This window comes from Salvelinus namaycush, chromosome 24 (genome assembly GCF_016432855.1).
Source record: "Salvelinus namaycush isolate Seneca chromosome 24, SaNama_1.0, whole genome shotgun sequence".
NCBI classification, from domain to species: domain Eukaryota; kingdom Metazoa; phylum Chordata; class Actinopteri; order Salmoniformes; family Salmonidae; genus Salvelinus; species Salvelinus namaycush.
In genome coordinates this window covers 36,432,003-36,502,572 of record NC_052330.1, presented here as the reverse complement: position 1 = coordinate 36,502,572, position 70,570 = coordinate 36,432,003, and the positions used below count along the sequence as shown (strand labels likewise).

The window sequence follows — 70,570 nt, the reverse complement described above, 5'->3', positions numbered from 1 at the left end:
TAAGTATTCAGACCCTTTACTCAGTACTGTGTTGAAGAACCTTTGACAGCGATTACAGTCTTGAGTCTTCTTGGGTATGACACAACAAGCTTGGCACGCCTGTATTTGGAGAGTTTCTCCCATTCTTCTCTGAAGATCCTCTCAAGCTCTGTCAGGTTGGATGAGGAGCGTCGCTTCACAGCTATTTTCACGTCTCTACAAAGATGTTCGATCGGGTTCAAGTCTGAGCTCTGGCTGGGACACTCAAGGACATTCAGAGACCTGAAGTCACTCCTGCGTTATCTTGGCTGTGTCCTTAGGGTCATTGTCCTTCGCCCCAGTCTGAGGTCCTGAGCGCTTTAGAGCAGGTTTTCATCACGGATCTCTCTGTACTTTGCTCCGTTCATCTTTGCCTCGATCCTGACTAGTCTTCCAGTCCCTGCCACTGAAAAACATCCCCACAGCATGATGCTGCCACCACCATGCTTCACCGTAGGGATGGTGCCAGGTTTCCTCCAGACGTGACACTTTGCATTCAGGCCAAAGAGTTCAATCTTTGTTTCATCAGACCAGAGAATCTTGTTTATCATGTTCTGAGAGTCTTTAGGTGCCTTTTGGCAAACTCCAAGCGGGCTGTCATGTGCCTTTTACTGAGGAGTGGTTTCCATCTGACTACTCTAGCATGAAGGCCTGATAGGTGGAGTGCTGCAGAGATGGTTGTCCTTCTGGAAGGTTCTTTCGTCTCCACAGAGGAACTCTAGAACTCTGTCAGAGTGACCATCGGGTTCTTGGTTACCTCCCTGACCAATGCCCTTCTCTCCAGATTTCTCAGTTTGGCCGGCTGGCCAGCTCTAGGAAGAGTCTTGGTGGTTCCAGACTTCATCCATTTAAAAATGATGGAGGCCACTGTGTTCTTGGGGACCGTCAATGCTGCAGACATTTTTTGGTACCCTTCCCCAGATCTGTGCCTCGACACAATCATGTCTCGGAACTCTGCAGACAATTCCTTCGACCTCATGGCTTGGATTTTACTCTGACATGCACTGTCAACTGTGGGATCTTATATAGACAGGTGTGTGCCTTTCCAACTCCTGTCCAATCAATTTAATTTACCATAGGTGGACTCCAATCAAGTTGCAGAAACATCTTAAGGATGATCAATGGAAACAGGATACACCTGAGCTTAATATCCTGTTTGGCGCAGGTATGCCGCTAGCGACCCACCTCGAAAACATCCTGTGAAATTGCAGAGCGCCAAATTCAAAATACAGAAATAGTCATAATAAACATTCATAAAAATACAAGTGTTATACATCGACTTAAATATTAACTTCTTGTTAATCCAGCCGCTTTGTCAGATTTCAAAAAGGCTTTACGGCGAAAGCATACCATGCGATTATCTGAGGACAGCGCCCCGCTTAAAAAAGCATACAAACATTTTCCAGTCACGAAAGTCAGAAATAGCGATAAAATGTATCACTTACCTTTGAAGATCTTCATCTGGTTGCAGTCACAAGAGTCCCAGCTACACAATAAATATTTGTTTTGTTCGATAAAGTCCATCTTTATATCCCATAAACTCAGTTTTGTTGGTGCGTTTTGTTCAGTAATCCACTGGCTCAAAGGCGGTCAAAACATGCAGACGAATACATCCTAATAGTACCGGTAAAGTTGTCGAAACATGTCAAATGATGTTTATAATTAATCCTCAGGTTGCCAATTGCCTAAATAATCGATAATATTTAAACCGGACAATAGCGTATTCAATAGAAAGGAAAAACAACGAAGGGCTCGCACTTGGTCACGTGCGCAAACCAGCACTGCATGCTTATACCGTCCACTGACAGAAAGGTGTCATTCTTCTTAATTTTTCAGAAAACAAGCCTTAAATAATGTCTGAAGACTGTTGGCATCTAGTGGAAGCCATAGGAACTGCAATCTGGGTCCTAACCCATTAGATACTCTATAGGCATTCAATTGAAAATCACCCACATCAAAAAATCCCACTTCCTGGATGGATTTTCCTCAGGTTTTCGCCTGCCATATCAGTTCTGTTATACTCACAGACAGTTTCTTAACAGTTTTGGAAACTTTAGAGTGTTGTCTATCCAAATCTACCAATTATATGCATATCCTAGCTTCTGGGCCTGAGTAACAGGCAGTTTACTTTGGGCACCTCATACATCCGAATTTCCGAATACTGCCCCCTGTCACTAAAAAGATATCAAGTCTCATAACAAAGGGTCTGAATACTTATGTAAATAAGGTGTTTTTGTTGTTTTTAGAAATTTGCAAAAATGTCTAAAAAACTGTTTTCACTTTGTCATTATGGGGTATCGTGTGTAGATTGTGAGTAAAACTGCATTGTTGGTTAAAGGCTTGTAAGTAAGCATTTCACTGTAAGGTCTACACCTGTAGTATTCGGTGCTTGTGACAAATACAATTTTATTTTATTTCATCCATTTTTAGAATAAGGCTGTAACGTAACATTATTTGGGAAAAAGTCAAGGGATCTGAATACTTTCCGAAGGCCCTTTATCCCCTCTGGCCTTATTTATTCACTATAAAACAGATGCTCTACTACTATACAGCCATGTTGATGCATACATTCACACTCTGATTATGGCTGTCATTGGCTAAACATTGTTGTTCAAATATCAATCAATTAAAAAATACAGTCAATGGAAAATAGGCATGTTTATTTTTTTCGAACTAGATGGTCTGGGATGGTGATTGATGGGAATAGGAGATCGTAGGTAGTGAAGTAGTCCACCTGTTTACCACATCAGCGTGTTGTCATGGCCAACAGCCTAGCCGTGATGTCATGTTTTACCCATGAGTTTTTGTGTTGATGTCTCAGTTATTTGGCAGTCAATGCAGAGCTTTATCTCTTGGAAAGTGATGGACAAAAACAAAGTATTTTATCAACCTCTGTCTGTCTGTCTGTCTGTCTGTCTGTCTGTCTGTCTGTCTGTCTGTCTGTCTGTCTGTCTGTCTGTCTGTCTGTCTGTCTGTCTGTCTGTCTGTCTGTCTGTCTGTCTGTCTGTCTGTCTCTCTGTCTCTCTGTCTGTCTCTGTCTCTCTCTTTCTCTCTCTTTCTCTCTCTTTCTCTCTCTTTCTCTCTCTCTCTATCTCTTTCTCTCTCTCTCTCTCTCTCTCTCTCTCTCTCTCTCTCTCTCTCTCTCTCTCTCTCTCTCTCTCTCTCTCTCTCTCTCAAATAAACAAAAAATAAGAAATTAACAGTAAACATTACACTCACAACCGTTTCAAAGAAACAGAGACATTTCAAACGTTATATTATGACCAGTGTTGTATTACTCGAGACCAGTCTTGAGACCACATATCGAGTGTCTCGGTCTTGTCTTGGTCAGATACATGTGTACTAGGTTTCGGACAGTGAGGACTCGTAATTTCTTCCCCAGACCAGCGGAGTTAAAAAACTATAATCATCAGCTTCCATTCTGTCATAAAACCTGTGTGTGTGTTTCGCGGTACTTCTGGCCCGTGACAGTCACAAAGCACCCCTGGCATGTGGTGACATGATGACATCACTGTAAAGCCCCTGCCAGAAGGCCTGTCTGCTCTACCTACTGTCATGCTTCAAAATAACTACTACTCTACTGCACTGCACTCTACTGCACTGCACTGCACTCTACTGCACATTTACATTTACATTTAAGTAATTTAGCAGACGCTCTTATCCAGAGCGACTTACAAATTGGAAAGTTCATACATATTCATCCTGGTCCCCCCGTGGGGAATGAACCCACAACCCTGGCGTTGCAAGCGCCATGCTCTACCAACTGAGCCACACGGGAGCCACTGTACTCTACTGCACTGTACTGTACTCTACTGCACTGTACTGCACTATACTCTACTGCACTGTACTCTACTGCACTGTACTCTACTGCACTCTACTGCACTCTACTCTACTGCACTGTACTCTACTGTACTGTACTCTACTGCACTCTACTGCACTGTACTGTACTCTACTGCACTGTACTCTACTGCACTCTACTGCACTGTACTGCACTGTACTCTACTGTACTCTACTGCACTGCACTGTACTCTACTGCACTGTACTGTACTCTACTGCACTGTACTCTACTGCACTGTACTCTACTGCACTGTACTCTACTGCACTGTACTCTACTGTACTCTACTGCACTGTACTGTACTCTACTGCACTGTACTGTACTCTACTGCACTGTACTCTACTGCACTCTACTGCACTGTACTGCACTGTACTCTACTGTACTCTACTGCACTGTACTGCACTGTACTCTACTGTACTCTACTGCACTGTACTCTACTGTACTCTACTGTACTCTACTGCACTGTACTGTACTCTACTGCACTGTACTCTACTCTATTGCACTGTACTCTACTGTACTCTACTGTACTCTACTGCACTGTACTCTACTGCACTCTACTGCACTGTACTCTACTGTACTCTACTGCACTGTACTCTACTGTACTCTACTGCACTGTACTCTACTCTATTGCACTGTACTATACTGTACTCTACTGCACTGTACTGTACTCTACTGTACTCTACTGTACTCTATTGTACTCTACTGTACTCTACTCTACTGTACTCTACTGTACTCTACTCTGAGACTCTACTGTATTGTACTGTACTCTACTGTACTCTACTCTACTGTACTCTATTGTACTCTACTGTACTCTACTCTACTGTACTCTATTGTACTCTACTGTACTCTACTGTACTCTACTGTACTCTACTCTACTGTACTCTACTGTACTGTACTCTACTGTACTCTACTCTACTGTACTCTATTGTACTCTACTGTACTCTACTCTACTGTACTCTATTGTACTCTACTCTACTCTACTGTACTCTACTGTACTCTACTCTGAGACTCTACAGTATTGTACTGTACTCTACTGTACTCTACTCTACTCTACTCTATTGTACTCTACTGTACTCTACTCTACTGTACGCTACTCTACTCTACTGTACTCTACTCTGAGACTCTACTGTACTGAGCTCTGCTCTACTGTACACACAAAGACACCATAGCCTTCATAGCATTATAGTATTATATAGTATTTCAACAATGACTGCCCAATATATTAAGGAAATTACAACTGCATTACATTATCTACTTACAACCGTCTTCAGTAATCCTTTCAGAGAGAACAGACTCGATATCTGCTAGACCATTCAGAGGCTTTTATGTACAATGATGATGATGATGATGAGCCTAACACATGGACCTTTTGTCTGCTATCGTCTGTCTACCCTGGCTGCTGTCTGCGTCCTGATGCTCCTCTCATCCAGACAGCAGTAGACGACCACAGAGCCAGACTCCAAACAAACGCTTCACAATTAGAGCTTTATGTCAAGTCAGCCAGTCTTTTTTTGTTTGTTAGTGAAAACATCTAATTCCATGGAACTGTTGCCAGAGAGTATATTCCGTACTCTATACTCTTAACATTTTACAACGTTATGTTGGGATGAGATTTTGGGCAAAGTTGAAGTGTCTCTCACATCTGTCTGTTGGGCTACAGCATCCTCTAGTGGCTCGAAGGAGAAAGTTCTAAATTGATTACTACCTGGGATTACATACAGATGCTGGGAGATGACTACAGAGGTTTGGACCCAAGAGTAGCACAGAGTTAAGATCAGTCAACTTTTTAAAGTTTCTTCTCAGAGATTTCCTCACGTAAAAAAATACCTACCACCTGAGAGAGAGAGAGGTGGCATTGAGCAGAAAGGTCCTCCTCGCCATTTCCCAGAGGCCTTTGCTTCTCCAGCCCAATAGAGGATACATAGTTAACATCTTTATCATTTCAAAGAGTATGATTGAGAAACTTCTGATTTTGAAAATGTTGGGCTTGTTGGTTAGTACTGAATCGCTTGTTGGTTAGTACTGAATCGCTTGTTGGTTAGTACTGAATCGTGTGATCTCAAGTCCAAAATGGTCTCTTTCTCTTGATAGGACATGCCTCTGATAGGACATGCCTCTGATAGGACATGCCTCTGATAGGACATGCCTCTGATAGGACATACCTCTTGATAGGACATACCTCTAATAAGACATACCTCTGATAGGACATGCCTCTGATAGGACATGCCTCTGATAGGACATACCTCTTGATAGGACATGCCTCTGATAGGACATACCTCTGATAGGACATGCCTCTGATAGGACATACCTCTGATAGGACATACCTCTTGATAGGACATACCTCTTGATAGGACATGCCTCTGATAGGACATACCTCTGATAGGACATACCTCTGATAGGACATGCCTCTGATAGGACATACCTCTTGATAGGACATACCTCTAATAAGACATACCTCTGATAGGACATGCCTGTGATAGGACATGCCTCTGATAGGACATACCTCTTGATAGGACATGCCTCTGATAGGACATGCCTCTGATAGGACATACCTCTGATAGGACATGCCTCTGATAGGACATACCTCTTGATAGGACATACCTCTTGATAGGACATACCTATTGATAGGACATACCTCTTGATAGGACATGCCTCTGATAGGACATGCCTCTGATCGGACATGCCTCTGATAGGACATGCCTCTGATAGGACATACCTCTTGATAGGACATACCTCTGATAGGACATGCCTCTGATAGGACATACCTCTTGATAGGACATGCCTCTGATAGGACATGCCTCTGATAGGACATACCTCTGATAGGACATGCCTCTGATAGGACATACCTCTTGATAGGACATACCTCTTGATAGGACATACCTCTTGATAGGACATACCTCTTGATAGGACATGCCTCTGATAGGACATGCCTCTGATAGGACATGCCTCTGATAGGACATGCCTCTGATAGGACATGCCTCTGATAGGACATACCTCTTGATAGGACATACCTCTGATAGGACATGCCTCTGATAGGACATACCTCTTGATAGGACATACCTCTGATAGGACATACCTCTGATAGGACATGCGTCTGATAGGACATACCTCTTGATAGGACATGCCTCTGATTGGACATGCCTCTTGATAGGACAAACCTCTAATAAGACATACCTCTTGATAGGACATACCTCTTGATAGGACATACCTCTGATAGGACATACCTCTTGATAGGACATACCTCTGATAGGACATGCCTCTGATAGGACATGCCTCTGATAGGATATGCCTCTGATAGGATATGCCTCTGATAGGACATACCTCTTGATAGGACATGCCTCTGATAGGACATACCTCTTGATAGGACATGCCTCTGATAGGACATACCTCTAATAAGACATACCTCTGATAGGACATGCCTCTGATAGGACATGCCTCTGATAGGACATACCTCTTGATAGGACATACCTCTTGATAGGACATACCTCTTGATAGGACATACCTCTGATAGGACATACCTCTGATAGGACATACCTCTTGATAGGACATACCTCTTGATAGGACATACCTCTTGATAGGACATACCTCTTGATAGGACATACCTCTTGATAGGACATACCTCTGATAGGACATGCCTCTGATAGGACATACCTCTTGATAGGACATGACTCTGATAGGACATGCCTCTGATAGGACATGCCTCTGATAGGACATGCCTCTGATAGGACATGCCTCTGATAGGACATACCTCTGATAGGACATACCTCTGATAGGACATGCCTCTGATAGGACATGCCTCTGATAGGACATGCCTCTGATAGGACATGCCTCTGATAGGACATACCTCTGATAGGACATGCCTCTGATAGGACATACCTCTGATAGGACATACCTCTGATAGGACATGCCTCTGATAGGACATACCTCTGATAGGACATGCCTCTGATAGGACATACCTCTGATAGGACATACCTCTGATAGGACATGCCTCTGATAGGACATGCCTCTGATAGGACATACCTCTGATAGGACATGCCTCTGATAGGACATACCTCTGATAGGACATGCCTCTGATAGGACATACCTCTGATAGGACATGCCTCTGATAGGACATGCATCTGATAGGACATGCCTCTTGATAGGACATGCCTCTGATAGGACATGCCTCTGATAGGACATACCTCTGATAGGACATACCTCTGATAGGACATGCCTCTGATAGGACATGCCTCTGATAGGACATGCCTCTGATAGGACATACCTCTTGATAGGACATACCTCTGATAAGACATACCTCTGATAGGACATGCCTCTGATAGGACATGCCTCTGATAGGACATGCCTCTTGATAGGACATGCCTCTTGATAGGACATGCCTCTGATAGGACATGCCTCTGATAGGACATACCTCTGATAGGACATGCCTCTGATAGGACATGCCTCTGATAGGACATACCTCTTGATAGGACATACCTCTGATAAGACATACCTCTGATAGGACATGCCTCTGATAGGACATGCCTCTGATAGGACATGCCTCTGATAGGACATACCTCTGATAGGACATACCTCTGATAGGACATGCCTCTGATAGGACATGCCTCTGATAGGACATACCTCTTGATAGGACATGCCTCTGATAGGACATGCCTCTGATAGGACATGTCTCTGTAATGCTGTCACTGTCTTCACAAGCTCTTCTGTGTGCGTGCATGCATGCAATTACCCATTGAGGAAGGGAGGGAACATCATTGAGGGATGCCAGGGGCTGAGTTAACAACCTAAAATATCTCAGCATGAGGGAAAAGACAAAGAGATCTCATTCCCTCTTCTCATTTTTTTTTAGGTTCTCAAAATAGTTCCCAGGCCCATTTTGGGGCCATTTTCAGTTGTGATCATTCCAACCGGCACAAAGCAAAGAGCCAAACTTATGAAAGAAGACATTCCTGGGATCAAGCGGTTGGAGCAACTAAAAAGGAAATGAATGTGGAAAATGAAATATATACGGAATCAGGGGAGTGTTCCCATAACGTACATGGTGGGACCTAGATACCTAGATGGACGACGACCACACAAGGAGGAAAGTATTATTTTATGTAGACGACTGATCACTAGCATAGTACCACAAACAACAACAAAAAACATTGCAAGATCCTGCAGAGACTGGCTAAGGAGCTACAGTATGTCAACACAGAGAGACTCCTTGAGAAATCAGCGTGGTTTAACTTTCCTTTCCCAGATAACTGTGGTTTAACTTTCCTTTCCCAGATAACTGTGGTTTAACTTTCCTTTCCCAGATAACTGTGGTTTAACTTTCCTTCCCAGATAACTGTGGTTTAACTTTCCTTTCCCAGATAACTGTGGTTTAACTTTCCTTCCCAGATAACTGTGGTTTAACTTTCCTTTCCCAGATAACTGTGGTTTAACTTTCCTTCCCAGATAACTGTGGTTTAACTGTCCTTCCCAGATAACTGTGGTTTAACTTTCCTTTCCCAGATAACTGTGGTTTAACTTTCCTTTCCCAGATAACTGTGGTTTAACTTTCCTTCCCAGATAACTGTGGTTTAACTTTCCTTTCCCAGATAACTGTGGTTTAACTTTCCTTCCCAGATAACTGTGGTTTAACTGTCCTTCCCAGATAACTGTGGTTTAACTTTCCTTTCCCAGATAACTGCAGAGATAAAGGAGACGACACTCTGTGCACGAGAAAGATGAGAGAAAGAGAAGGATAGCAGCAGACAATAGCGACAAAGTGGAAAGACTTAAACATTTTGTTTTTGCTAATTTATTGGAGAAAAAAAATACTGAAATATTTATTTTTCTTTAAGCATATCTGAGAAACTGTACTCATGCCTAAACAAACATACAGTACTTATTTGGACATTGATGAATGTTTCATATCACTATGCATACCGGTGGTAAACATTATAGCTAGTGAAACGCCATTCCTGCCCCATGATTGGGTCTAAACTAAAGTTCAATCTGACCTTTGACCCGTAGAAGGGATCTGAGAAATGTAACCAGCCAGTGGATACAGTATATTCTAGGAATAAAAATGAAACGATGCTGAGAAGAAAAAAAAAAGCTGTTCTGTAAATACAACAACTTAAGAGGACCTACAAAATAAACATGGCGGAAGAATGGATTTCATCAGGGATCATGGTTTGAGGTTCCTGAGTGTGCGGGAATCCTGACGGAACGGGGGGTTTGAAAGACGGACTACTTTGGAAACTCTCTATTGGAGTAATGTCCCTGGAATTTCTAGTAAAGTGGATTTTGTTCTGCATCCCAAATGGCACCCTATTCCCTATATAGTGCACTACTGGCACCCTATTCCCTATATAGTGCACTACTGGCACCCTATTCCCTATATAGTGCACTACTGGCACCCTATTCTCTATATAGTGCGTTACGTCTGATCAGAGCCCATGGGTGTCACTTGGGACTCAGACTTTGGTTCAGCTGTTATGGAACAAGTCCATCTATCCTCGATGGTGCAAATGATGGTGTATCATTTACTATATTTATCTAGAAATGAAATAAATGCTTCTCAGTGAAATACTATTATGAGCAGCGATAACAAGGATAAGACAGGGATGGGATAGCAGGCACTGCTTGGGTCTGGTTTGTGTCAGACATGTTTCAATTTACAATACCGTTGATGTTCCACTAGAGGGAGTACTGTCTATTTCAAAAGGACAGGAGCAGCAGTTGATCGGTCCACCTTCGTTACCAAGTTAATTACTGATGCCGATATTCTAACATGTTCCTCTAACAACAGTGATTAACGCAATCAGATCAATAAAATCACCTCAAGAGTAATTGCATGCTATCAAAATAGCCTACAAGCGACATTGATCCTTGGACAAGTAATGATATACAACTAAACTTTATCACTTTAAACTTTTAAAAAATATATAAAATATGATAAACGTTTAGAATTACATATGATATGACACATTATATTGAACTGATAATAAGTTATATTTGAGATTTGAGAACTTCTACACAGAATAGAGTTATGGTTATGGGATAGATAACCTGTGGTCCTTCCTCCATCAAAACGTCACAGCCGTCCGTATAAAACAAACGTGAGCCCGTGCTGGAGGGCGCACAGCTCTGCAACGTGAAGTTAGTCGGGCACTGTCAGGAGAAGGTGCGTGCGGGTCAGTGGCACGAAGTTGTTCATGACAATTAGAAAATACAAAAAGGAAGGATGCACAGTTGTACGGCGAGTCGGGCGACCTAAGTGAACGAAAAGGGTTAAATAGAAGAACGAGAAAGAAAAGTCCATAGGCGGTATGCGTTCAGCTACTAGAATGATGATTGAGACCGTTATTGCGCTGAGTAGATTTTAGTTTGGCCTGCGCTTGGAAATTGATTCATTTGGAACCGCTGGGCGATAGATGTCTGATGGCTGAATACACACCTGGATTTCTATGGATCACAAACCAGCGAAAATTGATTTCCTCGGGAGAGGACATACGTGTATGAAGAAGCCAAAGGAAAGTGCGAGAAAATAGTTTTTGTAAACTGCTATGAAGTTGATTTTGAAAGTTTAAACATACTTTTACGCGTAGGAAACTTGGGAAATAGTCACCGGTGTGAATCCGTTATTAGACTAAATTTGTTTACCTAAGTGCTTCACAAACCAAGTGCATAATTGAGCAACAGAAACATGTATCTCGGTAAAGCTCTTCTGTTGGTCCTTCTCCTAAACTACACGACCACCAGTCTGTCTCTGTCAACCTGCGCCACGGTGGATATCGATCATGTGAAGCGGAAGAGGTTCGAGGCGATACGGGGACAGATACTGAGTAAGCTCCGGCTGACCAGCCCGCCACACTCCCTGGGACCCAGTCAGGTCTCCTACCAGATCCAGTCGTTGTATAACAGTACCCGGGAGCTGCTTGAGGAGTTGGGGAGAGACCGGCAGCAAAGTTGCGGCCAAGACAACACGGAGACCGAATATTATGCCAAAGAGATATACAAATTCAACATGGTCCAGGGACCGCCAGAAAATAGTAGGCTAAGTCGTGTTATGTTATATTCATCTTAATGCTCTTTTGGTTGATAAGCTATTTTCTATTGTTATTTTTGGTGAAACTCTTTTTGATGGTAGTTGGGTGCTCTATTACGCACCAGATCAATGAATAGAGAGCGTGCCAAATGCGTAATTTTGAAAACTTCAAAATTAGTGGTTTATCTATTTATCATGATAATGATGGGTTCTATCTGGGCTTTACATAGTTGATAGTTGACAACGGATAGGAACCAATCAACTCTGTATGTTGCATATATGGAGTGTGTGGATAGGATACAGTAGACCAGCGTTTCCCAAACTCGGTCCTCGGGACCCCAATGGGTACTCGTTTTGTTTAATTTCCATAACACTACACAGCTGATTGTCAAATGATCAAAGCTTGATGAAAAGTTAAATTATTTGAATCAGTTGTGTAGTGCTGGGGGCAAAAACCAAAACGTGCACCCCTTTGAGGTCATGAGGACTGAGTTTGGGAAACCCTGCGAGTACACAGATGGAATGTGTCAGAAACGATCTGTTTAAGATCGCCTTAGATGTGCTAACTTCTGTTCAGTTCACTTTATTGGCCTTATTCGGGAGGGTGTCTAGGACTTCCGTGAAATGTGGGACTTGTAGAATCTATGTTGTGGATTTAACCTGGAAGTTGCCTCGGTTCTTTCCCCCAACCTATTTCAATCCAGAAGACTGGTGTTTTGTGTAAAGTCCTTCCTACTCCTCCTTCCCACTCCTCCTCTTCCCTCCCTCTTTTTCCACCATGGACCCAGTCCCTCTCACCAGATGTGTCTGTTTTAGTTTCAGCCAGGCCCAAATGAGAGGGACATCTGCACAAGCTGATTGGAACAGGGCTGAGGAAGGGAAGGGGAAGCCTTGCTGAGGGGAGATAGGAAAAGTTAACATGGAGACAGGAAAACTTAGCTGAGGGAAGGACAGGGAAAGTTAACATGGAGACAGGAAAACTTAGCTGAGGGAAGGACAGGGAAAGTTAACATGGAGACAGAAACACTTAGCTGAGGGGAGGACAGGGAAAGTTAACATGGAGACAGAAACACTTAGCTGAGGGGAGGACAGGGAAAGTTAACATGGAGACAGGAAAACTTAGCTGAGGGGAGGACAGGGAAAGTTAACATGGAGACAGGAAAACTTAGCTGAGGGGAGGACAGGGAAAGTTAACATGGAGACAGGAAAACTTAGCTGAGGGGAGGACAGGGAAAGTTAACATGGAGACAGGAAAACTTAGCTGAGGGGAGGACAGGGAAAGTTAACATGGAGACAGGAAAACTTAGCTGAGGGAAGGACCTCCTCCACTCCTTAGCCAGAGATCCACTCCCCACTCCCCACTATCTCCCGTTTCCCTATCTCACCTACATATCACCTTTATAGAGAGCCACTCCCCACCACACACTGTCTGTGATGTCTGAGTCACAATTTCTGAGAAGAGACGTGAGAGGGAGGGGGGGGGGGGTAGAAAGAGAGGGAGGGGTAGAGAGGGAGAGGGAGGTATAGTGTTCTTAAGTGTGGAAGAATTGGAAGAAGGCCTTGTGGGTCGACGCAAAGCCCATTGCATCATGGTCCCTTTGAAATCAACAAGTGTTGTAGTAAAATGCCTCTCCCTCCCCCATAGCTCTGTGTTGGATCATATAAAGAGGTCCTGACAAAAAGCAACACAGCGTGGACAGATTGCTGCCTTTTAGCTCCCCTACTACGTCCTGAAGCCCAGTTAAAAGCACAATGTAAACAAACATAATGAGTGATGAATATTGAGGAGGCTCTAGGGGTGAAGTTTCCTCTAGGGACAAATCTAGGATCAGCTTCCCCCTCCCTCAAGCCTAACTTTAACAATTAGTGGGGGGTGGGGGGATGCAAAACTGACCCAAGATCAGTTTCTAGGGGCAACTTCACAAAACTGGCTCCGGGATGAAGTTACCCCTAGACACAGATCTAGGATCAGCTTCCCCTCCCCCCCAATACTAACCTTATCCATGAGTGGGGAAAAAGTCAAACTGACCCAAGATCAGTGTCTAGGGGAAACTTCACCCTACTCCCATTTAGGATACACCATTTCTCTGGTTTACAAAACTCTATAGCGTTACAGTTTTCCCCTGGGGGTCAAAGGTCAAACTATCTTAATGATCTCGATCAATATTGATATCGATTGATGAGCTTCCTCTTTAGCCACTTGGCTCATCCTAATAAACTATTATCCCCTATAGTGTATAGAAAAATAGTAATCTGTAACAGTATAGGTTACTGTTAGGTGACAATAGGTGACAATAGTAATCTGTAACAGTATAGGTTACTGTTAGGTGACAATAGGTGACAATAGGTGACAATAGTCATCTGTAACAGTATAGGTTACTGTTAGGTGACAATAGGTGACAATAGTCATCTGTAACAGTATAGGTTACTGTTAGGTGACAATAGGTGACAATAGTCATCTGTAACAGTATAGGTTACTGTTAGGTGACAATAGGTGACAATAGTCGTCTTTAACAGTATAGGTGAAGTTTTTTCCAGGTGAGCTCTGACCAAGAGAGCTGCATACACATGAGATACAATACAACATGAATGAAATAAATGAAAGTTAAAAAACAATGCAAAGTGCATAAGAGAGCTTAAAAGAGCTGGGTACACTTGTCAGTTGTCAATAGCGTCATCATGCATAGACAGAATTCCCCCCAATGGGAATAATGACTTCAGCATATGCTGCTTTCTGGAAGGAGCCAGCAGCAAACATGGAGGATGGTTTTTATATATTCTCTGTTGTGCACATCGCCCTTTCCCTCAGCTGGCTACAGACTTTTAGAATTCCACTTACCTCAGAGAGGAAGAGAGCTACGTTTTTGAAAGGTCTTCCAATGCCAGGATGACCGTCTTCACACTGTTGTGGGAGTGAGTCTTTATACCTGAGAATTTCTAGTGGCTTGAATTACTCAAGAAAATAGTGCACACCGGTTGAACATTGTTATACAGCGGGAAGATAAAGTATGTGAACCCTTTAGAATGACCTGGATAAATTGGTCATAAACCTTTATCTGATCTTCATCTAGGTCATAACAATAGACAAACACAGTCTACTTAAACTAATAACACACAAACAATTATAATGTTTCATGTCTTTATTGAACACACCATGTAAACATTCACAGTGCAGGTTGGAAAAAGTATGTGAACCCTTGGATTTAATAACTGGTTGACCCTCCTTTGGCAGCAATAACCTCAACCAAATGTTTTCTGTAGTTGCGGATCAGACCTGCACACCGGTCAGGAGGAATTTTGGATCATTCCTCTTTACAAAGCTGTTTCAGTTCCACAATATTCTTGTGATGTCTGGTGTGAACTGCTCTGTTGAGGTCATGCCACAGCATCTCAATCGGGTTGAGGTCAGGACTCTGACTGGGCCGCTCCAGAAGCCATTCTGTTGTTACATCTGTCTTGTGGGTTGTTGTCCTGTTGCATCACCTACCTCCTGTTGAGCTTCAATTGGCGGACAGATAGCCTTACATTCTCCAACAAAATTTCTTGATAAACTTGGGAATTCATTTTTCCGTCGATGATAGCAAGCTGTCCAGGCCCTGAGGCAGCAAAGCAGCCCCAAACCATGATGCTCCCGCCACCATACTTTACAGTTGGGATGAGGTTTTGATGTTGGTGTGCTTTGCCTTTTTTTTCTCCACACATAGTGTTGTGTGTTCCTTCCAAACAACTCAACTTTAGTTTCATCTGTCCACAGAATATTTTGCCAGAAGTGCTGTGGAACATCTAGGTGCTCTTTTGCGAACTTCAGATGTGCAGCAATGTTTTTTTGGACAGCAGTGGCTTCTCCGTGGTGTTCTCCCAAGAACACCATTCTTGTTTAGTGTTTTACATATCGTAGACTCAGCAGAGATGTTAGCATGTTCCAGAGATTTCTGTAAGTCTTTAGCTGACACGCTAGGATTCTTCTTAACCTCATTGAGCATTCTGCGCTGTGCTCTTGCAGTCATCTTTGCAGGACGGACACTCCTAGGGAGAGTAGCAACAGTGCTGAACTTTCTCCATTTATAGACAATTTGTCTTACCGTGGACTGACTTTTAAAGATACTTTTGTAACCCTTTCCAGCCTCATGCAAGGCAACAATTCTTACTCTTAGGTCTTCTGAGATCTCTTTTGTTTGAGGCATGGTTCACATCAGGCAATGCTTCTTGTGAATAGCAAACTCAAATTTTGTGAGTGTTTTTAATAGGGCAGGGCAGCTCTAACCAACATCTCCAATCTCGTCTCATTGATTTGATTCCAGGTTAGCTGACTTCTGACTCCAATTAGCTTTTGGAGAAGTCATTAGCCTAGTGGTTCACATCCTTTTTCCAACCTACAGTGTGAATGTTTAAATGATGTATTCAATATAGACAAGAAAAATAAAATAATTTGTGTGTTATTAGTTTAAACACACTGTTGGTCTATTGTTGTGACTTAGATCAGATCAAATGTTATGTAAAATATATGCAGAAATCCAGGTAATTCCAAAGGGTTCACATACTTTTTCTTGCCACTGTAGAGCCACTGGCCAATATGGTACCCCTGATTGTGTAAATAAAGAGTGCACATATCATGATGCCATTATATTAGTGTTATGACGAACCTCCCTTTGTGCACCTGGTGAAGTCCATCTGGCAAACTTCCTCATATAAAGAACATCTTTAAAGATATATCCCTTGATCAAGGTGCTTTCCACCTTACTAGATCTGTTCAAAGCCTTTTCTACTTCAGACCAGACCCCTCCTACTTCAGACCAGACCCCTCCTACTTTAGACCCCTCCTACTTCAGACCAGACCCCTCCTACTGCAGACCAGGCCCCTCCTACTTCAGACCAGACCCCTCCTACTTCAGACCAGACCCCTCCCACTTTAGACCCCTCCTACTTCAGACCAGACCCCTCCTACTGCAGACCAGGCCCCTCCTACTTTAGACCCCTCCTACTTCAGACCAGACCCCTCCTACTGCAGACCAGGCCCCTCCTACTTCAGACCAGACCCCTCCTACTTCAGACCAGACCTCTACTACTTCAGACCAGACCCCTCCTACTTCAGACCAGACCCCTCCTACTTCAGACCAGACCCCTCCTACTTCAGACCAGACCTCTACTACTTCAGACCAGACCCCTCCTACTTCAGACCAGATCCCTCCTACTTCAGACCAGACCCCTCCTACTTCAGACCAGACCCCTCCTACTTCGGGCCAGACCCCTCCTACTTCGGGCCAGACCCCTCCTGCTTCGGACCAGACCCCTCCTGCTTCGGACCAGACCCCTCCTGCTTCGGACCAGACCCCTCCTGCTTCGGACCAGACCCCTCCTGCTTCGGACCAGACCCCTCCTACTTTGGACCAGACCCCTCCTACTTCGGACCAGACCCCTCCTACTTCAGACCAGACCAGACCCCTCCTACTTCAGACCAGACCCCTCCTACTTCAGACCAGACCTCTCTACTTCTTCAGACCAGAGTAACTGTGAGTCACACCAGAATAAGTGTTTTAGAGGGAGGTGAGAGACTGAGAGGACTGGCTTCCTTTGTTTGCAGAGAGGCGTATTTCCCAGAAAGTACTGCGGTCAAGACCTAACTGGTGGACAGATACAGCAAAAAGAACCCAAAACAGTGCACGACTAGACTCTCATCAAAGGTAGGGAATAGGGTGCCATTTGGGACAGAGCATAGGTCTCTGTCACTCTCTCTGTCTCTCCTCTCTCTCTCTCTCTCTCTCTCTCTCTCTCTGTCTCTGTGTCTCTGTCTCTGTCTCTGTCTCTGTCTCTGTCTCTGTCTCTCTCTCTCTCTCTCTCTCTCTCTCTCTCTCTCTGTCTCTGTCTCTGTCTCTGTCTCTGTCTTTTCTCTCTTTCTGAAGAAGTTTCGCTTTCGGTGGATCTGCTGTTGACATCCCGAGCCAGTGACATCACTCCTTTCCTTTCCCACCTCTTTAGTGTGGTGTGGACAAACACGTTAGCTCCTGACAGCTCTGCTGAAAGGCTTTAGGTACACTGTTGACATTTGGCGGATCTAAGGCTAGCGTCTGCACCGCCTCAAATCCCTGACAGGTGCAAATGAAAGAAAGTTAAAGGGAAAGACAGGAGACAGACAGGGTAATTTGAGGGCAGGGATGGAGGAGCGGAGGGTAGGTGTTGTAGAGAAGTCATCATGTGGTCGGAGCCGAAGGGCTGTGAGTGCTGGATCAAATCAGATTTATTTATATAGCCCTTCTTACATCAGCTGATATCTCAAAGTGCTGTACAGAAACCCAGCCTAAAACCCCAAACAGCAAGCAATGCAGGTGTAGAAGCACGGTGGCTAGGAAAAACTCCCTAGAAAAGGCCAAAACCTAGGAAGAAACCTAGAGAGGAACCAGGCTATGAGGGGTGGCCAGTCCTCTTCTGGCTGTGCTGGGTGGAGATTATAACAGAACATGGCCAAGATGTTCAAATGTTCATAAATTACCAGCATGGTCAAATAATAATAATCACAGTAGTTGTCGAGGGTGCAGCAAGTCAGCACCTCAGGAGTAAATGTCAGTTGGCTTTTCATAGCCGATCATTAAGAGTATCTCTACCGCTCCTGCTGTCTCTAGAAAGTTGAAAACAGCAGGTCTGGGACAGGTAGCACGTCCGGTGAACAGGTCAGGGTTCCATAGTCGCAGGCAGAACAGTTGAAACTGGAGCAGCAGCAGGTGGACTTGGGACAGCAAGGAGTCATCATGCCAGGTAGTCCTGAGGCATGGTCCTAGGGCTCAGGTCCTCCGAGAGAGAGAAAGAAAGAAAGAGAGAAAGAAAGAATTAGAGAGAGCATACTTAAATTCACACAGGACACCGGATAAGACAGGAGAAGTACTGCAGATATAACAGACTGACCCTAGCCCCCCGACACATTAACTACTGCAGCATAAATACTGGAGGCTGAGACAGGAGGGGTCAGGAGACACTGTGGCCCCATCCGATGATACCCCCAGTACAGGGCCAAACAGGAAGGATATAACTCCACCCACTTTGCCAAAGCACAGCCCCCTAGAGGGATAACTTCAACCACCAACTCTGGTCTGGGCTGGTCCGGTCTGTACTGGGCTGGTCTGTACTGGTTTGGGCTGGGCTATCCCTGTATTCACAAACCCAGAGTAGTAGGAGAGCTGATATAGGATTCGTTTTACCTTTTAGATCATGTTGAATAATATTAATATGGACAGAGAGGACCTGATCTTATATCAGCACTCTGAATATGGTCGTAGAGCTGGTGTAGGGGTCAATCCCAGCCCACTGAGGACAGCAGGGTGTTTTTGATACACCAAATACCAGAGAGGTGAAGTCACTCCAAGCCAAACAGGGACGCTAGTTCACTTAGAAAATAAATGTACCCCCCCCCCCCCCCACCTCCAGACGCTTCTAGCCCCCTTGACTTCAGCTGATAACGGAAGCGTGTTATCAGGTTCCATGCCGAAGCCATGCGTAAGTGGTCCATTCAGGAAAGTAGTAAAGTCGTTTGAGGGCATGGACTGCATTACATCATTAATAATTACTGGCTGTGTCACAAATGGAAATCATATTTCCTATATAGTGCAATTCCTTTTTGACCAAAGCTCTATGGGTAGTGGTCAAAAGTAGTGCACTACATAGGAAATGGGGTGCCATTTGGGACGAAGACAATGTGAGCTGCGACTAAATGTGACGCGGGAAAACAACGTGTCTGAAGAGATGAACTACGATAAGGAGGAAATGTGGTGTCTACTGAACTATGCAGGGGAAGTATCTACCGAGTCAACTCTTGGTTTATCAGCGGTGATTCAACGTGTATCTACGCGCACAAGATGTTGAAAAGACTTTGAAAATACATATTTGTGATTTGAAAAGGCTTTGAAAATACATATTTGTGGTTTGAAAAGATGTCTTTCAACCAATTTTGATCAATGGGTAGGAAGTTTTCTGACATTTTATTTTTTATAAGGGCGTCATTTACTTGTCTGAGACGGTATTAGATTCACGTTGACATTCATTATGTACAAAGCGGACATTTTTATGTAACGGAGGTAAGAACGTGACGTAAGCTCACTCCACAGCTACCTTGAAATGTCGCGGATGGGGCCCCTCAAGAAGTACCTTTTTTGAGTGGCTCAACCCATTGGTTATGTTGGCGAAACAGGGCGGTCACATGTGTTGCGAGGCAGAACCGCCCTGATTTGAGCCAGCAGTCGGACAGCAGGGAGGCTAGCTGTTAGCGGCACCCTCACCCCTGTGAAGTTTGCAATGATAACTTGTGGTTAAAAGCGTTGTGGTAAACTTACAGTCAGCTGCATGTTGGCTTGAAAGCAACATTGTTACTGAGCTGGGTCTCTTCTGTCTGTAGAAAGAGGAATTGGCATGTTCAACTAAATATGCTGTAATAACAAAGTCTTTGTGTGCTGGGTTCATAAGGCATATACTGGGGAAAAAGGGAAATCCTACAGTGAAATATTATTTAGTTTTTATTTTCAAGCAGCAGAGGTCAGAGCAAACGAATTCATTTGGGTGACAGCCTTCATCAATGTTTGGATAAAAATAGGCATTCACCAAAATGTATAGATGACCTCACATTGTAGCAGTACTTCCTTTTCCTCCTCTGACTGTAATAGGTGACCTTCCCTACGGCCCGGGGGACATCGCCTCCAAAGTGATTAAGCATCTCTTTCTTCTGTCTCCTGTCTCTCTTACAGAAGACCTGCCCGGCTGTGCTAAGAGTATTAACATCAGTGTGCAAGCATTACTGAGCTCTGTCCTCCTGTGCCTGTTTCTTACAAATAAACTGTCCTACTGTCTGTCTCCAACAACCTGCCCTACTGTCTGTCTCCAACAGCCTGCCCTACTGTCTGTCTCCAACAGCCTGCCCTACTGTCTGTCTCCAACAGCCTGCCCTACTGTCTGTCTCCAACAGCCTGCCCTACTGTCTGTCTCCAACAACCTGCCCTACTGTCTGTCTCCAACAACCTGCCCTACTGTCTGTCTCCAACAGCCTGCCCTACTGTCTGTCTCCAACAACCTGCCCTACTGTCTGTCTCCTCTCTGTCTCCAACAGCCTGCCCTACTGTCTGTCTCCAACAGCCTGCCCTACTGTCTGTCTCCAACAGCCTGCCCTACTGTCTGTCTCCAACAGCCTGCCCTACTGTCTGTCTCCAACAGCCTGCCCTACTGTCTGTCTCCAACAGCCTGCCCTACTGTCTGTCTCCAACAGCCTGCCCTACTGTCTGTCTCCAACAGCCTGCCCTACTGTCTGTCTCCAACAACCTGCCCTACTGTCTGTCTCCAACAACCTGCCCTACTGTCTGTCTCCAACAACCTGCCCTACTGTCTGTCTCCAACAGCCTGCCCTACTGTCTGTCTCCAACAACCTGCCCTACTGTCTGTCTCCTCTCTGTCTCCAACAACCTGCCCTACTGTCTGTCTCCAACAGCCTGCCCTACTGTCTGTCTCCAACAACCTGCCCTACTGTCTGTCTCCAACAACCTGCCCTACTGTCTGTCTCCAACAGCCTGCCCTACTGTCTGTCTCCAACAGCCTGCCCTACTGTCTGTCTCCAACAGCCTGCCCTACTGTCTGTCTCCAACAGCCTGCCCTACTGTCTGTCTCCAACAACCTGCCCTACTGTCTGTCTCCAACAACCTGCCCTACTGTCTGTCTCCAACAACCTGCCCTACTGTCTGTCTCCAACAGCCTGCCCTACTGTCTGTCTCCAACAGCCTGCCCTACTGTCTGTCTCCAACAACCTGTCCTACTGTCTGTCTCCAACAACCTGTCCTACTGTCTGTCTCCAACAACCTGTCCTACTGTCTGTCTCCAACAACCTGCCCTACTGTCTGTCTCCAACAACCTGCCCTACTGTCTGTCTCCAACAACCTGCCCTACTGTCTGTCTCCAACAACCTGCCCTACTGTCTGTCTCCAACAACCTGCCCTACTGTCTGTCTCCAACAACCTGCCCTACTGTCTGTCTCCAACAACCTGCCCTACTGTCTGTCTCCAACAACCTGCCCTACTGTCTGTCTCCAACAGCCTGCCCTACTGTCTGTCTCCAACAGCCTACCCTACTGTCTGTCTCCAACAGCCTGCCCTACTGTCTGTCTCCAACAGCCTGCCCTACTGTCTGTCTCCAACAACCTGCCCTACTGTCTGTCTCCAACAGCCTGCCCTACTGTCTGTCTCCAACAGCCTGCCCTACTGTCTGTCTCCAACAGCCTACCCTACTGTCTGTCTCCAACAGCCTGCCCTACTGTCTGTCTCCAACAGCCTGCCCTACTGTCTGTCTCCAACAGCCTGCCCTACTGTCTGTCTCCAACAGCCTGCCCTACTGTCTGTCTCCAACAGCCTGCCCTACTGTCTGTCTCCAACAACCTGCCCTACTGTCTGTCTCCAACAACCTGCCCTACTGTCTGTCTCCAACAACCTGCCCTACTGTCTGTCTCCAACAGCCTGCCCTACTGTCTGTCTCCAACAACCTGCCCTACTGTCTGTCTCCAACAACCTGCCCTACTGTCTGTCTCCAACAGCCTGCCCTACTGTCTGTCTCCAACAACCTGCCCTACTGTCTGTCTCCAACAACCTGCCCTACTGTCTGTCTCCAACAGCCTGCCCTACTGTCTGTCTCCAACAGCCTGCCCTACTGTCTGTCTCCAACAGCCTGCCCTACTGTCTGTCTCCAACAGCCTGCCCTACTGTCTGTCTCCAACAACCTGCCCTACTGTCTGTCTCCAACAACCTGCCCTACTGTCTGTCTCCAACAACCTGCCCTACTGTCTGTCTCCAACAGCCTGCCCTACTGTCTGTCTCCAACAACCTGCCCTACTGTCTGTCTCCAACAGCCTGCCCTACTGTCTGTCTCCAACAGCCTGCCCTACTGTCTGTCTCCAACAGCCTGCCCTACTGTCTGTCTCCAACAACCTGCCCTACTGTCTGTCTCCTCTCTGTCTCCAACAGCCTGCCCTACTGTCTGTCTCCAACAACCTGCCCTACTGTCTCCTCTCTGTCTCCAACAACCTGCCCTACTGTCTCCTCTCTGTCTCCAACAACCTGCCCTACTGTCTCCTGTCTGTCTCCAACAACCTGCCCTACTGTCTCCTCTCTGTCTCCAACAACCTGCCCTACTGTCTCCTCTCTGTCTCCAACAACCTGCCCTACTCTCCCAATGCCATCACCCCATAATCTGGTTCATTGTTACTGACTGTGGTCTCTTCTCTCTGTCCTACAGATGACCTTCCCTACTGTCCTAAAGGCATCACCTCCAAAGTGTTCCGTTTCAACGTGTCGGCCATGGAGAGGAACTCCACCAACCTGTTCCGAGCCGAGTTCCGTGTTCTCAGGGTTCCAAACTCTGCTGCCAATAGGAACGAACAGAGGGTCGAGCTCTACCAGGTATGTAAAGGTACCCCTCCGTCTCCCCATGTCCTTCAAGAGATCTTTAACTCCACCTGACCCCCAAGAAATAACTGCATAGTTTTCTAAGGACCTGAAGCGAGGCGGCCATCTCTACCGGCGCCAACAAGATGGCGCCGGCAGAGATGGTTGCATCCGAGCCTGTTCACCTCGCTATCATCCAGAAGGCGAGGTCAGTACAGGTACATCAAAGCAGGGACCGAGAGACTGAAAAACAGCTTCTATCTCAAGGCCATCAGACTGTTAAACAGCCATCACTAACATAGAGTGGCTGCTGCCAACATACAGACTCAAATCTCTGGCCACTTAAATAAATTGACTTAATAAATGGATCACAAGTCACTTTAAATAATGGCACTTTAATAATGTTTACATATCCTACATTACTCTTCTCATATGTATATACTGTATTTTATACCATCTACTGCATCTTGCCTATGCCGTTCGGCCTTCGCTAATTCATATATTTATATGTACATATTCTCATTCATCCCTTTACATTTGTGTGTATCAGGTAGTTGTTGTGAATTTGTTAGATTACTTGTTCGATATTACTGCATCGTTGGGAACTAGAAACACAAGCGTTTCGCTACACTCGCGTTAACATCTGCTAACCATGTGTATGTGACCAATAAAATGTGATTTGACAATGATAAGTCTTTCCTCCTAGTTTCATGTAGAGGCGTGGAACACAAAGGCCTGCAAAGAAACATCCATGTCATCAGGCATCAACATGGAATGTGTGTTCCAAATGACACCCTATTCCCTATATAGTGCACTACTTTAGACCAGAGCCCTATGGCACCCTATTCCCTATATATAGTGCACTACTTTAGACCAGATCCCTATGGCACCCTATTCCCTATATAGTGCACTACTTTAGACCATATCCCTATTGCACCCTATTCCCTATATAGTGCACTACTTTAGACCATATCCCTATTGGCCCTGATCAAAAGGTAGTGTACTGTAAAAGGACTAGGGTGCCATTTGGGATGTAACAGTTGTCAATTAATACTGCTAGAAGTCGTGCTCTTTAAGCAGGGGGTGAAAGAGTATGTGAGGGAGGGGCCTGGTAGAGGTAACACAGTGCTCCAAGATGTGAGGGAGGAGCCTGGTAGAGGTAACACAGTGCTCTGAGATGTGAGGGAGGAGCCTGGTAGAGGTAACACAGTGCTCTGAGATGTGAGAGAGGGGCCTGGTAGAGGTAAACACAGTGTCCCAAGATGTGAGGGAGGGGCCTGGTAGAGATAACACAGTGCTCCAAGATGTGAGGGAGGAGCCTGGTAGAGGTAAACACAGTGCTCCAAGATGTGAGGGAGGGGCCTGGTAGAGGTAACACAGTGTCCCAAGATGTGAGGGAGGAGCCTGGTAGAGGTAACACAGTGTCCCAAGATGTGAGGGAGGAGCCTGGTAGAGGTAACACAGTGTCCCAAGATGTGAGGGAGGAGCCTGGTAGAGGTAACACAGTGTCCCAAAATGTGAGGGAGGGGCCTGGTAGAGGTAACACAGTGCTCTGAGATGTGAGGGAGGAGCCTGGTAGAGGTAAACACAGTGCTCCAAGATGTGAGGGAGGAGCCTGGTAGAGGTAACACAGTGTCCCAAGATGTGAGGGAGGAGCCTGGTAGAGGTAACACAGTGTCCCAAGATGTGAGGGAGGAGCCTCGTAGAGGTAACACAGTGTCCCAAGATGTGAGGGAGGGGCCTGGTAGAGATAACACAGTGTCCCAAGATGTGAGGGAGGAGCCTCGTAGGAGGTAACACAGTGCTCCAAGATGTTTCACGCACAGCAGCGTCACCTCCCAGACATTATTTAAAAAAAAATATCTACAATTCAATAGCTTTTGTTTTGCTAAGGAGCATGATCAGTAGTGGACTGTTTACATTTTCATATGGCCAGAAAGTTTAGTTTAGATGGGTTTACCATACTGACATTGACAACAAAAACAAGTTGCCTCCTATTCCACATCCCCATGTTTTAAATGAGGAAGGGGAGAGAGACGATGATATCCAGCTTGTGGTTTGGTGGTGGGCAGCCGCCAGAACCTAACTCCAGCTCACCAGGCCTGGAGGATGTGTACAGGGTCTGGCTCAGGGCAGGGTAACGCTAGTGTGTCCTGGACACTCTTGCCTGCATCTAGTTGAATCATTAGTCCAACAGTTGAAAACGAGAGTTTAAATTGGACAAATTCAGGAATGTTTATCCTTGTTTTGTTCAGTTTGCTTCCGTTTAAGAAACGTTTTAACAGAATCGGCAGAATGAATACACCACAATACACCTCCTCTGATGAGCCTCCACTGTTTGAGTATTTTAATTGAGTCTGTTTTTGGATGCCGATTCACTTTTTTTTTTTACTTTTTTTACCAAAACATTCTACAAGCATCTCTCTCTAAAGCCTCTGCTCTAGAATATGACATGCAGTGCCATGGCAGTAATGATGTCCTTATTGTAGAGTTTATTTATGCCTCTCACAAGTCTCCACTAGTTGCAACAGCATCAGTGTAGTGACTCTGTGTCGTTGATATACAGTAACTCACCTACTCTTGGTTGTCAGATCCTGAGGCCAGATGAGCACATAGCTAAGCAGCGCTACATCGGATCCAAGAACGTGCTGACCAAGGGAACGCCAGAATGGGTCTCCTTCGACGTGACAGAGACGGTACGGGAATGGTTGATGTACAGAGGTGAGGATGCCACGATTTGATTAATTAATTGATTGTAGTGTTGAGCAATTTAGTGCATTTTGAGGTCGGTTTGGGTTTCAGCGAGATAAAAAATATAAACAATTATAATACATGAAATGCATTATGTGGGTTGAATGCTGTAAAACAGAATAAAACAATGAATAAAAGTCCCATGATGGTAGTGACTGTCCATTACTGCTGATCACTTATTGACCATCATTTATTCACATTACTTTAATATTAAATGTCAGCTGTTGTGTATATTACATTCGTTTTATTTAATGACTTTATTATTTAGTTCCCAAGTCATCATCTCATCTCTATAGAGCTGCTGTCTGACATATTCACTATTTTAGTAGTTCTTCAAAGTAAATAAGGCATACTTTTAATGACTGCTGAATACCACCTGTCAAACACTTCATGTATTTTCAGGCTCGTAACCCAACTGCTTTCTATCCCCCTCCATCTTCTATCTGTCTCCATGTTAAGTTTAAGCGCCCATGCAATGGATTCTGGTCATTGTAGTTAATTACCACATTTTCTGCACTAAACAAAAATACTGCAAAAAAAAATAAACGCAACATGTAACAATTTCAACTCATTTTACTGAGTTACATTTAATATAAGGAAATCAGTCAATTAAAATAGATTAATTTGGCCCTAATCTATGGATTTCACATGACTGGGCAGCTAATCGAATACGTTTTTACCCACAAAAGGACTTTATTACAATGGTTCTCCTTCAATGTGACAGAAATACTCCTCAGTTTCATCAGCTGTCTGGGTGGCTGGTCTCAGACCATCCCGCAGGTGAAGAAGCCGGAGGTGGAGGTCCTAGACTGGCGTGGTTACACGTGGTCTGCGGTTGTGAGGCCGGTTGAATGTACTGCCAAATTCTCTAAAACAACGTTGGTGGCGGCTTATGGTAGAGAAATTGACATTAAATTCTCTGGCAACTGCTCTGGTGGACATTCCTACAGTCTGCATGTCAATTGCACACTCCCTCAAAAGTTGAGACGTCTGTGGTATTGTGTTGTGTGACAAAACTGCCTGGCCTTTTATTATCCCCAGCACAAGGTGCACCTGTGTAATGATCATGCTGTTTAATCCACCTGACATGCCACACCTGTCAGGTGGATGGATTATCTTGGCAAAGGAGAAATGCTCACTAACAGGGATGTAAACAAATGTGTGCATAAAATTTGAGAGAATTAAGCTTTTTGTGCGAATGTAACATTTCTGGGATCTTTTATTTCAGCTCCTGAAACGTGGGACCAACACTTTACATGTGTTGCATTTATATTTTTGTTCAGTATAGAATATTGGCCAGAAACTACAACTCCCTACTACATCACACAGTTCAGGCTGGATCTGATTTATCCCTACAGAAAATACAACTCCCTACTACATCACACAGTTCAGGCTGGATCTGATTTATCTCTAGAGAAACTACAACTCCCTACTACATCACACAGTTCAGGCTGGATCTGATTTATCTCTACAGAAACTACAACTCCCTACTACATCACACAGTTCAGGCTGGATCTGATTTATCTCTACAGAAACTACAACTCCCTACTACATCACACAGTTCAGGCTGGATCTGATTTATCTCTACAGAAACTACAACTCCCTACTACATCACACAGTTCAGGCTGGATCTGATTTATCTCTACAGAAACTACAACTCCCTACTAGATCACACAGTTCAGGCTGGATCTGATTTATCTCTACAGAAACTACAACTCCCTACTACATCACACAGTTCAGGCTGGATCTGATTTATCCCTACAGAAACTACAACTCCCTACTACATCACACAGTTCAGGCTGGATCTGATTTAATCTCTACAGAAACTACACATCGAGCTCACAGAAGAAGAAAAAACGAACTAAATGGAATTCAAATAATTGAACCAATTCGTTTAAAAAATAATAATATTTAGGTTAATCGCTCAGCACTAATTGATTGACATGATGCCTCTCTCCTGTCAGAGACCAACCTGGGTCTGGAGATCAGCGTACACTGCCCCTGCCACACCTTCAACCCCAACGGTGACATCATCGATAATGTGAACGAAGTGCTGGAGGTCAAGTTCAAAGGTCAGTAGGCATAACATTATCTTCTTCGTGTGGTCCATTTTGAACTGACATTCAAATAAAAAAAACACTAAACATTTTTTAAAAGGCTTTATAAGACACAAAGTCACAAGTGGACTAGCTCAGTAACTGAGGAGGAAGGCTTATGACGTCCTGGGGGACAGCACCCGTTGTCCTCAACCCGCAGTTCAAACTGCTCCCCATTGGGACGCCACCTGCTCTGTCTGAAGTGCTCCACCAATAGGAGCAGGGCCTCGTTTGAGCCCGAAGCCATCCACCTGGTTAACAGGGCCATCACGGAATATATAAGGAACTATTCTAGAGATAGTTTAGCCCTGACATGAATTAACAACTGTGGCTTCCGTGAACTTTTAGTTTCTTAAATTGCATCATGCACATTTTTAATTGATGCCTTAAATGTTGATATTGTATTTTTGTGTACTGTTTACGGTTGTCCTAATTTGAAAGCATCCTGTCAGCCCTGAACAAATCGCACCTCTGGGATTAATAAAGTTGTAATTGTAATGACTGACCTTTTGACCTCTCTCTCTCTCTCTGCTGCAGGGGAGAAACGTACAAAATGTCTGACCTGTGCCCTGTAACATGTAATGGCTGATATGTAATGTCTGACCTCTCTCTGCTGCAGGTATGGAAGGGGAGTACGAGGAGCTGGGTCGCTGGGACCTGGGTCGTCTGAAGAAGAAGAAGAAGAAGAAGAAGCAGAAGGAGGAGTACCTGCCTCACCTCATCCTCATGATGATCCCTCCTCACCGCCTCGACTCACAGCCACGCAGACGCAAACGGGCCCTGGACACCGACTACTGCTTCTCGTGAGGACTGAAACTTTTAGCACTTCTGTTTCCACCTATCGGTTGTCATGTCCTGAAAGGCGCCTTTAGAAGTGGTTTCTGGTACATCTGTTGTAACATAAAACAACAATAGCAGATTAAGGATCAACGAGCCAGCTAACCTTCCCATATGTGCAATCTGAAACCATTCATGTGTCGGTTGATCAAGACGAGAAATTTTAATAACTTAATTGCAACTTCAACTGACTCTAACTAAAGTTTTTGTTGTTGTTGTTAAAAAGAACATCGTTGAGTTGTAACTGAACAGTTATCAAAGCTGACTACCTAGCTCATTGTTGTGTAAGTGAGAAGGTATGAGTGATTCACCATAGTTTGTTGTGCCCCTTTCCCAGCACCGTTGAGGAGAACTGCTGTGTCCGTCGTCTCTACATCGACTTCCGTCGGGACCTGGACTGGAAGTGGATCCACGAACCTAAAGGATACTTCGCTAACTACTGTTCTGGACCCTGCCCCTACCTGAGGAGCTCCGATACCACACACACACAGGTGAGGGCATTCTGATACCACACACACACAGGTGAGGAGCTCCGATACCACGCACACACAGTTGAGGAGCTCCGATACCACACACAGGTGAGGGCATTCTGATACCACACACACACAGGTGAGGAGCTCCGATACCACACACACACAGGTGAGGAGCTCTGATACCACACACACACAGGTGAGGAGCTCCGATACCACGCACACACAGGTGAGGAGCTCCGATACCACACACAGGTGAGGGCATTCTGATACCACACACACACAGGTGAGGAGCTCCGATACCACACACACACAGGTGAGGAGCTCTGATACCACACACAGGTGAGGGCATTCTGATACCACACACACACAGGTGAGGAGCTCCGATACCACACACACACAGGTGAGGGCACTCTGACACCACACACACACAGGTGAGGAGCTCTGATACCACACACACACAGGTGAGGATCTCTGACACCACACACACACAGGTGAGGAGCTCTGACACCACACACACACAGGTGAGGAGCTCTGATACCACACACACACAGGTGAGGAGCTCTGACACCACACACACACAGGTGAGGAGCTCCGATACCACACACACACAGGTGAGGAGCTCTGACACCACACACACACAGGTGAGGAGCTCCGATACCACACACACACAGGTGAGGAGCTCTGACACCACACACACACAGGTGAGGAGCTCCGATACCACACACACACAGGTGAGGAGCTCTGACACCACACACACACAGGTGAGGAGCTCTGACACCACACACACACAGGTGAGGGCAATCTGACACCACACACACACAGGTGAGGGCAATCTGATACCACACACACACAGGTGAGGGCAATCCGATACCACACACACACAGGTGAGGGCAATCTGATACCACACACACACAGGTGAGGGCATTCTGACACCACACACACACAGGTGAGGGCATTCTGACACCACACACACACAGGTGAGGGCATTCTGACACCACACACACACACAGGTGAGGGCATTCTGACACCACACACACACACAGGTGAGGAGCTCCGATACCACACACACACACACAGGTGAGGAGCTCCGATACCACACACACACACAGGTGAGGGCAATCTGATACCACACACACACAGGTGAGGGCACTCTGACACCACACACACACAGGTGAGGATCTCTGACACCACACACACACAGGTGAGGAGCTCCGATACCACACACACACAGGTGAGGAGCTCCGATACCACACACACACAGGTAAGGAGCTCTGACACCACACACACACAGGTGAGGAGCTCTGACACCACACACACACAGGTGAGGAGCTCTGTCACCACACACACACAGGTGAGGAGCTCCGATACCACACACACACAGGTGAGGAGCTCCGATACCACGCACACACAGGTGAGGGCAATCTGATACCACACACACACAGGTGAGGGCAATCTGATACCACACACACACATGTGAGGGCATTCTGACACCACACATACACAGGTGAGGGCATTCTGACACCACACACACACATGTGAGGAGCTCCGATTCCACACACACACAGGTGAGGGCAATCTGATACCACACACACACAGGTGAGGGCAATCTGATACCACACACACACATGTGAGGGCATTCTGACACCACGCACACACAGGTGAGGGCATTCTGACACCACACACACACAGGTGAGGGCAATCTGATACCACACACACACAGGTGAGGGCATTCTGATACCACACACACACAGGTGAGGGCATTCTGATACCATACACACACACAGGTGAGGAGCTCCGATACCACACACACACAGGTGAGGAGCTCCGATACCACACACACACAGGTGAGGAGCTCCGATACCACACACACACACAGGTGAGGAGCTCCGATACCACACACACACAGGTGAGGGCAATCTGATACCACACACACACAGGTGAGGGCAATCTGACACCACACACACACAGGTGAGGGCATTCTGACACCACACACACACAGGTGAGGAGCTCCGATTCCACACACACACAGGTGAGGGCACTCTGACACCACACACACACAGGTGAGGAGCTCTGATACCACACACACACAGGTGAGGAGCTCTGACACCACACACACACAGGTGAGGAGCTCCGATACCACACACACACAGGTGAGGAGCTCTGACACCACACACACACAGGTGAGGAGCTCCGACACCACACACACACAGGTGAGGAGCTCTGATACCACACACACACAGGTGAGGGCAATCTGATACCACACACACACAGGTGAGGGCAATCTGATACCACACACACACAGGTGAGGGCATTCTGACACCACACACACACAGGTGAGGGCATTCTGACACCACACACACACACACAGGTGAGGGCATTCTGACACCACACACACACACACAGGTGAGGGCAGTCTGACACCACACACACACACACAGGTGAGGGCATTCTGACACCACACACACACAGGTGAGGGCATTCTGACACCACACACACACACAGGGGAGGGCATTCTGACACCACACACACACAGGTGAGGGCATTCTGATACCACACACACACAGGTGAGGAGCTCCGATACCACACACACACAGGTGAGGGCATTCTGATACCACACACACACAGGTGAGGAGCTCCGATACCACACACACACAGGTGAGGGCATTCTGATACCACACACAGGTGAGGGCATTCTGATACCCCACACACACACACACACAGGTGAGGGCAATCTGACACCACACACACACACACACACACACACACACACACACACACACACACACACACACACACACACACACACACAGGTGAGGGCATTCTGACACCACACACACACACCGACACACACACACACACACACACAGGTGAGGGCATTCTGACACCACACACACACACACACACACACACACACACACACACACACACACACACACACACACACACACACACACACACACACACACACACACACACAGGTGAAGGCATTCTGACACACACACACACACAGGTGAGGGCATTCTGACACCACACACACACACACACACACACACACACAGGTGAAGGCATTCTGACACACACACACACACACACACACACACACACACACACACACACACACACACACACACACACACACACAGGTGAGGGCATTCTGACACCACACACACACACACACACACACAGGTGAGGGCATTCTGACACCACACACACACACACACACACACACACACACACACACACACAGGTGAAGGCATTCTGACACACACACACACACACACACAGGTGAGGGCATTCTGACACCACACACACACACACACACACACACACACACACAGGTGAGGGCATTCTGACACCACACACACACACACACACACACACACACACACACAGGTGAGGGCATTCTGACACCACACACACACACACACACACACACAGGTGAGGGCATTCTGACACCACACACACACACCAACACACACACACACAGGTGAGGGCATTCTGACACCACACACACACACACACACACACACACACACACACACACACACACACACACACACACACACACACACACACACACACACAGGTGAAGGCATTCTGACACACACACAGGTGAGGGCATTCTGACACCACACACACACACACACACACACACACACACACACAGGTGAAGGCATTCTGACACACACACACACACACACACACACACACACACACACACACACACACAGGTGAGGGCATTCTGACACCACACACACACACACACACACACACACACACACACACACACACACACACACACACAGGTGAGGGCATTCTGACACCACACACACACACACACACACACACACACACACACACACACACACAGGTGAGGGCAATTGTGGTTATTTGCGCCAAGGCTATAATGACATAAAATACAGGCTAGCTAGGTATCTGCTCAATAGCCCATGTAAGGTAGCTAAGGTACAGTGAGACTCAGCAAAATTACATCATACACAGGACTCAACCAGAATAAAATTCAGATCTGCCAGGATTTATTTATTTACGCAATTTAGTAGACCGGGACAGTTGCACATTAATCAACATAACCTTTTATGGCTGCAGGCCGGTGTCGGGCTCAATATGACAACAGCCCGTCCAAGTGCAGGGCGCGAAATTCAAAAGATATTTTTTTGAAATATTTAACTTTCACACATTAACAAGTCCAATACAGCAAATGAAAGATAAACATCTTGTGAATCCAGCCAACATGTCCGATTTTTTAAATGTTTTACAGCGAAAACACCACGTATATTTATGTTAGCTCACCACCAAATACAAAAAAGCACAGACATTTTTCACAGCACAGGTAGCATGCACAAAACCAACCAAACTAACCAAGAAACAACTTCATCAGATGACAGTCTTATAACATGTTATACAATAAATCTATGTTTTGTTTGAAAAATGTGCATATTTGAGGTATAAATCATAGTTTTACATTGCAGCTACAATCGGAAATAGCACCGAAGCAGCTAGAACAATTACAGAGACCAAATTGAAAAACCTAAATACTCATCATAAAACATTTATGAAAAATACATGGTGTACAGCAAATTAAAGACAAACATCTTGTGAATCCAGCCAATATTTCCGATTCTTTAAGTGTTTTACAGCGAAAACACAATATAGCATTATATTAGCTTACTACAATAGCCAACCACACAGCTACATTGATTCAAGGCAACAGTAGCGATAGCGACAAAACCAGCAAAAGATATTAATTATTTCACTAACCTTCATAAACTTCATCAGATGACAGTCCTATAACATCATATTACACAATACATATATGGTTTGTTCGAAAATGTGCATATTTAGAGCTGAAATCCGTGGTTATACATTGTGAAAACTTAGCATCTTTTTCCCAGAATGTCCGGATATATTTCTGACACTCACCTATTCTGACCAAATAACTATTCATAAACTTTACTAAAAAATACATGTTGTATAAGAAATGATAGATACACTAGTTCTTAATGCAATCGCCGTGTTAGAATTCTAAAAATAACTTCAGTACGACATGCAGCTTACGTTATAGCGAGAGAGCGCCCAAAATCTGGGCGCAAACTAATAGTAAACATGTTCGACAGATATATGAAATAACATCATAAATGGGTCCTACTTTTGATGATCTTCCATCAGAATGTTGTACAAGGGGTCCTTCGTCCAGAACAATCGTTGTTTGGTTTTAGAATGGCCTTTTTCCCTCTCGATTTCGCAAGCAAAACTAGCCAAGTGGCGCTAAGCTCTCCTTCGTGAACAAACGCAGAGAACGCAACACGCCTAAACTCCCGAAAAAATTTCAATAATCTGATTAAACTATATTGAAAAAACATACTTTACGATGATATTGTCACATTTATCAAATAAAATCAAAGCCGGAGATATTAGCCGTCTATAACAACAGCTTTTCAGAAGCCAATGCGGAAGTCCTTTCCGCGTCTTCCTGAACAAAGGAAATTGGGGTCCTGTCATTCCAAGCTCTCTCTTTTGACCATAGAAAGAGCTAGAGACCCCATTTCACCTCTCACAGCCTATTGACATCTAGTGGAAGGCGTATGAAGTGCATGTATACTAATAGATTTCAAGCAAAAGATTAGGGAGGCCCTGGAACAGAGCCTCGATTTCAGATTTTTCACTTTCTGACAGGAAGTTTGCTGCAAAATGAGTTCTGTTTTACTCACAGATATAATTCAAACGGTTTTAGAAACTTGAGAGTGTTTTCTATCCAATAGTAATAATAATATGCATATTGTACGAGCAAGAATTGAGTACGAGGCCGTTTGAAATGGGCACCTTTTATCCAAGCTACTCAATACTGCCCCTGCAGCCATAAGAAGTTTTTAATCCACATTTCAGCTTCCACATCAGAAACACCAAAATGTCTCTTTCACAGCCTAAAATGAACACCTGTCACCTGCGGGTAGATTTTGGCGGGTAAGATGTCTATTTCACCAGCCTTGTTGGTGGGAAGTCAGGGCTCTACTGTGCGAGCGTTTCACTTGCGTTTGTGAATAAAAATAGTGAAATATGATCATATTTACAGTAAAAATAAATGCTGCAGTAACTGTTTTCAAAGTATTTCCACCATTTTGTTTCATAGCTGGTAAATTAATCTCACAAAATCTAAACTACAAATACTATATAGCCTATTCCACCTCGTGCTACAACTCTGTCTGGCTGGGAGCTGTGCACACCTGAAGAGCTGAGTGGAAGATTGATTTTTAGAAGAGCTGCGCTCAGGCATAAATATAGGTTTAATTTACTTGAAACTAAAGTCTACTGAAGTGAGACTTTGTCCTTGTGTTTCTTGGCTATTTACATTATTTTGTTCACAGGCAAGGTTGTTTTTCTATGTTTGAGTTTCAACTGCTAGAGAAGAGACAGCGTTTCTACTAGTCAAACTCAATCTCACAGGTACAAACATGACTGGAGTCACGTTACCACGGTAACCTCCCGCTCTTAAAGGGGCAGGTGAACATTTGTCTCATCTGTGATATTTTGGTTAGACTCAGGTCACAATTTTTTTTTATTATTCAATAGACCACATTTACTTCTTACTAGTAATACATTTATTATATAAACATTAGAAAGCATGTTCATCTGTTTTTTTCTTTCTGTTTTGTTAAAAAAAATTAAAAGCCCAAAAAATATTTTGGCTGGTAAAAAATCTGAATGGCTGGTGGACCAAAAAAGTATATTTTATACCCTTATCTCTTTCCTGTTCCTCCATAGCTGCTGAGCCTGTATAACACTCTGAACCCAGAGGCCTCAGCCTCTCCCTGCTGCGTTCCCCAGGACCTGGAGCCTCTTACCATTCTCTACTACTCTGGACGTACCCCTAAAGTAGAGCAGCTATCCAACATGATCGTCAAGTCCTGCAAATGCAGCTGAGGAGGCCAGGAGTAGGTCTGAAGCCTGGGAGTAGGGTAGGGGGGAATGGCCCACGTAGGTGACCTGTATTGGGACACTCGAGCCAGTCGGCCTGCCTACCTGTGGAGGACTAGACTACCAACATCTATTAATCAACAAACTACGTGGCCTAGCGCTTAACACCACTTGAACTGAAGGGCCCCATCCTTGTGTAAGGAGAACATACTATGCTAGACTTTGGGATCCGAACTTCTTCATTCTTTTTGATTTGTTCAGTTTAGAGTTAGTAGTTTCCTTTTACAGTTTTCAAACTGGGGTTCCTTCCTTCCTTCCTATAAACAAACTGGGTTTCCTTCCTTCCTATAAACAAACTGGGGTTCCTTCCTTCCCTTCCTACAAACAAACTGGGTTTCCTTCCTTCCCTTCCTACAAACAAACTGGGTTTCCTTCCTTCCTATAAACAAACTGGGGTTCCTTCCTTCCTACAAACAAACTGGGGTTCCTTCCTTCCTACAAACAAACTGGGTTTCCTTCCTTCCCTTCCTATAAACAAACTGGGGTTCCTTCCTTCCTACAAACAAACTGGGGTTCCTTCCTTCCTATAAACAAACTGGGGTTCCTTCCTTCCTACAAACAAACTGGGGTTCCTTCCTTCCTACAAACAAACTGGGTTTCCTTCCTTCCCTTCCTATAAACAAACTGGGTTTCCTTCCTTCCTACAAACAAACTGGGGTTCCTTCCTTCCTACAAACAAACTGGGGTTCCTTCCTTCCTATAAACAAACTGGGTTTCCTTCCTTCCTACAAACAAACTGGGGTTCCTTCCTTCCTATAAACAAACTGGGTTCCTTCCTTCCTACAAACAAACTGGGTTCCTTCCTTCCTACAAACAAACTGGGTTTCCTTCCTTCCCTTCCTACAAACAAACTGGGTTTCCTTCCTTCCTACAAACAAACTGGGTTTCCTTCCTTCCTACAAACAAACTGGGTTTCCTTCCTTCCTACAAACAAACTGGGTTTCCTTCCTTCCTTCCTACAAACAAACTGGGTTCCTTCCTTCCCTTCCTATAAACAAACTGGGTTTCCTTCCTTCCTTCCTACAAACAAACTGGGTTCCTTCCTTCCTACAAACAAACTGGGTTTCCTTCCTTCCCTTCCTACAAACAAACTGGGTTTCCTTCCTTCCTATAAACAAACTGGGTTTCCTTCCTTCCCTTCCTATAAACAAACTGGGTTTCCTTCCTTCCTTCCTACAAACAAACTGGGTTTCCTTCCTTCCTATAAACAAACTGGGTTTCCTTCCTTCCCTTCCTACAAACAAACTGGGTTTCCTTCCTTCCTATAAACAAACTGGGTTTCCTTCCTTCCTATAAACAAACTGGGTTTCCTTCCTTCCCTTCCTACAAACAAACTGGGTTCCTTCCCTTCCTATAAACAAACTGGGTTTCCTTCCTTCCTACAAACAAAATGTGTTTCCTTCCTTCCCTTCCTACAAACAAACTGGGTTTCCTTCCCTTCCTACAAACAAACTGGGTTTCCTTCCTTCCTACAAACAAACTGGGTTTCCTTCCTTCCCTTCCTACAAACAAACTGGGTTTCCTTCCTTCCTTCCCTTCCTATAAACAAACTGGGTTTCCTTCCTTCCCTTCCTACAAACAAAATGGGGTTCCTTCCTTCCCTTCCTACAAACAAACTGGGTTCCTTCCCTTCCTACATACAGTGGGCATTATTATCATAACACAAAGGAGAAAGGACAGACTAGCTGCCGTATCCAAAGATATACACTACCGTTCAAAAGTTTGGGGTCACTTAGAAATGTCCTTGTTTTTGAAAGAAAAACACTATTTTTGTCCATTTAAAATAACATCAAATTGATCAGAAATACAGTGTAGACATTATTGTAGATGGAAGCGGCAGATTTTTTTAAATGGAATATTTATATAGGTCTACAGAGGCCCATTATCAGCAACCATCACTCCTGTGTTCCAATGCCACGATGTGTTAGCTAATCCAACTTCATCATTTTAAAAGGCTAATTGATCGTTAGAAAACCCTTTTACAATTATGTTAGCACAGCTTAAAAATGTTGTCCTGATTTAAAGAAGCAAGAAAACTGGCCTTCTTTAGACTAGTTGAGTATCTGGAGCATCAGCATTTGTGGGTTCGATTACTGGCTCAAAATGGCTAGAAACAAAGCACTTTCTTCTGAAACTCGTTAGTCTATTCTTGTTCTGAGAAATGAAGGCTATTCCATGCGAGAAATTGCCAAGAAACTGAAGATCTCATAAAACGCTGTGCACTACTCCCTTCACAGAACAGCGCAAACTGTCTCTAACCAGAGTAGAAAGAGGAGTGGGAGGCCCCGGTGCACAACTGAGCAAGAGGACAAATACATTGGTGTCTAGTTTGAGAAAGACGCCAAACAAGTCCTCAACTGGCAGCTTCATTAAATAGTACCCTCAAAACACCAGTCTCAACATCAACAGTAAAGAGGCGACTCCGGGATGCTGGCCTTCTAGGCAGAGTTCCTCTGTCAAGTGTCTGTGTTCTTTTGCCCATCTTAATCTTTTATTTTTATTGGCCAGGCTGAGATATGGCTTTTTCTTTGCAATCCTGGAGTCGCCTCTTCACTGTTGATGTTGAGACTGGTGTTTTGCGGGTACTATTTAATGAAGCTGCCAGTTGAGGACTTGTGAGGCGTCTTTCTCAAACTAGACACCAATGTATTTGTCCTCTTGCTCAGTTGTGCTCCGGGGACTCCCACTCCTCTTTCTATTCTGGTTAGAGACAGTTTGTGCTGTTCTGTGAAGGGAGTAGTACACAGCGTTGTACGAGATCTTCAGTTTCTTGGCAATTTCTCGCATGGAATAGCCTTCATTTCTCAGAACAAGAATAGAATGACGAGTTTCAGAAGAAAGTGCTTTGTTTCTAGCCATTTTGAGCCTGTAATCAAACCCACAAACGCTGATGCTCCAGATACTCAACTAATCTAAAGAAGGCCAGTTTTATTGCTTTTTTAATCAGAACAATAGTTTTCAGCTGTGCTAACATAATTGCAAAATAGTTTTCTAATGATCAATTCGCCATTTAAAATGATAAACTTGGATTAGCTAACACAACGTGCCATTGGAACACAGGAGTGATGGTTGCTGATAATGGGCCTCTGTACGCCTATGTAGATATTCCATAAAAAAATCTGCCGTTTCCAGCTTACAATAGTAATTTACAACATTAACAATGTCTACACTGTATTTCTGATCAATTGGATGTTATTTTAATGGACAAAAAAATGTGCTTTTCTTTCAAAAACAAGGACATTTCTAAGTGACCCCAAACTTTTGAACGGTAGAGTAGTTTCATTCAGGCAGATGGGAAGGAGAAAGACAGACTGTGACAAAGAGATAGAAAAGACTGGCTTCTTTTTTGGGGGGGGGAGGGGGCTGACACAGCAGTGACCATTTTCTTTGTTTGCTTCTATGGCAACTGGAGTGGAGGGAGGAGGGACCTTTTAATAACAAACCTCAAAAAAACAACAAGCTGCTCTCTTTGAAGACTTTCTTGATAGGTTTGAATAAAAAATAAATAAAAAAAGGGACCTAAACACAATATGCTGGAAAACACTGATCTGAAAAACTATTACGTAACAGATTTTGTGAGATATCTATTTTTCTTTAAAATGGCAAATATTCTCTGGTGTCATATGATTGATGTCATGTTAATGTGTATCTGTCTATTATATTACACCATGATCCTCATCATATTGTTTTACTGGTGATTTTGAAGACATTACTCTATGGTCATGCCAGGTTTGCTATTTATGAGAAGATGAAACATTAAGCAAAGGCATGATAGCTGGCACAGTTGATCGTCTTGTATTTTTTAATATATATTAAAAAAAACAAATCCGTCAGAGTAGTCAGAACATCAATCAAGTTTATTTTATATAGCCCTTCGTACATCAGCTAATATCTAAGTGCTGTACAGAAACCCAGCCTAAAACCCCAAACAGCAAGCAATGCAGGTGTAGAAGCACGGCGGCTAGGAAAAACTCCCTAGAAAGGCCAAAACCTAGGAAGAAACCTAGAGAGGAACCAGGCTATGAGGGGTGGCCAGTCCTCTTCTGGCTGTGCCGGGTGGAGATTATAACAGAACATGGCCGAGATGTTCAAATGTTCATAAATGACCAGCATGGTCAAATAATAATCAGGAGTACTCCATCAGAGTTATTATCTCTCCTGTAGCGAAGCCTCAACACCAAACCAAATCACAAACCATGTTAGGGTTTGTTCAAGTGCCTAGAAGTTACCGCCCACAATGCAACAGTCACATTACGACTTAGAGAAAGAGGACTCCAGGACCCAAAAGCACATTTATAGCATGTGCAGTGCCATTGAGGAAGTTCGCTATTTTAAAGTGGTCCACTGGGTGGGACTTCCTATGCAAACATTGACTTTATTACTGTTTAAACAGCACACTCCATGTGGCAGTATGCACCCTTTCAGTTTGTTTACCAACTCATAGACGTAGAAGAAGAAAATGTACTATATCAAAAGGGAGATGGCCTCGATGGCGACATAATGTCACAGACAGATACAATGTTGCGTCCTCTAAATATCTCTATGCATTATGAAGAAAACAGAGTGGTTAAATCCCAAATCACCCTCTTTCCCCCTCGCCCCTTCCACCTCCTCCATTTTGAACACGTGTCCCAAAGCTGAGGGAGTGAAAATGATCGATGGTGTAGGGGCTAATTAGCCTGCAACGCTGCCCGGCTTCATAGCAAGGTGGAATCCCATAAGGCACTGTGTTATTTTTGAGTTTGCGCAATTTCACACAAAAGAATGGAGAGGCGTACCTAATTATATGGCATGTGCATTTGTTTATGTCTGATGTGGAAACTTGACACATGTAAATCAATCTTTAACTGTTACTGAGGTTTATATTTCGTAGACGACAGGGGATTCGTTCATTTTAATTTCATGCTCATTTTATTATTTACAAGTGGGAACATAAATTGCATCATTCAAATCACAAGTGTGTCCCGAAGTTGATGGGTTTATTGGTCCCCCGTCGCCACTCTCTGGAAGTCAGCAACACGTGACAACAGAGGGGCCTCCGAGTTCTATAGGGTTCTATAGGTGTTCTATAGAGTTCTACTTCGGGTTCTATTTCGAGTTCTATTAGAGGTTCCAATAGGAGTTATATATGGTTCTATTTTGGGGTTCTATTTAGAGTTCTATTAGGAGTTCTATCGAGTTCTATTTGGGGTTCTGTTTGGGGTTCTATTTAAAGTTATATTTTGATTCTATAGGGTTCTATTTGGAGTTCTATAGGTGTTCTATAGGGGTTTATTGTTGTTGGGGGTTTATTGATCCCCCGTCGCCACTCTCTGGAAGTCAGCAACACGTGACAACAGAGGGGCCTCCGAGGGCGTTGTTGGGGGTGAGGCTGTGGTTCACCGGGTCTCAGACGCTTCGTGGTGACCTCATCCTGCCCTCCTATCGTCTTACCCATCATCTTGGAATTCCAAGAGCACTCTGGGCTTCCACACACTGCACTCTTTCATTCCTCCCTCCTTACCTTTTCTCCTCTCTATCATCTGTTTGTTTTGAGGCCCGGTGGAAGAGGGGGAGAGGGAGGAGTGGGGGGGAGAGGGAAGAGAGGGAGGAGTGGGGGGGAGTGGGGAGGAGAGGGAGGAGTGGAGGAGAGGGAGGAGAGGGAGGAGTGGAGGAGAGGGAGGAGTGGAGGAGAGGGAGGAGTGGAGGAGAGGGAGGAGTGGAGGAGAGGGAGGAGTGGAGGAGAGGGAGGAGTGGAGGAGAGGGAGGAGTGACATGACAGCAGCTAGACAGTCTTTCTCCAAGTCAGCAGTAAGAGTGTTGTGAAGACCAACCATCCCTCACTCCATCTCCCCTTTCTCTCTTATTGGCTCCCCTGTCATCTCTCTCCACCCTAGCCCCAGCCCAGCCATAGTGAGGAGGTATTTTCTCTAGCCTTGAGATGACTAAACAGGAAAAGAAACCGTACAACAACACTTGTTCCAATGGAAAATGAGAAGGTCGATGGGCTAGATATGAAGCAATGGGATGCTTTTAATAATAAATGGTCACACTTTATTAAACAACAGAAAGGCCTACAGTAGCCTTGGTGAAAATGTTCATTTAAGTCTCACGCTCCTCTTTCTCAGGGTCTCTCCTCCTCCACCTGACTTTCCTCTCAACACATAATACAAACCCGGACGCCGGGTTTATTTTCGTTCTCACTCCAATAAATTCCCCTTTGGCTGGTTTTCTCCCTAACAGCTTTCCCAGACCAGACCATTTCTAGCCCTACTACCTTTTAAAAAAATATAATACAGAAGGTGGTTTTAAAATCATTTATCTCATCTTCAGTGAACTGCTCAGAGAACAGTTTAGACAGGTTGTAATGCCATCAGTGGGGCAGCTTCAACAAACAGGAGAGTTAGCACCATCAGACTTATGGCATCCCTAATACCTATATAATGCACTACTTTTAACCAGAGCCCTATGGGAACTATATAGGGAATAGGTTGCCATTTGGGACACGGTAAGTTTTGGGAATGGGAATAGCCCTTAGCATTAGTGGTGAATGGGAATATCCCTTAGCATTAGTGGTGAATGGGAATGGCCCATAGCATTAGTGGTGAATGGGAATAGCCCTTAGCATTAGTGGTGAATGGGAGTTTCCAAAAGCATTAGTGGTGAATGGGAATAACCCATAGCATTAGTGGTGAATGGGAATAGCCCTTTAGTATTAGTGGTGAATGGGAATTGCCCATAGCATTAGTGGTGAATGGGAATTGCCCATAGGATGAGTGGTGAATGGGAATAGCCCATAGCATTAGTGGTGAATGGGAATTGCCCTTAGCATTAGTGGTGAATGGGAATTGCCCATAGCATTAGTGGTGAATGGGAATTGCCCATAGCATTAGTGGTGAATGGGAATGGCCCATAGCATTAGTGGTGAATGGGAATAACCCTTAGCATTAGTGGTGAATGGGAGTTGCCAAAAGCATTAGTGGTGAATGGGAATTGCCCATAGTATTAGTGGTGAATGGGAATTGCCCTTAGCATTAGTGGTGAATGGGAATTGCCCTTAGCATTAGTGGTGAATGGGAATTGCCCTTAGCATTAGTGGTGAATGGGAATAACCCTTAGCATTAGTGGTGAATGGGAATAGCCCATAGCATTCGTGGTGAATGGGAATAGCCCATAGCATTCGTGGTGAATGGGAATAGCCCATAGCATTAGTGGTGAATGGGAATGGCCCATAGCATTAGTGGTGTATGGGAATTGCCCATAGCATTAGTGGTGAATGGGAATGGCCCATACCGTTAGCTACGTAGCTGTGAATGGGGCTAATGTGTACTGACAAGTGATCAGGGAGAATGTGGTCTCTATGGGGCTCTGCTATCGCTCCCTGTCAGAGCCTATCAGAGAGTGGAGTCATGATGACAAAGGAAAAAGGCCACAAATAACACAAAGGCCGGTCATCTGGGTCTCAGGAGCTGAGAACGTGACGGCGTTCAATGGATTTGAAGACAGCTGAGAACGTTTGGCATCGAATGGATTTGCAGACAAGCCCCAGTGCTGTTGGATCAAATAAGATGAAGACGGGTGGTGGTGCTCAATGGTTTCACCGCCAGACAAAACATCCCTAACCTAACAGCCCCTGTTGAAGAATAGCCATGCTCAATACATGCATGGTTGGTCCTGAAACTCACGGTAAGAACCCCAAGGAACACCAGATAAAACCCCAAATATAACCCTATAGAACCCTGTAGAACTCCAAATGGAACCCTGTATAACTCTAAATAGAACCCTATAGAACTCTAAATAGAACCCCAAATAGAACTCTAACTATAACCCCAAATAGAGCCCTATAGGACTCTAAATAGAACCACATAGACCTCCAAATAGAACTCTATAGAACCACAAATAGAACTCCAAATATAACTTTAAATAGAACCCCAAGTAGAACCCCACATAGAACCCGATAGAACTCCAAATAAAACTCCAAATCGAACTCGAAATAGAACCCCAAATAAAACACCTATAGAACTCCAAATATAACTTTAAATAGAACCCCAAACAGAACCCCAAATAGAACTCGATATAACTCCTAATAGAACCCCTAATATAACTCCTATTGGAACCCCAAAATAGAACCCCAAGTAGAACTCTATAGAACACCTATAGAACCCTATAGAACTCCAAATAGAACTCTAAATAGATCCCCAGATAGAACTCAAAATATAACCCTATAGAAATCTAAATAGAACCCTATAGAACCCCAAATAGAACTCTAAATATAACCCTATAGAACCCTATAAAACTGTAAATAGAACCCTATAGACCTCCAAATAGAACCCTATAGAACTCCAAATAGAACTCTAAATAGATCCCCAGATAGAACTCTAAATATAACCCTATAGAACTCTAAATAGAACCCTATAGAACCCCAAATAGAACTCTAAATATAACCCTATAGAACCCTATAAAACTCTAAATAGAACCCTATAGAACTCCAAATAGAACAATGTTATAAAAAGACAGCTAGTGCCTGAAACCAACTCCTCTCCCCACAACTCTCATGTTCCTTTCTTCCTTTTTAATACTAAACCAAAATAATCCTGGAGCCAAACCCCCCCCCCCCCTCCATCCCATTAACCCCCCCCCCCCCCCCCCCCCAATGCCTACACCCCCTTATCCCGTGAAAAAGAAACCCACACATTTATGAAGTTCAGGAGCTGTCTGGTAAGATCAGGTTTTAGTTATTTTGTTCACACAAACTATCCTGAGAAGAAAGGAGGAAGAAAATAAATGAAAAAGAATCCCCCCCCTCAGAATCCCCCCCCCCCCCCCCCCTCAGAATCCCCCCCCCCCCTCAGAATCCCTCCTTCACAATCTCTCCCTCATTTTTTTCATCAGGCGCAAGGAAAAACTCCTGCTACTCAGCTTTGTGAGAATATGGTGACTGCTCCTTTTGGGCTTAGATCGGACCCCACATCCAACACACACACACACACAAACACCCCCAACCCTCCCGCTACTGAATGAGGAACCTAGAGTTAGAGTTTGAGTTTAGATCCAGATCTGTTTGGGTTTCTATGTTTCTAAGAAGCTCAACTCTTCCAAGACTCACTCAACGATGATGAATTACGTGACATGTAAAATGAACCAAGGTTTGGAAAAGTCTGTCTGCAGAAATCACACTGACCACATTAACAGATGGTGAGAGAGAGAACAACATGAAAAAGAGAGGGAGGGAGAGAGAGACAAAGATGGAAGGAGAGAGAAAAGGGAGAGCAATAGAGAGGAAGGAGAGGGGGAGAGAGAGAGTGAGCGAGATGGAAGTAGAGAGACATGGAGAGAAAGAGAGAGGGGGAACGAGAGAGAGAAAGAAAGAGGGGGGAGAGAGAGAGAGAAAGAGAGACAAACTGCTCAATATGACTGTTGCATACACAACCATCAGGTGCTTTCAGCCCAGTTCTCATGCACCAGGGTGGAAAGAGTTGTGTAACTCAAACACACACACACACATACACACACTCAACTACACACACACACACACACACACACACACACACACCTGCATCTCGGAGCATGCTCTGTACAGTATGTAACGCAGCGACTCAAAACCACCAGGCCAGCTGGCTTGGAGTGTCACCAAGGGAATAACGGGGGCCAGCTGGCTTGGAGCATCACCAAGGGAACAACCAAATGACACCCTATAACATCTATACTGCCCTATAGGCCCTGGTCCAAAGAAGTGCACTATATAGGGAATATGGTGCCATTTGGGATGCAGACGTTTCCTTACTATCACTGCCGTTACATAACTGACAAACCCATGAAGAAGTCAAGCCAGCCTGTTGCATCACACTCGAGGACACAAACACCACAAACAAGTTAGCTAATTTATTGCAATAAAATACAATTGTGTGCTTTCGAAACCATTCTGATTTAACCAAAAATACAATAACACAGAGAGGTGATCTTCTGAGGCCGTCTCTCCTATCAACATGTAACCTACACACACGCACACACACACACACACAGGGCCTCCCCCGTAAAACCATAGAAACGGCTTCCATTGTCCTCCGAGGCCCATTACTCTGCCAACAGTTGGTTTAGGTTTACCTCTTCCTTCTCTCCAGCCGCCATTTTGTCTATGTTTAGTAGTGAACACTGACTCCATTACCTAAAGGTTAGACAGTAATGCTTAGCCTCCCACATATACACGTACAGTGAACAGGGGAATATACCGTATAGGGTAAGGGAAGAGCTCAAACTAAGTGAAGCATGCTGCAAATCATCCTGTGGAGTATATGTTTGTGTGTGTGTGTGTGTGTGTGTGTGTGTGTGTGTGTGTGTGTGTGTGTGTGTGTGTGTGTGTGTGTGTGTGTGTGTGTGTGTGTGTGTGTGTGTGTGTGTGTGTGTTCATTCACACTCCTGCATACGTATGTATAATGTATCAGCAACAGAGAGCATGTCCTAAATCAAGCAGACGTGAACATTCATCTTCTCGGTAAGGGTCCTCTTGGTAAGAGTCGTCCTGGTAATTAGCCTCTTGGTAATGCTCCTCTTGGTAATGAGCCTCTTGGTAATGAACCTCTTGGTAATGCTTCTCTTGGTAATTACTCTCTTGGTAATGCTTCTCTTGGTAATTACCCTCTTGGTAATGCTTCTCTTGGTAATGAGCCTCTTGGCAATGAGCCTCTTGGTACTGATCCTCTTGGTAATGAGGCTCTTGGTAATGAGCCTCTTGATAATGGTTCTCTTGGTAATGAGCCTCTTGGTAATGCTTCTCTTGGTAATGAGCCTCTTGGTAATGAGCCTCTTGGTAATGATCCTCTTGGTAATGAGCCTCTTGATAATGGTTCTCTTGGTAATGAGCCTCTTGGTAATGACACTCTTGGTAATGATCCTCTTGGTAATGGTTCTCTTGGTAATGAGCCTCTTGGTAATGGTTATCTTGGTAATGAGCCTCTTGGTAATGGTTCTCTTTGTATTGAGCCTCTTTGTAAGGAGCCTCTTGGTAATGAGCCTCTTGGTAATGAGCCTCTTGGTAATGGTTATCTTGGTAATGAGCCTCTTGGTAATGGTTCTCTTTGTATTGAGCCTCTTGGTAATGAGCCTCTTAGTAAGGAGCCTCTTGGTAATGAGCCTCTTGGTAATGAGTCTCTCGTAATGGTTATCTTGGTAAGGGTCTTCTTGGTAAGGGTCTTCTTGGTAATGGTCCTCTTGGTAAGGGTCCTCTTGGTAAGGGTCCTCTTGGTAAGGGTCCTCTTGGTAAGGGTTCTCTTGGTAATGAGTCTCTTGGTAATGAGTCTCTTGGTAATGAGTCTCTTCGTAATGGTTATCTTGGTAAGGGTCTTCTTGGTAATGGTTCTCTTGGTAATGAGTCTCTTGGTAATGAGTCTCTTGGTAATGAGTCTCTTGGTAATGAGCCTCTTGGTAATGAACCTCTTGGTAATGAGCCTCTAAGTAATGTTTGTCTTGGTAATTATCTCTTGGTATTGAGCCTCTTGGTAAGGGTTCTCTTGGTAATGAGGATCTTGGTAATGGTTATCTTGGTAAGGGTTTTCTTGGTAATGAGCCTCTTGGTAATGGTCCTCTTGGTAATGAACCTCTTGGTAATGAGGATCTAAGTAATGTTTGTCTTGGTAATTATCTCTTGGTATTGAGTCTCTTTGTAATGGTTGTCTTGGTAATCAGTCTCTTGGTAAGGGCCCTCTTGATAATGATTATCTGGTAATGAGTCTCTTGGTAATGAGTCTCTTGGTAATGGTTATCTTGGTAAGGGCCCTCTTGATAATGATTATCTGGTAATGAGTCTCTTGGTAATAAGTCTCTTGGTAAGCGTTATCTTGGTAAGGGTCTTCTTGGTAATGGTTCTCTTGGTAATGAGTCTCTTGTTAATGAGTCTGTTGGTAATGAGTCTCTTGGTAATGGTCCTCTTGGTAATGAACCTCTTGGTAATGAGCCTCTAATTAATGTTTGTCTTGGTAATTATCTCTTGGTATTGAGTCTCTTTGTAATGGTTGTCTTGGTAATCAGTATCTTGGTAAGGGCCCTCTTGATAATGATTATCTGGTAATGAGTCTCTTGGTAATAGTTATCTTGGTAAGGGCCCTCTTGATAATGATTATCTGGTAATGAGTCTCTTGGTAATGGTTATCTTGGTAAGGGCCCTCTTGATAATGATTATCTGGTAATGAGTCTCTTGGTAATGAGTCTCTTGGTAATGGTTATCTTGGTAAGGGTCTTCTTGATAATGGTTCTCTTGGTAATGAGTCTCTTGTTAATGAGTCTGTTGGTAATGAGTCTCTTGGTAAGGGTTCTCTTGGTAATGAGGATCTTGGTAATGATTATCTTGGTAATGGTTATCTTGGTAAGGGCCCTCTTGGTAATGATTCTCTTGGTAATGGTTCTCTAGGTAATGAGTTTCTTGGTAGTGAGTCTCCTGGTAATGAGCCTCTTGGTAATGGTTCTCTTGGTAATGAGCCTCTTGATAATGGTTCTCTTGATAATGGTTCTCTTGGTAATGGTTCTCTTGGTAATGAGCCTCTTGGTAATTGTTCTCTTGGTAATGAGCCTCTTGGTAATGGTTCCCTTTGTATTGAGCCTCTTTGTAAGGAGCCTCTTGGTAATGAGCCTCTTGGTAATGATTCTCTTGGTAATGAGCCTCTTGATAATGGTTCTCTTGATAATGGTTCTCTTGGTAATGGTTCTCTTGGTAATGAGCCTCTTGGTAATGGTTCTCTTGGTAATGAGCCTCTTGGTAATGGTTCCCTTTGTATTGAGCCTCTTTGTAAGGAGCCTCTTGGTAATGAGCCTCTTGGTAATGATTCTCTTGGTAATGTGTCTCTTGGTAATGGTCCTCTTGGTAATGAACCTCTTGGTAATGGTTCTCTTGATAATGGTTCTCTTGGTAATGGTTCTCTTGGTAATGAGCCTCTTGGTAATGGTTATCTTGGTAATGAGCCTCTTGGTAATGGTTCTCTTTGTATTGAGCCTCTTTGTAAGGAGCCTCTTGGTAATGAGCCTCTTGGTAATGAGCCTCTTGGTAATGGTTATCTTGGTAATGAGCCTCTTGGTAATGGTTCTCTTTGTATTGAGCCTCTTGGTAATGAGCCTCTTAGTAAGGAGCCTCTTGGTAATGAGCCTCTTGGTAATGAGTCTCTCGTAATGGTTATCTTGGTAAGGGTCTTCTTGGTAAGGGTCTTCTTGGTAATGGTTCTCTTGGTAAGGGTCCTCTTGGTAAGGGTTCTCTTGGTAATGAGTCTCTTCGTAATGGTTGTCTTGGTAAGGGTCTTCTTGGTAATGGTTCTCTTGGTAATGAGTCTCTTGTTAATGAGTCTGTTGGTAATGAGTCTCTTGGTAATGAGCCTCTTGGTAATGAACCTCTTGGTAATGAGCCTCTAAGTAATGTTTGTCTTGGTAATTATCTCTTGGTATTGAGCCTCTTGGTAAGGGTTCTCTTGGTAATGAGGATCTTGGTAATGGTTCTCTTGGTAATGGTTCTCTTGGTAATGAGCCTCTTGGTAATGATTCTCTTGGTAATGTGTCTCTTGGTAATGGACCTCTTGGTAATGAACCTCTTGGTAATGAGCATCTAAGTAATGTTTGTCTTGGTAATTATCTCTTGGTATTGAGTCTCTTTGTAATGGTTGTCTTGGTATTGAGCCTCTTGGTAAGGGCCCTCTTGATAATGATTATCTTGTAATGAGTCTCTTGGTAATGAGCCTCTTGGTAAAGGTCCTCTTGGTAATGAGCCTCTTGGTAGTGAGTCTCCTGGTAATGAGTCTCTTGGTATCGAGTCTCTTGGTAATGGTTATCTTGGTAAGGGCCCTCTTGGTAATGGTTCTCTAGGTAATGAGTTTCTTGGTAGTGAGTCTCCTGGTAATGAGCATCTTGGTAATGAGCCTCTTGATAATGGTTCTCTTGGTAATGAGCCTCTTGGTAAAGGTCCTCTTGGTAATGAGCCTCTTGGTAATGGTTCTCTTGGTAATGAGCCTCTTGATAATGGTTCTCTTGGTAAGGGTTCTCTTGGTAGTGAGTCTCTTGGTAATTAGTCTCTTGGTAATGAGCCTCTGGGCAAGGGTCCTCTTGGTAAGGGCCCTCTTGATAATGATTATCTTGGAAATGAGTCTCTTGGTAATGAGTATCTTGGTAATGAGTCTCTTGGTAATGAGCCTCTTGGTAATAGTTATCTTGGTAAGGGCCCTCTTGATAATGATTATCTTGGCAATGAGGCTCTTGGTAATGAGTCTCTTGGTAATGAGTATCTTGGTAATGAGTCTCTTGGTAATGAGTATCTTGGTAATGAGCCTCTTGGTAATGAGTCTCTTGGTAATGAGCCTCTTGGTAATGGTTATCTAGGTAAATGTTATCTTGGCAATGAGCCTCTTGGTAATGATAACACTGGTTGCTACTCCTAAACACATGAACTCGGTTGATGAGGGCTCCATCTCCTCCTCAGACTGTTATTCAAACCTAAGTCTCCATCGTAACCTACTGCACAGACACTATAAGCAGGGAGTTGTCTTCAGAGCTGTGTGTGTGTGTGTGTGTGTGTGTGTGTGTGTGTGTGTGTGTGTGTGTGTGTGTGTGTGTGTGTGTGTGTGTGTGTGTGTGTGTGTGTGTGCGTGCGTGCGTGCGTGCGTGCGTGCGTGCGTGCGTGCGTGCCTGCCTGCCTGCCTGCCTGCCTGCCTGCCTGCCTGCCTGCCTGCCTGCCTGCCTGCCTGCGTGCGTGCGTGCGTGCGTGCGTGCGTGCGTATATGAGAGCAGACTCCAGGACAGGCAGGGTATAAACAGGTATTTGTCCTTGTATCCTGAAGGATTTTCTACCATTACAAATCTAGGATGGAAATAAAAAATGTAATCACAGGAAGAGTCTGGAGCCTGCCAACATCATTGTATTTGTTATAATAACAACAGGACAAACACACACACACAGAAACACACACAGACACAATTTAAAAGCAAGACCTCTTGACTGCTTCAGTTGGCAGCTGTACGGGCCATTGGCTGCTGTAGGTCTTACTGTGTACCAGTGGAGGCTGGTGGGAGGAGCTATAGGAGGACGGGCTCGTTGTAATGGCTGAAATGGAATCAATAGAATGGAGTAATGGTTTCCATTGGTTTGATACCGTTCCATTGAGTCCGTTCCAGCCATTACAATGAGCCCGTCCTCCTAAGCTCCTCCCACCAGCCTCCATTGCTGTGTACATGTAATCACTCGAGTTGGAATGTGGATCAAAAGCTGACAATCCTCATTGACCTTCCCCTCTCAGAAAGTCATTATGGCTCATTGACCTTCCCCTCTCAGAAACTATTTATGGCTCATTGACCTTCCCCTCTCGGAAAGTCATTATGGCTCATTGACCTTCCCCTCTCAGAAACTATTTATGGCTCATTGACCTTGATCAAAGGTAGTGATTAGATTGTTATTGTGATTAGATTGATTAGGATCCCATTAGCGACGCCAATGACAACAGCTAGTCTTACTGTTGGTCCGACTTATAACGAAAAAGACATTACGGACAAAATACTTTACAATTTACATACATTTAAAAACATGGACATATATGTGTGTGTGCGTCTATTAGTTACACATACTGTACATGTCAATACATACACACAACAAGTAGGTCACATGAGGGAGAGGTGCTGTTCACTTGCGCTGTATAAGATGGAAGGGAGTTCCATGGACTCATGGCTCTGTATAATACTGTATGTTTCCTTGAATTTGTTCTGGATTTAGGGGCTGTGAAAAGACCCCTGGTGGCATGTCTGGTGGGATACGTTTGTGTGTCAGTGCTGTGTGTAAATTGACTCTGCAAATAATTAGGAATTTCCAACACGTTCATGTTCATGCATGATATTATAAAAACAAGAAGTGACGCGGTCAGTCTTTCCTCGACTCTTAGCCAGACGGCATGCATAGTATTAATATCAGCCCTCTGATTACAATGAAGAGCAATACGTGCCGCTCTGTTCTCAGCCAGCTGCAGTTTAACTAGGTCTTTCTTTGCAGCACTTGACCATATGACTGGACAATAATCAACATAAGATATAACTAGAGCCTGCAGGACTAGCTTTGTGGAGTGTGGTGTCAAAAATGCAGAGCATCTCTTTATTACAGACAGACCTCTTCCCCATCTTTACAACCATTTAATCTATGTTTTGACCATGACAGTTTACATTCTAAGACAGGCCTGGGCAACTCCAGTCCTTGGGGGCCTGATTGTTGTCACACTTTTACCCCCAGTTCCAGCTAACACACCTGACTCTAATAATCAACTAATCATGATCTTCAGTGTAGAATGCAATTCGTTTAAATCAGGTGTGTTTGCTAGGGATGATGGGGGAAAAGTGTGACACCAATCAGGCCCCCGAGGACTGGAATTGCACCGGCCTGATCTAAGGTAACACCAAGTAATTTAGTCTCCTCAACTTGTTAAAAAGCCACACCATTCATTACCAGATTCAGCTGAGGTCTAGAACTTAGGGAATGATTTGTACCAAATACAATGCTCTTAGTTTTAGAGATGTTCAGGGTCGGGTTATTACTGGCCACCCATTCCAAAACAGACTGCAACTCTTTGTTAAGGGTTTCAGTGACTTCCTTAGCTGTGCTTACCGATGCGTATATGGTTGAATAAGCAGCATATGTGGACACACATGATTTGTTTAATGCCAGTGGCAGGTCATTGGTAAAAATAGAAAAGAGTAGAGGGCCTAGAGAGCTGCCCTGTGGTACACCACATTTTACATGTTTGACATTAGAGAAGCTTCCATTAACGAAAACACTGAGTTCTATTAGATAGATAGCTCTGAATCCACAATATGGCAGAGATTGAAAAGACATAACAGATACGTTTTCTCAACAACAGGTTATGGTCAATAATATCAAAGGCTGCACTGACATCTAAGAGGACAGCTCCCACAAACTTCTTATTATCAATTTCTTTCAACAAATCATCAGTCATTGTGTCAGTGCAGTACATGTTGAGTGCCCTTCTTTATAAGCATGCTGAACGTTTCTTGTTAATTTGTTTACAGAGAAGTAGCATTGTATTTGGTCAAACACAGTTTTTTCCAACAGTTTGGTAAGAACTAGCAACAAGCTGATATGTCTGCTGTTAGAACCAGTAAAGACCGATTTACCACTCTTGGGTAGGGGAATGACTTTGGCTTCCTTCCAGGAGGCCTGATGACAAAGATTTTCTTCCAGGCTCAGATTAAAGATATGACAGATAGGAATGGCTATAGAGTCAGCTACCATCCTCAGGAGCTTTCCATCTAAATTGTCAATGCCAGGAGGTTTGTCAATATTGATCGATAACCTTTCCCACACTAACTTTACAAAATTCTAACTTGCAATGGTTTTCTTTCATTATTTGTTTTTTAATGAATTAATACGATGGCTCACTGTTTGTTGTTGGCATTTCATGCCTAAGTTTCCCCACTTTTCCAATGAAGTAATTATAAAAAATAATTGCCAATATCAAATGGTTTTGTGATGAAGAATGAGCATCTGATTTGATGAAAGATGGAGTTGAATTTGTTTCTCTGCCCATAATTTCATTTAAAATGTTTTTTTTTCGTCATTCTTTATATAATTGATTTTGGCTTTATAATGCAGTTTATTCTTCTTTTTGTTGAGTTTAGTCACATAGCCAGTCAGATGTGCAGCCAGACTTATTAGCCACTCCTTTTGCCCCATCTGTCACGGCTGTTGAAAGGAGCGGACCAAGTTGCAGCGTGTTGAGCGTACATTTTCTTTTATTTAATCAAAATGACGCCGAACAAAAGAATAAACACTACAAAAACAAACCGTGAAGCTCAAAGGCTATGTGCCCTAAACAAAGTCAACTTCCCACAAAGACAGGTGGAAAAAAGGGCTACCTAAGTATGGTTCCCAATCAGAGACAACGATAGACAGCTGTCCCTGATTGAGAACCATACCCGGCCAAAACATAGAAATAGAAAAAAACAAAACATAGAATGCCCACCCCAACTCACGCCCTGACCAAACCAAAATAGAGACATAAAAAGGATCGTGACACCATCTCGTTCAACCATGCAGTTTTTCAATTCCTCATCAATCCATGGAGCCTTAACAGTCAGCTTCTTAACAGGTGCATGCTTATCAATAAAGTATTTTCATAAATTCATCAAGTGCAGCATCTGGATGCACAGACCAACACATATGTTTAACATCATCCACATAAGAGTCACAGCTAAATCTTTTGTATGATCTCGTATACATTATTTTAGGCCCAGCTTTTGGAACTTTGACTTTCCTGGATATAGCCACTATTGTGATCACTGCATCCACTGGGTATGGATGAAGCTTTAGAACAAAGTTCTACATTATTAGTAAAAATGTGATCGATACATGTGGATGATTTAGTTCCTGTAGTGTTTGTAAACATCCTGGTAGGTTGATTAATAACCTGAACCACATTACAGACACTGGTTACAGTGAGAAACTTCCTCTTGAGGGGACAGCTAGATGAAAACCAGTCAATATTCAGGTCCCCGAGAAAGTAGACCTGTCTGTTTACATCACATACAATATCAAGCATTTCAAACATATTATTTAGGTACTGACTGTTAGCACTTGGTTGCCTATAGCAACACCCCCAAAAGAAAAGGCTTTAGATGTGCCAGGTGAACCTGCAACCACAACACTTGAATAACACTTGGCATAAGAGCTTCTCTAAGCATTACAGGGATATTGCTCTGAATATATACAGCAACACCTCCCCCATAAGCGTTCCTGTCTCTTCTATAGATGTTATATAATTGTATTGCTACTATCATCAAATTATTTATCTAGGTGAGTCTCAGAAATGGCTAATATATGAATGTTATCTGATGTTAGCAAGTTATTGATTTAATGAATCTTATTGCTAAGGCTACATATTAGTATGGGCTATTTCCAGCCCTTTCCTGGGAAGCTTATCAGAGATAGACATACTATGGAAAAGAGCAAACAAAGTAAGAGAAGAAAATATACATTCAGCGGTCCATCAATCAGTTTGTGTGTGTAAGTGTGTGTGCTGTGGGGTTGAAGCTACGAGCCCATAGGCTTGGCTCTCTCATCCCTTCCAATCTTTCTGGAGGGAGAGTGGAAAATGAGCCTGTCATAGCGGATGTAAGCAATGTCACCACGCTCTCCGGCAGCTTTCATGGCTGAGATAACCTCTAGCAACTATAGGGGGAGCTGTTTCGCATTAGCATAATTTGCTCTCCAGATTAAACTGCCTAGTACTCAATTCTTGCTCGTACAATATGCATATTATTGTTATTATTGGATAGAAAACACTCTCTAGTTTCTATAGCCGTTTGAATTATGTCTCTGAGTGAAACAGAACTCATTCTACAGCACTTTTCCTCCTAGTGTGTGAGATTTCAGACATCTTGGCCTCTGGTTCCAGATCAGTTTTAAACTCCCTGTAAATCCTATGAGGATACAAACACTGCCCACGCCTTCCTCTAGATGTCAGTAAGTGGTGACAATTTGAATGGAGTCGATTGCGCAATCAGTGCCTGTATAAAACGGCAAAGACCGGATGTACCATCCCTTTGCTCCCTGCGCATTACGCACGATGGACGTTGGACCTCCTGTCTTTCCAGGCTTTGGTTTAGCCACTTATATATCGCCGGTCATGTTTTTACTCGTTAGAGGTGTTAAAAACATCATAAGGTAGTTAATTTAAACCGTTTTATAGCAATTTATATCCGTTTAGTGCGATTTTGAGGCATTTTCTTTGTGGTGCACTTTGAAGCGATGGGCACGTTTCCAGTACCGGTCGAACGTTAGTGGGCATTTCGACGGACAGAGGACATCTTTCGACCAAAAGAAGATTAGACCCAAGAAAGGATACATTGCCCAAGATTCTGATGGAAGATCACCTCATAGTAAGAAATATTTAATATGATAAATCGTTGTTCTGTCGAAAAATTTTAAACGCATATTCCGCCATTTTGTTTGGTATAGCTTCGCTTGGCGAACCCTGTATTGCACAGTAAGGATAATTTTAGAAATGTAATTCAGCGATTGCATTAAGAACTAATTTGTCTTTCGATTCCTGTCAACCCTGTATTTTTTAGTCAAGTATATGATTAGCTATTGATTAAACTAGATCACTCTGAAAGATGGCGACCGACATTTTCAGGCTTGTTTTGCTACTATTTTCATTGTATAACCACGGTTTTTTATGGCTAAATATGCACATTTTCGAACAAACTCTATATGTATGTTGTAATATGATGTTACAGGAGTGTCATCGGAAGAATTCTGAGAAGGTTAGTGAAAAAATTAATATATTTTGGCGATGATAACGATATCGCTCTCTTTGGCTTGAATTCATGCTGGGGTAACGTTTGCATATGTGGTATGCTAATATAACGATTTATTGTGTTTTCGCTGTAAAACACTTAGAACATCTGAAATATTGTCTGAATTCACAAGATCTGTGTCTTTCCATTGCTGTGAGCTGTATATTTTTATGAAATGTTTTATGATGAGTAAATTGGTAAAACACGTTGCTCTCTGTAGTAATTCTAGTCGAGTTGTGATGGTGGGTGCAATTGTAAACTATGATTTATACCTGAAATATGCACATTTTTCTAACAAAACCTATCCTATACAATAAATATGTTATCAGACTGTCATCTGATGAGGTTTTTTCTTGGTTAGTGGCTATCAATATCTTTATTTGGCCGAATTGGTGATAGCTAGTGGTGGAGAGAAAAAATGGTGGACAAAGAAAAATGGTGTATTTTGCTAACGTGGTTAGCTAATAGATTTACATATTGTGTCTTCCCTGTAAAACATTTTAAAAAACAGAAATGATGGGTTTATTCACAAGATCTGTATCTTTCATCTGGTGTCTTGGACTTGTGATTTAATGATATTTAGATGCTACTATTTAATTGTGACGCTATGCTAGCGATGCTAATCAGTGTGGGGTGGGGGGTGGGGGGTGATCCCGGATCCGGGGTTGAGGCTCGTTAGAGGATAAGTTCTTTCCTCTTCTGGCGCACAGCTTCAGGATAGTCCTCATTGAGGAAGATATACGTTCCTCTCAAGTTCTTGACTCTTTCCAGAACAGCTACTTTGTCCTTGAACGTCAGAAACGTGACCACTATTGGCCTGGGCCTGTCACCCTGGCTGGTGGTGGGTTTTCCACTCCACCTTAATCTTCCTGTGGTCCATCTTCAGTTTCTCCGAGATTATTTCCCTCACTGTTATCATGGATTCACATACAGAACTGATGTCATCTCTCAATAACTTACAGATTGCTGTCATTTTGCCGTTCTCCTGTTTAACGCTTGTGTAGTCTTAACATTCTGTATACTCAAAAAGGACCTGCCTTCACTAAACCCCTAAAATAAAGCAGCTTAATTGAATTTTAAACCCCAAATCTATTTTGCATGAAGAAATGACCTGTCATTCATCACAAACTTTGTGAATATCTGGGTTTTCCCTCTTCACAATGCAGAAAGACTGCATTTAATCAGTGGACACCACTCGTTTTTTATTACAACACACCTGTCATAATTGTTTTCTTTACTAAAGTAGAGGTTTATTATTATTATTGCTAAAGGTACTGCATAGGTGTAAACATATTTTTTAGCAAGAGATATCACTTGTATTGCCTAAGAAAGTAGCAGAAATTTGCAGAAAGTAGTTTTGAATACATTTTATTGAAGGGAAACAATAAGTCTTGAACTTTTTTGGCAACATAGTGATATATTGTTATATATTGTACAATGAGGAATTCAACTACAAAATACTAGTCTTCTTCCATGTTTTAACCATTGCTCCCAGCCACAAGGTGTATAAACAACAACAATAAATAAGAACAAAATAAGATAATAGATACAAACAAAAATGTGAAGAACATAAATCAATCAACTCTAATTAACACATGTAGGACAGTATGCAAGTGTGTGTGCATGGACTTTGCAGATGTATTTCTCACATGTGCAGCACATAGTATTTGTTTTACAGTCCTTTGGGTGGAAGAATTGGCATCTCCTCCACTTGCCTGCCCCAGCTGCAGCCTCAGGTGGATCAGGACAAGATTCAGCCCCCTGAACAGCTTTCACAAGCGCTGCAGAGTCTGCTGTGCGGTGGAGGCGCTCCCTTCTTTGAATGTGTGGGGTTACAAGTGCCTTTTCCAGCTGCTCCAGGAACACCCTCCTCTTGTTCCGCTTATCAGGCATCCAGGTAGGGTTGATCTTGTTCCATATCACGAAGGCATTGTATGAGGACATATAAATGATGTTATGGAAGACGACCAGGGGCCAGCGGGCAGTCATCCTCCTGCAGCTGTAAATTCCAATCACCTTGTCCAGGTTGTCCACACCTCCTTTGTTGTGGTTGTAGTCCAGGATGATGGCTGGCTTCCTGTCCTCACGATCACTGATCTCAGCCGTTTTGTGCAGTGTCCTCAGGAGGACCACATTCTTGTTCCTCTTTGGGAGGTAAGACACTAGAGTGGTGGTGGGGGTGATGGCAAACTTTGATGAGAAGGCCTCTCTCCACCTTGTTGTGAGGAGTGCAGGGTGGAGCTCAGGCTTGTTCTTTCTAACTGTGCCTACCATGGTGATCTTCCTCTTCAGGAGCAGCTGGCTGAGTTCAATCAGTAGCACACATAATCTACATTTTTCATTGTGTCTGTGTGTGTGTGCGTGTGCGTGTGCGTGTGTGTGTGTGTGTGTGTGTGTGTGTGTGTGTTTCTTTGTGGTGCGTAAATTATTTTACAACTGCCAGGTCAAAAATGACCCTGAGACAATCTTTGTACCCTGGTGGTGTACAGCTTTCATGGAAATATGAACAAAGGTTTCACTTTTTCTAATGTTGGGGTCACTCTAGGAAAAGTCATCAAATTTCAAGTTCAAAAATATCATTTAGGGGGTTTTCTCTTCTGTTAAACATAGTGGCGGGTCATTTTTGACCCTTAGAACAACACAAGTGTTAAACTCATCGAGCTGACCCGTGGAGAACTGCAAACTGTTCTTCAGGTCCTGGACCTCTCTGGTCAGGTCGTCCATTCTGTTATTAGTAGAATCCACCAGTTTTTGGACACAACATTATTTTATTTTTGTTTTAACAACTGCTTAATGTTTTTTTGTTCGTTTAAAAGATCCTTCACCTGTGATAAAAAAGACACCGCTGTCCTCAACGGCACTCCCGGCGGCTTTGGTCTTTGTCATGGTAACAACGTAGGTTATGCTGTTACTCCTCGCCGTTCCAGACAAGGCAGGTCACAGGGAAGATTTGAAACAACGACAACAAACAGCAAGGATCTAGACCGCCACGGGACAATACGCGGTCCCAGCCACAATGGCTAACCGCGTCTTGGGCTGCGTGCAAGCCCTCAAGAAAACCCTGATAGCTTTATATGCAGCCAGCTAGCAGTTAGGCTAGCTGCTACGCTAAACAGCTCCTCAGACCCGGCCTTGGTCAGCAGGATCACGTGACAGATAGTAGGTCCCAGCAACTGATGCCAACTTTCCAAAACAACAAACTTTCCAAATAAGCTAGCCGAGCTCTTCCTCGTTCAACAGGAAGTGCACTATACAAGGAAGGGGGATGCCATTTGAAATGCAGTCAGAAAGACTTTAGCTGTATGAAATCAAACATTTACTTCCATTAGTCTTAATCTTACAATGGACATTTCCATAGTGTTGTTGTTTTAGCAATCGTGTTCGGCTTCATTGCACTGTGTTTTGCCACACTGTAAGCTGAAAAAAAAGCCATTATTTGAGGAACCACCCTATGACAAACATGCACACACCCATCCACCCACCCACACACACACACACACACACACACACCACACAGACAGAATGATTTACTGTAGTGCATAATAACTGTAATGCTGTAACCCTGTCCACACTGTAACCAACATGGGTGGTCCCCTCTAGTTCCCCTCTAGAGATCCCACTACACACTCACACACACACAAACACACACACACATACAAACAGACATACACTACGCACGCGCACACACACACACACACACACACACACACACACACACACACACACAGACTACACACACACACACACACACACACACACACTATACATACACCACAAATATGGGACAGCAAGTGGGACCTGGTAGAGAGAGGATAAGAGGCTAAGATATAGACTAGATTAAAAAGACTAGGATATAGAGACTAGATTAAAAAGACTAGGATATAGAGACTAGGACATATAGACTAGATTAAAAAGACTAGGATATAGAGACTAGGATATAGAGACTATGATATAGAGACTAGATTAAAAAGACTAGGATATAGAGACTAGGACATATAGACTAGATTAAAAAGACTAGGATATAGAGACTAGGATATAGAGACTATGATATAGAGACTAGATTAAAAAGACTAGGATATAGAGACTAGGATATATAGACTAGATTAAAAAGACTAGGATATAGAGACTAGATTAAAAAGACTAGGATATAGAGACTAGATTAAAAATACTAGGATATAGAGACTAGAATATAGAGACTAGGATATAGAGACTAGATTAAAAAGACTAGGATATAGAGACTAGGACATAGACTAGATTAAAAAGACTAGGATATAGAGACTAGATTAAAAAGACTAGGATATAGAGACTAGGATATAGAGACTAGAATTAAAAGACTAGGAAATAGAGACTAGGATATAGAAACTAGGATATAGAGACTAGGATATAGAGACTAGATTAAAAAGACTAGGATAAAGAGACTAGGACATATAGACTAGATTAAAAAGACTAGGATATAGAGACTAGGACATATAGACTAGATTAAAAAGACGAGGATATAGAGACTAGATTATAAAGACTAGTATATATAGACTAGGATATAGAGACTAGGATATAGAGACTAGATTAAAAAGACTAGGATATAGAGAATAGATTAAAAAGACTAGGATATAGAGACTAGATTAAAAAGACTAGGATATAGAGACTAGGATTTAGAGATTAAAAAGACTAGGATTTAGAGACTAGGATATAGCGACTAGATTAAAAAGACTAGGATATAGAGACTAGGATATAGAGACTAGATTAAAGAAACTAGAATATAGAGACTAGATTAAAGAGACTAGAATATAGAGACTATAATATAGAGGATATAGAAACTAGAATATAGAGACAGAGACTATGATATAGAGACTAGATTAAAAAGACTAGGATATAGAGACTAGGATATATAGACTAGATTAAAAAGACTAGGATATAGAGACTAGATTAAAAAGACTAGGATATAGAGACTAGATTAAAAATACTAGGATATAGAGACTAGGATATAGAGACTAGGATATAGAGACTAGATTAAAAAGACTAGGATATAGAGACTAGGACATAGACTAGATTAAAAAGACTAGGATATAGAGACTAGATTAAAAAGACTAGGATATAGAGACTAGGATATAGAGACTAGAATTAAAAGACTAGGAAATAGAGACTAGGATATAGAAACTAGGATATAGAGACTAGGATATAGAGACTAGATTAAAAAGACTAGGATAAAGAGACTAGGACATATAGACTAGATTAAAAAGACTAGGATATAGAGACTAGATTATAAAGACTAGTATATATAGACTAGGATATAGAGACTAGGATATAGAGACTAGATTAAAAAGACTAGGATATAGAGAATAGATTAAAAAGTCTAGGATATAGAGACTAGATTAAAAAGACTAGGATATAGAGACTAGGATTTAGAGATTAAAAAGACTAGGATTTAGAGACTAGGATATAGCGACTAGATTAAAAAGACTAGGATATAGAGACTAGGATATAGAGACTAGATTAAAGAAACTAGAATATAGAGACTAGATTATAGAGACTAGAATATAGAGGATATAGAAACTAGAATATAGAGACGAGGATATAGAGAATATAGAGACTAGGATATAGAGAATATAGAGACTAGGATATAGAGGATATAGAGACTTGGATTGAGAGGATATAGAGACTAGGATGTAGATAATATATAGACGATGATATAGAGACTAGGTTATAGAGACTAGAATATAGAGACTAGGATATAGAGAATATAGAGACTAGGATATAGAGACTAGAATATAGAGACTAGGATATAGAGAATTTAGAGACTAGGATATAGAGACTAGAATATAGAGACTAGGATATAGAGACTAGAATATAGAGACTAGGATATAGAGACAAGGATATAGAGACTAGGATATAGAGACTAGGATATAGAGACTAGAATATAGAGACTAGGATATAGAGGATATAGAGACTAGGATATAGAGACTAGGATATAGAGACTAGGATATAGAGACTAGGTTATAGAGACTAGAATATAGAGACTAGGATATAGCGACTAGGATATAGAGACTAGGATGTAGAGAATATAGAGACTAGGGTATAGAGACTAGGATATAGAGAATATAGAGACTAGGATATAGAGACTAGGATATAGAGACTAGGATATAGAGACTAGAATATAGAGACTAGGATATAGAGGATATAGAGACTAGGATATAGAGACTAGGATATAGAGACTAGGATATAGAGACTAGGTTATAGAGACTAGAATATAGAGACTAGGATATAGCGACTAGGATATAGAGACTAGGATGTAGAGAATATAGAGACTAGGGTATAGAGACTAGGATATAGAGAATATAGAGACTAGGATATAGAGACTAGGGTATAGAGACTAGGATATAGAGACTAGGATATAGAGACTAGGATATAGAGACTAGGATGTAGTTAGGATATAGAGACTAGGATATAGAGACTAGGATATAGAGAATATAGAGACTAGGATATAGAGACTAGGATATAGAGACTAAGATATAGAGACTAGGATATAGAGAATATAGAGACTAGGATATAGAGACTAGGATATAGAGAATATAGAGACTAGGATATAGAGACTAAGATATAGAGACTAGGGTATAGAGACTAAGATACAGTAGTTAGGATATAGAGACTAGGATATAGAGACTAGGATGTAGAGAATATAGAGACTAGGATATAGAGACTAGGATATAGAGAGTAAGATATAGAGATTATGGTGTAGTTAGGATATAGAGACTAGGATATAGAGAATATAGAGACTAGGATATAGAGAATATAGAGACTAGGATATAGAGACTAGGATATAGAGAATATAGAGACTAGGATATAGAGAATATAGAGACTAGGATATAGAGACTAGGATATAGAGACTAGGATATAGAGACTAGGATATAGAGACTAGGATGTAGTTAGGATATAGAGACTAGGATATAGAGAATATAGAGACTAGGATATAGAGAATATAGAGACTAGGATATAGAGACTAGGATATAGAGAATATAGAGACTAGGATATAGAGACTAGGATATAGAGACTAGGATATAGGGACTAGGAAATAGAGACTAGGATATAGAGTATATGATATAGAGACTAGGATATAGAAGATATAGAGACTAGGGTATTGAGGCTAGGATATAGAGACTCGTTTATAGAGACTGGGATATAGAAGATAGCATAAAACCTTGGTTATTGACAGTAAATGGAATGACCCAGAACTTACTTTCGTACACACACACACTCCGTCTTTCTCGCCACCCTCTCTTCCTCCCTAACTGGGAACTGGGAATTAGGAGGCGTAGGACCCTTCCATTGAAGCCACATGCTTTAAAGAAACAGCCTTGTTTCTGTCACAGAAAGAGGTTTGGGCTATTCCCTTTGTTGTGTAATTTGGCCAGATGTTCACTTATAAAGTCATAACCTAGTGTGGGACTCTGACTCTGACTGACTCTCTCTCTCTCTCTCTCTCTCTCTCTCTCTCTCTCTCTCTCTCTCTCTCTCTCTCTCTCTCTCTCTCTCTCTCTCTCTCTCTCTCTCTCTCTCTCTCTCTCTCTCTCTCTCTCTCTCTCTCTCTCTCTCTCTCTCTCTCTCTCTCTCTCTCTCTCTCTCTCTCTCTCTCTCTCTCATATACACAATAAACAATCAAACAAAACAAACACATGTATCAATATAAAAATCCCTAGCCTTTCTCCTCAACTGACCCAGAGACAACAACACATCCAAATGAAACGTTACTTGGAGATTATTCCACATGACAGGGGCCTGGTAGAAAAAGGCAGATTTAACCAACTCTGTGGATACACGTGGCGTCTCCATCATTAACCAACCCTGTGATCTAGTGTTGAGGGAGGGAGGGGTTCCTTCTCTCCTGTAACCAGTACCGTCCAGCTCCACAGTATTGTGTTAACTAAACACAAACAGCAAACATCCCTGTGGTCTGATTGTTTGATTGTTTGATTGATTGATTGATTGATTGATTGATTGATTGATTGATTGATTGATTGATTGATTGATACACACACTGTACATTTTAAAAACATGACAAGGATTTCACAAAAAAAAATTGGAGAATTCTTTTCGTTGTGGTCCCTAATTTCCATGGTGCAAAAAAAACATTACAACATTACACAGATACTAACCTGACGTACCTGACGTAACTGAGTGTCTTTTCTTTCTATCTGGTCCTGACAACAAAACAGTCGGGGGAAGTTCTCTTCTGCACTGTTCAACCAATCCAGTAAACGTGGAGGAGGAGTTAAGACGAAGCATCATCTTGTTAAAGTCCAAAAGGGGGAAGTTCTCTTCTGCACTGTTCAACCAATCCAGTAAACGTGGAGGAGGAGTTAAGATGAAGCATCATCTTGTTAAAGTCCAAAGGGGGAAGTTCTCTTCTGCACTGTTCAACCAATCCAGTAAACGTGGAGGAGTTAAGACGAAGCATCATCTTGTTAAAGTCCAAAAGGGGGAAGTTCTCTTCTGCACTGTTCAACCAATCCAGTAAACGTGGAGGAGGAGTTAAGATGAAGCATCATCTTGTTAAAGTCCAAAAGGGGAAGTTCTCTTCTGTACTGTTCAACCAATCCAGTAAACGTGGAGGAGGAGTTAAGATGAAGCATCATCTTGTTAAAGTCCAAAAAGGGGAAGTTGCGTCCAATGCATCCGGTATCACAGCTCAGACTAAGACGAAGATGCACAGGAGGCAGATAGTATGAGTCTCTGAGTTTATTATAGTTCAAAGGGCAGGAAAAAGGTAAGGCAGGTAAAGAGTCATAATCCAAATCAGAGTCAGGCAGGTACAAGACAGGACGGCGGTCAGGATGAGGGTCATGACAGGCAGAAAGGTCAGAACTGGGAAGACTAAGAAAACCCTAAAACTAGAGCATAGGAAACACAGGGAACACGCTGGTAGGACTTGATGGGACAAGACGAACTGGCCACAGACAAACAGAAAACGCAGGAGGATAATGAGAGGAAATGGGAAACAGGAGACAAAGGGCTGTGAGACGTAGGTTTATTCCTAGACACATGAAAAGTGGGATGTATACGGAGACTGAGGGGCAACAGAAGGCGAACAGCAGAGGGGCTAATGACCTTAGAGATGGGAAAAAGTGGGGGGGAAAGTTTGCAGGACTCTACCCGGAGGGGCAGATCCCGAGTGGACAGCCATACCTGCTGCCCAAGACGGTAGCATAGAGCAGGGGTCGGTCCGCCTGTTGTCGAGACCTAGAGGTGGTCTTGAGAAGAGCGGCCCGGGCTCTCTTCCAGGTACGGCAACAACGGACGAACATCTGGGCAGAAGGTATGCTGACCTCTTCCTCCGGGAAGAGCGGGGTCTGATATCCCAGGGAACACTTGAATGACAAGAGACCCGTAGCAGAACAGGGGGTTGTGGGTATATTCCACCCACATGTGTTGCTGGCTCCAGGTGGTGGGATTGGTGGAGACGAGGCAGCGAAGAGTCGTCTCCAGATCCTGATTGGCTCGCTCCGACTGGCCGTTAGACTGGGGATGAAAATCAGAGGACAGGCTTGCCGACGACCCAATGAGGGTGCAGAAGGCCTTCCAGAACCAGTATGAGAACTGAAGACTGCGATTGGAAACCATGTCGACCGACAGTCCATGGATCCGGAAGACGTGCTGCACCATGAGCTGGGCCGTCTCCTTAGCTGAGGGAAATTTAGGAAAGGGAATAAAATGGGTGGTTTTGGAAAATCTTTTTTGATTGTGGTGTTGCCAAGGGATGCCCGTGACGATGTCCAAGGATACTGTAGATACAGACACATTAAATACAGATTGTACCAGGTGATCAGTTCTGCACTCTGGCACACACAGATGAGAGTGCTTTGAAATCAGAGTAGATAGGCAGATACAATTTGCAAACACAAGACATATGCTAACTGTATAACAGACTGTTTCATTCACTGCCGTCCAGGCTTGTGGCATATTACTAATTTCTCAGATACATCATCATAGTTATTGTTATCTTTTGTAAAACAACTGGTTGCAATAAAGGGCCAACCTAGATAGTAGTCAGCAGGTAGCAGTCAGCAGGTAGCAGTCAACAGGTAGCAGTCAACAGGTAGTAGTCAGCAGGTAGCAGTCACATAACACCGTGGCTGTACTAAATTCTACAGGGACTTCAAGTTACGATAAAAAGAAAGTATTGGAACTGTAAAAATATCTGAACACTATGAAGTGGATATGAACACACACATACTCAATGACATGCTCACTTACACATACGGACTTATACACACAAACACACACCTGATCTCGCTCTCTTCTCTCTCTCCTCTTTTCTCCCACTATGGTCGAGAACTGTTTTATAATTTCATGTGTTTATTGTTTGTTTATCTTTTTTATGTATTTGTCTACAAGTTTATATATGTTTACAACAAGCAAGGGGAAGATATCAGAATAGGGACATTGGGGAATAATAACATATTGTACGGAATACATGTGTACTGTAGTGAAGCCGTCTTGAGAGTAATGCAAGGTCTCTTTCATGATCATGTGAAACATCAATTGCTATGGAAATGCTGGGATGTGTTTTTCAATGATGTTAAAAGGTAATTATGACGCAACTATGACGGTGATACGATATGGATTACAATTATCATAATGAATATTAAGGCTTTACGCACTACATGTTACACACATAGACACTCAACCATGCAAATTGGCGGAGTTATTATTTATTTGGACATCACACATTATAGTCTTACTCTTATACAGACATCGTACACACTCTCACTAAATCACATCCAATATCATGCACATCGGATGTACTACACACATAATGTCTTGTCTCAATTTTCTAACATCTGTGGCATTGGCTCACAGGCAAACAGGCAAGGGAATAAAACAAATATTGCTAGAACTTATTTCTTGAATTCTAAATATCAGACATTTGAAAGCTCTAGTTTTGACCTTCATAATACCTCTGATGGCAGTAACTTTACAAGCACTAATTATGGTCAATTTAGACTGAGAATAGTATCTAGTTATGGTAAGGGGTGAAATAAGTATAGCCAGTTATAATTGTAACGGTTTAGCAGATTATAAAAAAAGAAGATGAGTCTACATGGCTAAAAGAAAAGGAATATAACATATACTGTGTATCTGTTTAGTTGATAACCTTTGACTGCAGCTAAATCAGGGTCGCACACAGTGATTCTGGGTAGTCTTAAAAAAAAAAGACTTTGAAACAAAAGTATAAACCTCACACACATGGTTACTGGCTTAAAAAGAAGACACCTGTATCATGTCATATACAGAGTTGAAATGTATTCAATTTTGAGTTTGCATCCCAATATTACATTTCCTATACATCACAAAAGACTGAAATATAACAAAATAAGACATCACACTTTTGGTCATTGACTGCAGGAAAGGGCTATGACATTCTCTCAAAAATCCTTCTCACGGTAGTCCACAAAAACTCTAGAAGCCAAGCAGGACTTGGTTATAAGCCTGAATAGGAGACCAATGGATAGATCAACTCTCCAGGAGGTGCTGCCCAGCCTATTGCGTTTTTGTTTTTTTGATAGTGGATATGACGTTGTTTCAAAGCTACAAAAAAAAAAGGTTTGTCTATGTTGAAAATTGGTTACAATGATAACATAATCCTGTGGTTGAAATGTCACCCTCAAAACAACAGTTGATGCCTTTTTTCAAATCCAATGTATTTTTCCACATCACAATACGTTGACAAATTACGTTGAAATAGCGTTGATTCAACCGGTTTGTGACCAGTGGGATGTGTTGGTTTCCAGTTTGTGACCAGTAGGATGTGTTGGTTTCCAGTTTGTGACCAGTAGGATGTGTTGGTTTCCAGTTTGTGACCAGTAGGATGTGTTGGTTTCCAGTTTGTGACCAGTAGGATGTGTTGGTTTCCAGTTTGTGACCAGTAGGATGTGTTGGTTTCCAGTTTGTGACCAGTAGGATGTGTTGGTTTCCAGTTTGTGACCAATAGGATGTGTTGGTTTCCAGTTTGTGACCAGTAGGATGTGTTGGTTTCCAGTTTGTGACCAATAGGATGTGTTGGTTTCCAGTTTGTGACCAATAGGGTGTGTTGGTTTCCAGTTTGTGACCAGTAGGATGTGTTGGTTTCCAGTTTGTGACCAATAGGATGTGTTGGTTTCCAGTTTGTGACCAATAGGATGTGTTGGTTTCCAGTTTGTGACCAGTAGGATGTGTTGGTTTCCAGTTTGTGACCAGTAGGATGTGTTGGTTTCCAGTTTGTGACCAGTAGGATGTGTTGGTTTCCAGTTTGTGACCAGTAGGATGTGTTGGTTTCCAGTTTGTGACCAATAGGATGTGTTGGTTTCCAGTTTGTGACCAGTAGGATGTGTTGGTTTCCAGTTTGTGACCAATAGGATGTGTTGGTTTCCAGTTTGTGACCAATAGGATGTGTTGGTTTCCAGTTTGTGACCAGTAGGATGTGTTGGTTTCCAGTTTGTGACCAATAGGATGTGTTGGTTTCCAGTTTGTGACCAATAGGATGTGTTGGTTTCCAGTTTGTGACCAGTAGGATGTGTTGGTTTCCAGTTTGTGACCAATAGGATGTGTTGGTTTCCAGTTTGTGACCAGTAGGATGTGTTGGTTTCCAGTTTGTGACCAGTAGGATGTGTTGGTTTCCAGTTTGTGACCAGTAGGATGTGTTGGTTTCCAGTTTGTGACCAGTAGGATGTGTTGGTTTCCAGTTTGTGACCAATAGGATGTGTTGGTTTCCAGTTTGTGACCAATAGGATGTGTTGGTTTCCAGTTTGTGACCAATAGGAGGTGTTGGTTTCCAGTTTGTGACCAGTAGGATGTGTTGGTTTCCAGTTTGTGACCAGTAGGATGTGTTGGTTTCCAGTTTGTGACCAGTAGGATGTGTTGGTTTCCAGTTTGTGACCAGTAGGATGTGTTGGTTTCCAGTTTGTGACCAATAGGATGTGTTGGTTTCCAGTTTGTGACCAGTAGGATGTGTTGGTTTCCAGTTTGTGACCAGTAGGATGTGTTGGTTTCATGTGGCTGTGTTTTGATTTTTGTGTTTTGTGTAATTGATGTGTATATACAGTACCAGTCAAAAAGTTTGAAAAGGGGGATACCTAGTCAGTTGTACAACTGAATGCATTGAACTGAAATGTGTCTTCGGCATTTAACCCAACCCCTCGGAATCAGAGAGGTGCGGGGGGGGGGGGGAACAGTGGGTTAACTGCCAGTGGGAAACGACAGATCTCCGTGCTGTCTTTTTACTCTGCTGCTTCACTGACAGCATACGTGGCAGGTGAAGGGTTAAGGCCATCCGGAGACCCAGCTCTGGACCCTCAACAAGGCTTTTCAGTATACCTGGATATGGTGTGTGTGTGTGTGTGTGTGTGTGTGTGTGTGTGTGTGTGTGTGTGTGTGTGTGTGTGTGTGTGTGTGTGTGTGTGTGTGTGTGTGTGTGTGTGTTGTCATTAGCACATAGCCACTCACAGTGAATTAGTCCAACTAAGTGTACTAAATGTGGACGTACTCCTACAGTGGTACCTCGGGGCATGGCTGAGGTACCTCATCTGGTTCTGCTTTAGTTGATGAAAAAAACAAACGTTTTATTAAAGGAGTGGGCAGAAAAGGAAGGGAGTGTCCTTTTCATTGTTGCACTCCTCCTGCTGGAGAAGGTAGCTCTCTTCCTCTCTCCTTTCGTTCTCTCTCTCTTTCTCTCTCCTTTCTCTGTCTCTCCTTTCTTCCCCTCTCTCTCTCTTTCTCTCATATCTCTCTCTCTCTTTCTCTCTCCTTTCTTCCTCTCTCTCTCTCTCATTTCTCTCTCTCCTTTCTTCCCCTCTCTCTCTCCTTTCTTCCTCTCTCTC

General features: G+C 43.3%; 1 protein-coding gene across 1 annotated transcript; it reads left to right on the top strand.

Moving 5' to 3' along the window:
* Nucleotides 1-11,009: 11,009 nt before the first annotated feature.
* Nucleotides 11,010-38,144, top strand: LOC120019489 (transforming growth factor beta-3 proprotein-like). The gene is made up of 7 exons (XM_038962788.1): nt 11,010-11,877; nt 23,124-23,287; nt 25,864-25,993; nt 27,988-28,095; nt 28,739-28,922; nt 29,294-29,447; nt 36,210-38,144. The coding sequence occupies exons 1-7, from the start codon at nt 11,532-11,534 to the stop codon at nt 36,366-36,368; spliced, it is 1,245 nt and encodes a 414-aa protein (XP_038818716.1). The 5' UTR covers nt 11,010-11,531; the 3' UTR covers nt 36,369-38,144.
* The last annotated feature ends 32,426 nt before the right edge of the window (nt 38,145-70,570 follow it).

What these genes read in the sequence shown, in the direction of transcription:
- LOC120019489 (XM_038962788.1), top strand. Translation starts at nt 11,532, where the DNA reads ATGTATCTCGGTAAAGCTCTTCTGTTGGTCCTTCTCCTAAACTACACG. An exon ending in AGAGGGTCGAGCTCTACCAG is followed by an intron (nt 23,288 to 25,863) that starts GTATGTAAAGGT and finishes CTTGGTTGTCAG; the next exon opens with ATCCTGAGGCCAGATGAGCA. An exon ending in GACACCGACTACTGCTTCTC is followed by an intron (nt 28,923 to 29,293) that starts GTGAGGACTGAA and finishes CCCCTTTCCCAG; the next exon opens with CACCGTTGAGGAGAACTGCT.